This window comes from Podarcis raffonei, chromosome 1 (genome assembly GCF_027172205.1).
Source record: "Podarcis raffonei isolate rPodRaf1 chromosome 1, rPodRaf1.pri, whole genome shotgun sequence".
NCBI classification, from domain to species: domain Eukaryota; kingdom Metazoa; phylum Chordata; class Lepidosauria; order Squamata; family Lacertidae; genus Podarcis; species Podarcis raffonei.
This window is the reverse complement of record NC_070602.1, coordinates 116,327,510-116,399,598: the sequence shown is the minus strand read 5'-3', so window position 1 is coordinate 116,399,598 and position 72,089 is coordinate 116,327,510. Positions and strand designations below refer to the sequence as shown.

Sequence of the window (72,089 nt, the reverse complement as noted above, 5' to 3'; positions counted from 1 at the left end):
CTCGCTTGTCCTCTTCCCCTGTTCCTGTGGGGCACCATGGAGATGTAATTTTCTCACTTCTCTTTTCCTACTGTCATCCTATTCACCCTTTGCTCTGCCTCTTCTCCAGTGCATATGTCAAGTCTTTTTGTCCTACCTTCTTGATTTCATGATACATTTATTTCTATGTTTATTGTATTTGCTTGGATGTTTTCTTACAGAGCTGATGGTAAAACTCTCCTGTCTCAGCAGGAAACTGTTCCTCACAGCAATTACACCTGCTGTCTTCCTTTTCATTTTCCTTCAGCTTTTGATGAAATTGTATTTTCTGAAACCCTATGAATTCTCTTTCAGATTCTTACCTAACTCAGCAATTCAACCACCCCCACCCCACACCCCTCTTTTTCATCAGCTTTTCCATTTTGTAAGATATTTTCCTAATTTTCTCATGTGTAATACTTCTCTCCGATACTTTATATTTGGTTTCCTCCACTGTACAGATTGTCACTTTCCTTTAGGTTTTTGAAGGTTTTGCAAAAGATACAGGCACACAATTTCTACTGACTTAAATAACCCCCATTGACTATAATGGGATTTGTGTGGCTAAATCCCATACAACTCTTGAAAAGCACAGGGCCTCATGGTTTAAGATTTCACCGCCCTCCCTTCTTTGTAATGCCCCCAAATCTCTTCTTCATAGCTTTAAAAAAAATGATGGTTCTGCTTGCTTTTGTCTTTGACTATTTGAAAAACTTAAAAGAATATGGGCACAATCTCTCACAGTGGGCAGAAGGTTGAATTTGGATACAGGGAACCTGACTTTAAATCCAGGGCAGCCATGAACTCACTGGGTGGACTTTGGAAAATCTTACTCCTTCTGCCTCAGCTTTTCTGTTTGTAAATGGTCATCTTATTATAGCAGTTCAATTTCATACTGGTCAAAATGGATGTCTACGTAACACAAAGAGTCTATGGATACACAGAACAGACTTTTTGTACCTAACATTACAAGAGAACAGGAAACAGAAGCTGGTTCTCAACATTTAATGAAAAGACTAATTCTAACATTTGTTGTGGGGTGGGGTGGGGAGGAACAGCAAAGATGACCTGGGAAAATAAAGCTAAACTAAAAACAAACAAAGAGTGTTGAATGTTCAGCTTTAGGTTTTTCTGTTTAAAAAGTCAAGGGCTGAATCTGTCTCCATAATGCAGTTCTTACTGCTCTTACCAAGAGCCTTTGAAATCATTTGTGCTTGGAAAAAACAGAATTAACCGTACCATACACTCAAGTATCTGATGCTTGCCAATGTAAGATACAAAATGTGGGCCTTAGTGGAAAACAAATATAACAAATATGCTTACCTTGAAAACTGATTCTAGTCCCTTTGGCTCTTGAAAGGCAAAATTTAGTATTGTTCCCAACCGGTTATCAAAGTCATTAATCTGCTGGATGTATCTTTTGTAGTCAGACAGAAATTCCTGCATAGGAAACATGAGCATTAACACGAGCTGCAAATATTTGTGTAGATGGCATGAGTGACTCATTTCTTTCAACTGAATCCCCACCATGCCAAAATAATCATGTAAGCCCAGGCATCAGTTCAGACATGTTTTTACAGACACCAGGGTCATCCTGTGCCTGTATATGAGAATAGGCAGTTGTCTAAGCAGTGGTCAGTTGTTGCAGAAGGTGGACTGTCCCAGGTCTAGTGGCAGGAGCAAAAGGGGCTACACATTTATTGGGGAGCAACTGAAATCCAGTGCTTTGTTTTAGAGATGAGAGAGAAAATCATGTGGCTCACATTTTAATACACACTTCTCAAACCAATATATTAATTTCAACAGACAACTGCATTTCATTTTGCAATGTAGTTAAAAAGTGTATGTTGGGGGAAAGCACACTGCTTCCATATACCGTATTTTTTGCACCATAACACTCACTTTTTTCCTCCTAAAAAGTAAGGGGAAATGTCTGTGCGTGTTATGGAGGAAATGCCTACGGGTGGCATGCCTACGGATTTTCCTCCTCTAAAAACTATGTGCGTGTTATGGTCGGGTGCGTGTTATAGAGCGAAAAATACGGTACATGTGTGTTCCCTAGGAGGAGCAGGGAGTCCTTTTTCACAAAATATTTACCATGTTGTTGTAGTCCAGTGGGTCATATTTACTTTCTTGAAGGACCTTCCAGCTTTCATGAAATTCTTCATTCATGCAGTGAATCTCCTCGCTGAAAATCCTTCCTCTCAGGCCCCCAATCTCAATTTTTTCTAACTTGAGAAAGTCAGTAGCTGATGTAAAAAGCTCCTTTAAATCAAAAGAGAAGTTAGGGAGCTGATAGGACTTAAAGAACATTTGTAAACCTTATAAGGTTTACAAGCCTATGCTAACATTTAATCCTTTGTTAAGCCAGCCTTACAATGGATTTTGAAAATTCAAAAACACACTATCTTATGATCAATTATGTACATTAACATTTATGTTCTTTATTATTGAAAGGTTTCACATCTCCTTTCTGTAAAAATGTACCCAGAGCATCTTAAAGTCCTCCGTTCTGAAGCATGAAAGTTATTGTTTTAAAATCTTAAAAGAACGAGAAACGAAGCAGAAACAAAAATACACACTTCAGTATTTGTGTGCCAAGTGATGGCAAAATATTGTGGATGGGGTATGGAAATATAATATGTGTAGAGAAGATCCACCACTGGAGGCTGTTAAGAGCAAGTATTTGGCTAGGTAAATCCAATCCCTGAGACCAGAGGATTAACTAGCAGTGACATCAAACACAATCATTCCTGTAAATGAAATTTAAAATATGCTTTGAAGACCAATTGTAACAGTCTAAATGGACACTGATTATAAACATTAAAAATTCTACCTCAATATGCAGCAACCTCTGAAGGATCTTATCCATCCTAGAAAACACCAGGTGAGAGGGAAAGTCCCACTGCTTCACACTGTGATCATTTCTATGATCGCAAGCAAGCTTTTCTTGACACGTAGAGAATGTATTCTTGAACATTCCGAAGGTCTGTATTGTTCGCTTTATTTTTTCCATTCCCTCTTCCAGGTCCATCGTGAAGATCTCCTCAGGGATCAGAAATGAGAAAGCCTGTTTCGGCAGAAAAGATCCAGCAAATGAAAATTATTTTTAAAGCTGTATTTTGAAATCTTCATCTAACATGGGATTTCAGCCAATTGCAGTATTATACTGCTGGGACAATTTCCCAGCATCCTTTAAACCCCAAGCCACAAGGGCAGATTCTGGTGGACCGGAATTATTTTTCATTCTATTTCAGTAATGATTAAGGCGATGCTTTTTTTGTCACCAAAAGGAAATGTGCAAGGATGCAATTAAATGCTCCCCCTCCCAAATTAGTCACTTCACTTGTTTCATTTTCTCCACTGTTCACTTGTTTGCTCTGCAGTCATTGTCATAAATAATTTGGAAGCAACCCATTCATTTTCATTATTCACATCCATTTTCAATTTCTGTTTATTTCAATGGGAGATGCAGCGTCTTCTGCTGCCTGTAATCTTGGTGTTTTCCATCCAAATAGCATGACATCTGCAGATATTATTCTACCTCTCCAAAACATCAGACCTGCCAAATTTCACCTTGATAGGGTAAAGGTTTCCCATTTACAAGGTTACACTTTTTAATGAGCTTCCTGTTGCTTTCAGTGCAAAATCCAGCTGCTCTTCTGCTTCTGTATTTCTTTTTTTTTAATAAATTTTTTATTGATTTTCCAACTTAGATTAAAACACATTACAACTTACAATACAAAGACAAACAAACATATAAACATGTATAATTTCATAACCTCTTTTTCTTAAACCCAATTTCAACGACTTCCCCATGCCTCCCTTTTCTGCATCCCTGTTTTAAACTTTTTCAGCAACCCCTAATCTCAATTACTTGTAATTCACTTTCTTTAATCCTTTTTCTCTTACCCAATCATTTACCGCTGCAAATCTGTTTTACCTTACCCATGACATTTTAGCACTCATTAATTTTACAACAGTTCTTAAGGTAAAGTTTGAATTTCTTCCAATCTTCTTCCACCGTCTCTTTTCCTTGGTCACGGATTCTGCCAGTCATCTCAGCCAGTCCCATATAGTCAATCACCTTCGTCTGCCACTCTTCCAGCGTGGGTAGTTCTTGTGTCTTCCAATACTTTGCTAAAAGAACTCTTGCTGCTGTTGTAGCGTACATAAAAAACGTCCTATTCTGCTTCTGTATTTCATATCCTATTTGTATGAGAATCTTAGGCATTCTGCTACCTTCTAGACCAGTTGTGGGAAACTGTGGCCCTACATGTTGCTAGACTGCAACTCCCAGAAAGTGCCTTCCATCAGATTTGGCTGGTGGCCCAGCTGCGCCAATGTCAGGACAGGGGTAGCCTAACCTATGTGGTCTATGTTCTGCAGACCTCTAGGTTACATTGCTACAACACCTTATACATGGAGCTGCCTCTCAAGATGGTTCAGAAACTTCAGCTGGTGAAGAATTTGGTGGCCTGGACTTTCGGGTTAGCGCCATCGGCAATGGCGGAGTTCCTCTGACCGGGAGGAACCCGCTCCGCAGAAATCGGGTCTTGCCGCCGCGGCGAAGGCGGAGACCCTTAAAAAACCCCAGGCGGATGAAGCCTGGGGACGTGGGATTCGGCTGACACCAGGAGCGCCTCCCCTACTCACAGGGAAACCCCTTTTTCGGGGTCCCGAAAAGACGTGGGGTGAGCAGTGCGGTGTTTTGAATCAACCGCTAATTTTGTGGAGTGAAGCCACATAGCCGTTGCCGGAGAGCGCTGACTTTTTCCTGTGGACAATTGGACTCTAAAACAAGTACCCATGAGTAGAAACGGAAAATTGGATTAAAAAATACCTCAATTTGGCATTGAAGTGGGAAGGTCTAAAACAGGAAGTCAGCCTTCCGCTTCTTGTAAACAGTCTGAAGCAAAAACCTTTCAAGCTAATAGCCTGGAAAGTCGTATATAAAGTTCGAGATTCCTGTCATTTATAACTATTAAAACCCCCCGGGAAGCGAGAGCAGGGGGGGTGAATTTTGACTGTTTAAGCCTGGAGAGGGAGTAAAGAAAGATAGGCTTCCACCGTCTCGGACCTGGGAACGGGGTGTCAGAGACAGAAATTGGCTGAGACGTTCATTGACCGTGAATGGAACATTATGACAGATAGTGAAAGAAGAGTAACAAATTGATTCCAATGTTGCCTTTTGCATCTTAGAGAAACAAAATATTTGAAAGCATTTGAATACTTGAAAATGAAAGTAACTTTCCTTGGTTGGATTTGCTACAAAAAAAATGGATACAAATAGAAATTGTCGCCTCTAGAGGGAGCTTGTTAAATTGCTGCGGCAGTCCACTGGGGGATTTTACAGCTGTGAGATAAAGATCGTGGGAACAGTCCTCTAGCCTTGAACGAAATGTGCTGGGAGGAAGTACTGGTGAGTGCTCTCTGCAGGACAAGTGCTCTGTTGGAGCAGATGCACAAGAAAATTGATTTGATGAATGAGATGACCGACATGATGCATGAGAAGATGGACTTGGTGACTGTTGTGGTCTGTAAAGGTGAACTAACAGGGAACACTGATATAGAAACCACCCAGGGCCCAACTCAGGAACCTACTTTGACTAGGCAAGTGCAAGAGCAGATGACTTTGGAAGAGGATTTAATCCAAGTAATTCAAATGGAGAGATCTGAGACCCTGCAGGAGTACAAGTCATTGCTTTCGAAGACTGAATTAGGAGTAGGCCAGGGGGAGTCGGGAGCTGAGGAGGCCTTTGATATCGGAGGGACTTTGAAATATGTTGTAAAATATTTTCTGGACCATACTGATGACTGTGGGGAGTGGGACTGGGGGGAGTGGGACGGTCTGAAGAGGGGAGGTGGAGATAATTTTGGGTTGGAACCCCCCCCAGAGACCTACTCCTCAATGAGAAAGGAAAGAAATTAAGGAAGAGACCAATAAAAGACAAGGGAAAGTGCAAAGACAATCAAGAAGAAGAAGATTTGCAGAAGGGGCATGGAAGAGACTTAAGAGCCTTGGATATAAGACTACCAGGTTGATGGACTAGATGGTATAGACAGTAAGGACTGACTTAACCCGAGACCAGGAAGAAGGGACGTTGGATGAAAATTGGATGAATGTTTATAAAGGGAAATTTCTATTTTGGGAATTAGTGTAAAATTAATGAGTCTTAGGGAAAATGTTGGAATGAAACCATTTGGCTTTAGTAGAAATGATATAAGGAGTTATGTAAATAAGTATCAAGTTATAAGTCTTAAGGTATCTATAGTAAGATAAGGTTAAATAAATTAAAGCAAATTGAATGAATGTTAAATTTAAGGTGAAATTGTGTTAAGATAAATTAAGGAACAAAATTTGAGAAAGAGGGAAAGGACTTGCTGAAAAAACTATTGAACTAGAATACAAAAAGGGAGGTGTGAGGAAGTCAAGGAAACAAGCAAATGAAAGATAAGGTTAGGAAAATAGGGTTTCTTTTTTCCTTTTTTCTTTTTTCTTCTTTTTTCGGAATGTTTTTGTTTTTAAAATGCCTTAAAATGTTTTAAAATGCTTTTGTCTTATATCTTGTTTATTGTATTTTTTTCTTTTTTTCTTTTTATTGCTTGTTTTTTTCTGTATTTGTTAAATTTTAATAAATATTATTTAAAAAAAAAGAATTTGGTGGCCTGGTTGCTCACGGTGTTGTATGTTTAAGCATACAACACCAATCCTAGTCTGACTGCACTGGCTGCCGATGGTTTCTGGGCCCAATTCAAAGTGTTGGTTTCGACCTGTAAAGTCTTAAACTGCTCAAGACCACAATACCTCAAGGACAGCCTCTCCCCCAAAAGAACTGCCCCAGACTCTGCAATCATCATCTGAGGCGCTTCTTCATTTGCCTCCTCCACAAAAGGTTTGGAGGCAGGCAAGCCAAGCGCAGGCCTTTTCTGTGGTGGCTCCCCACTTGTGGAATGCTCTCCCCAAGGAAACTCGCCTGACACCTTCATTACGTATCTTTAGGCACCAAGGAAAAACATTCCTCTTCTTCCAGGCCTTTGATTAATTAAACAATCTATGGCCTTTGAAACGGCAGGAAGGGGGGACTTACTGGTTTTTGTTTGGTATGTATTTTTGCATTTTTATATTGTAAGCCATCCTGTGGTCTTTGGATGAAGAGCAGTATAGAATTTTAATGACTAATAATAACAATAGGTGTCAATTTTATAATTTTATAATATTTTAATGATTTTGTTACCTACTGCCATGTATTTTCTTGTGAGTTGTTGTTTACAGATAGTAAAAGTAAAAAGTAAAAGTAAGCTAAATCACACTGCTTTCCTCCCTTCCAGTAACCTTTTGGTGAACTGTACAGCCTTTTCCAGGATATTTTCAGGGTGTGTGTGTGTTTTTTTAATTATTATTCCACTGGAAAAGTATGTGAAAATAACAAAACAAGTAAGAAACAAATTAATTTTTCATTTGAATTCCTGTTCATTTTCACTGCTAAAACAAACAAATGGGGTCATTTGTTTCATTTTTCATTTATTTAAGAAGTGAGTGCATATGTCTAATTATTGTGCAATAATCAACTAGTCTGGCCAGAATTTCATTATCCCAGTTGATTGCCTTGTATTTGCATATGATAGGACCCCTTTTAACTAGAACTGTCAGCTGATTAAATAAATCTTAGTTGACTCATTGTATGAGTTTCAGTCAATCAATCAATCAATCAATCAATCAAATTTGCATGAGTAAAAACAATAGTTCTGAAGCAAAGAGAGTCAATTGGCTTGGATCCAAAGGAGGATGAGCAGAATTCCATTTGCACAGTCCTCCCCTCTCTCCCCCACCCCACCTTCTCCTTTATTTAAATGACAACTCTTGCTGAATCTGTACTGCGGGTGAAAAACAGGACATGCAACCCTGGGGCGGGCGTACCCCTTGTATGCTACTACAAGCGATGGAGGTCATGCAGCAACAGCACCTGCTAAATCACAGCTGGGACCAGTTTGCAATGAATCATAGCAGGACCCACACAAGCAAGTGCCTTGGGAGCACACAGGGCTATTGATAGGCTTGCAACCTCCAGATGCGCACTCAAGACAGAGCCAAAATTCATCCGGAGAGATGCTGCCAATGATGACGAGTTAAGAGTCAGTATATTTGTGGCTTCTTCCATTTACATGATCCTGGGGGCGCTTCTCCAGGCTGCTCCAGTTTATACAAATTACAGTGATGCCATGTGAAGGCACTAGTTGAAATGAATGGGGATTTTTGCAGGAGTACAGGAATGTGAACCAGACCCAGGTCTCTTTGATCTAGTGATGTGCTACAGGCAGAGTGGCTCCGATGCATGCCTTTAAAGCAGTTTCCAGTCATTTCAATACAGAATCTGCTAATTCAGTGCTCCCATCCATTGGAGCAGGAGCTCCACCTGGGTGTTGGCACACTGACGTCAGATGATGGCCTTCAAAGATGAACGCAAGATTTCTAGTCATTTCTATTTTTGCAATAGAATAGAAATTTTTGTCTCCAGTCTTCCCAATAGCTGTTGTTGTCGGCATCCATCTGTCTTAAGTGACAATGGAGTGCGCATCCGGGGGTGAGCTGTGTAAGCAGCACCCAAGGGACTTCTCCGGGACACAAGCTTGGGCAGTGTGTATGGAGGTCCTGGGAAGCCCAGACTGTCGTGCCCCTCTGGGGGAAAACTTAAACACAATGCAGGGTTCCCAAAAAATAGACCAGAGGCAATTGTACTTCATCCAGCAGAGCTTTACTGCTACTGAAGGCAAATGAGCATAATGGTCACAAATCCAATACATTCAGGATTGGCACAGTCGATAAAAATCCAGTTGCAGCACTTACAATAAAACTTACAATGACTTATAATAAGACTAAACCTTAACACTATAGCATAGAGAAAAGTAAGTTCAGGCTCTTTCTGGCCTTACTATTATAGTCAGTGTGATATTGACAGAAAGATAACAGAACCAGTTTAAACCAGCTGTACTCGGCTTCTCAGAAGGAATAACCCAAACAAGAACCTTCTGCCTGTTTCTTTCACATAGAAAGAAAACTTTCCAGAACACTCTTGAATTCAGCAATAGGAAAGATCTCTACACATGAGATCAATACTTTCTGTACTAAGAAATGCAAACTGACACAGACAACCCCCCCATCTCAGCCTCGCTGATATGGTCCAAAGGACAGCAGACCAATATGTTTGGCATCAGCTTGGCTGCAGGAGTTGCCAGAAGGAGGAGTACAAGGCAGCGAAGGTTTAGGGTCGGAGGTTTCCCTTCTCCTTAGATGGGTTAACTTCCCAGGTTGATGAACCCCATCTGCCCCTCACTCCCCTCTGCAGCATATGCAAAAACTGCCTTCTTGACCACAGGACACACTGTTGGTCTTGTCCACTCAACCCACCTGCCTTGGCATGCAGCTCACTCTGGGTTTGAGACCCATCAGCTACCCTCACCTGGTTTATTCAGCCAGGTGAAGCAGTTTCCAGGGGTTGCATGCTTCCAGCTTCCAGGAGCCACAGGTGAGAGCTGAGAGCAGGGTGAGCACCAAAGGTGGACAGACTACCCCAGAAGGAGCACACTGTGTCCCCCAGGAGAGGCACTACCCCTCCCCTAACACCCCATAGTAGTTAACTCTATACAGCAGAAGTGAGTGGCACCAGGGCCTGCCCTCCCTCCAGATACTGCTGGCCGCCAGTTCCCATCATCCCTGGCCATTGCCCATTGTGGCTGAGGATGATGGGAATTGGAGTCCAATGACTGCTTGAGGGCAAGTTAAAGGTAAAAGGTAAAGGACCCCTGGACAGTTAAGTCCAGTCAAAGGCGACTATGGGGGTTGTGGCACTCATCTCGCCTTTCAGGCCAAGGGAGCCAGCGTTTGTCCACAGACAGCTTTCCGGGTCATGTGACCAGCATGACTAAACCGCTTCTGGCACAACAGAACACCGTGACGGAAACCAGAGCGCACAGAAACACTGTTTACCTTCCCGCCGGAGTGGTACCTATTTATCTACTTGCACTGGCATGCTTTCGAACTGCTAGGTTGGCAGGAGCTGGGACAGAGCAACGGGAGCTCTGTCGGAATCGGGGGATGAAAAGCCAGCTGGCTCGGCCCCAGCTGAAGTGTCTCCCTCTCAGCCTTGCCGCTGCGGAGATTCATCGACCTCTGCTCCTCCGATGTGCGTCTGTGACTCAAGCTGAGCAGGCTTGAGCACACTTTACTCAGCAGTGTAAACCGTGCAACAGATGAAGCTTGAGGCATGGACACATACTAAACTACACATTTATTATACATAAATTAGGACAAAGAAAACATGGCATCTCACCTTGCTGTCTTCTCGGAGAGAGACTAAAAACAAAAACAATACAGAGCAGAAGTTCTGCTTACGGACTCCAGCAATCTGTGCTGGAATGTAAACAGACATGTGACATGCAATAATCCCACACATCTGCAGCTCGGGAGGAGTGTAATCCCAACAAGCTTACTCTGTTGCAGGGATTCAAACCACCGGACCTTCTGATCGGCAAGCCCAAGAGGTTCAGTGGTTTAGACCACAGCGCCACCCGTGTCCCCTTTATTGAGGGTGAAAGGGCACAGAGCTAATATTGCCTTAGCTACATTTGGACGTCCACCCATGACACCATTTGTCAGTTTGTTGCAAACCGATTGCCATGCCTGCCATCTTCTTAGGATAGACGTTCTCTCTCTCTCTCTCTCTCTCTCTCTCTCTCTCACACACACACACACACACACACACATTCACTTCATAGCATCAATTGTCTCTGAAACAGGATGGCTGCAAAATGTTAGCCATTTCCTTCGGGAATACCCCTGCTTAAAGTTTTGTTATTGTACATGATGTTCACAACACACCCTCTTTATTTACTTATTTCTCCTCTGTCGAGAACTTTCATGGCATTGATCTGCTACCAAGAATAGCAAAGGAGCTAAATTGTTTCCCTAAAAAGAGGGGAGAAACACAGCAATCAGCAACAATTCTAATGATGAATGCCATTTGATGCAAGTCTCAGCTGCTTGGCATCGACAACACTATGCAGGCAGTCGAGGGTTAAATTTGAATGGCTCTTCTTCTCTGGTTCTGTAATGCCAAGATACAGCAGGGATTCTGAACACTGGATAATTTTGCATTCCATATGTGCTGCGTTTCCTGTGCACGCAGGGACTTAAGAGCAGTTTCAGACTCACAGCTAGCTTGGCTTCCCTGCTTTCTGTCAGTTTAAGCCTGCCCTCTCCTGTTGTTCATTAGTTTTAAGAAGTTTGCAGTTTCGTATGCAATCACACAGAAGACAAAGCCAACCCAAAAGGCAATGGAGGGAAGAAATGAGGATAGTTTTACAAGTTCCCTTCCCCACTCCCTATTTTATGTTCCCCTCTGCATAGTGCCCCCAATTGCAAAGAGAGGCTCCTATGAGAGAAAGAGGTACCGTATCTATTTTTTAAAAAATAACACCTGGCTTTTATAGAAGTTCTCTCTGTTGCTCATTTTTATTGCATGTGTATATATGTGTATTTGTGTGTGTATGTATAGAATTCAAAGTATTAGTGCTAACTTCTAAAGCCCTAAATGGCCTTGGCCCTGTATATCCGAAGGACCCTCATTGTTCAGCCCGGACACTGAGGTCCACCTCTGAGCCTTCTGGCGGTTCCCTCAATGCGAGAAGTGAAGCTAAAGGGAACTACATAGAGAGCCTTCTCAGTAGTGGCACCCACCCTGTGGAATGTCCTCCCATCGGATCTCAAGGAGATGAGTTAACTATTTACCGTAATTTTTGCTCTATAAGACTCACTTTTTCCCTCCTAAAAAGTAAGGGGAAGTGTGTGTGCGTCTTATGGAGCGAATGCAGGCTGTGCAGCTATCCCAGAAGCCAGAACAGCAAGAGGGATTGCTGCTTCACTGCGCAGCGATCCCTCTTGCTGTTCTGGCTTCTGAGATTCAGAATTTTTTTTCCTCTCGTTTTCCTCCTCCAAAAACTAGGTGCGTCTTGTGGTCTGGTGCGTCTTATAGAGCGAAAAATACGGTAACCATTAGAAGACATCTGAAGGCATTCCTGTACAGTCATACCTCGGGTTGAAGTTGCCTCAGGTTGAGCATTTTCGGGTTGCGCTCCACGGCGACCCAGAAGTAACGGAACGCGTTACTTCCGGGTTTCGCCGCTCACACAGACGCTCAAAATGACGTCACATCCATGCACAGAAGCAGCAAATCGCAACCCACGCACGCGCAGACGCGGGTTGCATTCACTTCATGATGCGAACGGGGCTCCGGAACGGATCCTGTTCATATCCAGAGGCACCACTGTATAGGGAAGCCTTTCAAAGTGTTTATTATTATTATTATTATGTTTTCATATGCATTGGAAACCACCCAGAGTGGCTGGGGCAACCCAGTCAGATGGGTGGGGTAAAAATAATAAAATTATTTTTATTATTTTAATTAATTAATTAATTAATTAATTACCACCGCAAACTGCTTGTATTTGTATTTTAATATTTTGTTGGAAGGTGCCCAGAGTGGCTGGGGAAACCCAGCCAGATGGGCGGGTTATAAATAAATTATTATTATTATTATTATTATTATTATTATTATTACTTTGAGTGGTTGCCTACGCCTAACAAATGGTATATAAATGTAATATTACATATCAGGTTGATGCGGAAATGGGTTGCTTGCCATTGATTGGAAGGCAAACTTCTACCATTGCTGTTGGCTTTTTCACACCTGCTCACCTCACTTGTGGTTCTTGAACACCTCTGATATAATATCATAACAATGTTAAGTATATGAAATTCTGAGCCAGAGATATCTATGCAATTGAAGAGGCCAGTGTTGCTCTGTGCATTTATTAAGGGATGGAGCACATGAAACGGATGGTTCAGAACAGCCTGGAAACAAGTGTGTAAGAGTGTGTGTGTGTGTGTGTGTGTGTGTGTGTGTGTGTGTGTTTTTAAGAAAGAGAAAGATGGAAGCGCACATGGAGGCATACACATAAACTTCTCCATTTTTTTAAAAAAGGAACGGTATTGGACTCCACATAAAACATAATGAATTTATAAATGACCCTCCAAATCATATACCGTTTATCACTGCTTTATTTGTGGATCTCATAATAATGTGTGTCCCCACCCCCACCCCAATGCTATGTAGTTTGCATTTACATTATTTACTGTGGATCACATAATGAACTCAATGAAGGCACTAGGCATAAATCAATATATTGGATAACCATCTCTTTAAAACTCTCTGGTTATTGTGGTTCCGTATACTTGAATCTGTGCATTTCTTACAAGAGCTTGATGCAGCCAGGTACATGGCAAGATATGCTCATATTATCCGCAACTGTATTATTATTTATGGGACGTGGGTGGCGCTGTGGGTTAAACCACAGAGCCTAGGACTTGCCAATCAGAAGGTCAGCAGTTCGAATCCCCGCAACGGGGTGAGTTCCCGTTGCTCGGTCCCTGCTCCTGCCAACCTAGCCGTTCGAAAGCATGTCAGAGTGCAAGTAGATAAATAGGTACTGCTCTGGCGGGAAGGTAAATAGCATTTCTGTGCGCTGCTCTGGTTCGCCAGAAGCGGCTTAGTCATGCTGGCCACATGACCCGGAAGCTGTACACCGGCTCCCTCAGCCAATAAAGCGAGATGAGCGCCGCAACCCCAGAGTCGGCCACGTCTGGACCTAGTGATCAGGGGTCCCTTTACCTTACAATTATTTATAACTTCAGAAATTTGTTTTCTTTGCTGTATGCTACATTCTTCTGGGATTCTTGACTTTTTAGACGATAGCTAGAGATACAAACACGCAGAGATATAAATATATATCAGGGTAGTCATAGATCAGGTGAGGGAAACCTTTGGCTCTCCAGATGTTGCCTTACTCTACAATTCTATGGTTCCATAACTACAACTCCCAGCTGCCCCAGAAAGCATGAGCAGCTGTGAGGGATGATGGGAGATGCAGTCCAACAGCATCTTTAGGGCATCATTTGGTCAATCTCTGGTCTGCACATACTCACTACCAACTTCAGTTGGTGTGCCAACCATGACTGCTCCTGAACAAAAATAGCCTTGCCAAAACGGGCCATACACTGGTAACTTCAAAGCGATAGCACCCATCCTCTGGAATGCATCAATCCCACAGGTAATTTGTGAGGCGGAGACAGTAATGGCCTTTCCAGAACCCTTAATTTTTATTTCGCTGTTTTGATCACTGCTGAGTTTTATTTGAAATATATCATTTTTGCTTTGTTCTCCTCACCCCTTATATTTGATTTGTCCCCTATCTTATTTTATGTAAGGGACATAGGTGGTGTTGTGGTCTAAACCACTGAGCCTCTTGAGCTTGCTGATTGAAAGGTAAGCAGTTTGAATCTGCATGACAAGGTGAGCTCCCGTTGCTCTTTTCCAGCTCCTGCCAACCTAGAAGTTCGAAAGCACATCAGTGCAAGTAGGTAAATAGGTACCGCTGAGGTGGGAAGGTAAACGGCGTTTCCGTGCGCTCTGGCACTTGTCTCGGTGTCCCATTGCGCCAGAAGCAGTTTAGTCATTCTGGCCACATGACCCGGAAAGCTGTCTGTGGACAAACGTTGGCTGCCTCGGCCTGAAAGCGAGATGAGTGCCACACCCCATAGTCGCCACAACTGTCCAGGGGTCCTTTACCTTTACATTTTTTAACACCCCCCCCCCCATTTTATGTCATTTTTAGGAAATTTTACTCAATGTTATTGTTGCGTTCTTAATGTTATTATGTAAGCCTAGAGGTTTGTTTCTATTAAGTGGTATAAACCCAGTCAGTTGGACAGCATATAAATTAATAAATTGATAATAAAATTGTGTGCAGATATATATACACAGAAGGGACACGGGTGGCGCTGTGGGTAAAACCTCAGCACCTAGGACTTGCCAATCGCATGGTTGGCGGTTCGAATCCCCGCGGCGGGGTGCGCTCCCATCGTTCGGTCCCAGCACCTGCCAACCTAGCAGTTCGAAAGCACCCCCAGGTGCAAGTAGATAAATACGGACCGCTTACCAGCGGGAAGGTAAATGGCGTTCCGTGTGCTGCGCTGGCTCGCCAGATGCAGCTTGTCACGCTGGCCACGTGACCCGGAAGTGTCTGCGGACAGCACTGGCTCCCGGCCTATAGAGTGAGATGAGCGCACAACCATAGAATCTGGCAAGACTGGCCCGTACGGGCAGAGGTACCTTTACCTTTTTTTATATATATACACAGAGGGGAGTGAGAAAAGGATGTCATACGAGATGCACCTTTGTCTTGATCCCTTCTTATTTTTCAGTAAAAAATATACGATACACACAGATACACACACCCCAAACTGTTTATATGGATGCATACTCTAAGGTCTCTCTGCATTAAGCAAAGTGAAAAGATCTACCATATTTTTTGCTCTATAAGACTCACTTTTTCCCTCCTAAAAAGTAAGGGAAAATGTGTGTGCGTCTTATGGAGCGAATGCAGGCTGCATAGCTATCACAGAAGCCAGAACAGCAAGAGGGATTGCTGCTTTCACCGTGCAGCGATCCCTCTTGCTGTTCTGGCTTCTGAGATTCAGAATATTTTTTTGTTTTTGTTTTCCTCCTCCAAAAACTAGGTGCGTCTTGTGGTCTGGTGCGTCTTATAGAGCGAAAAATACAGTATTTGTTGGTGAAGGCTGTGTATACTCTCACAGACTATAGGGAGGGCAGTGGGTGCAGACCTCCATTCTCATCAGAATATGCATGCAACCAGTTCAATGGCTTGGCTGTCCAGTTCAATGACTAACACCGTCCACATTGGCTGCATGTATGGGAGCCACACATATATTTTTTTCTTAAAGCACAGCAGGAGAAGAGATCTAATAATAGAAAACCCAAAAGACTACTTATAACCTAGAGTGAGAGAATGGCACTCAACTTTCAAACTCCAATTTTGTAATGTAAAATTGGTATTCCAAAAAGAGCAGAGGTGAAATATATTGGCTTTTGCTCATTGGAGGCAGTTGGCTAGTTGACTTGCTAGGATCCTATTGGATTTTATCCATCAAAGTTACCCAAAATCATTTGTCACACTTGAAAATCTTGATCGTAAATTTCTCTATGGAGTTTAACATTTTTACACCTGTGCATTTATCTTGTTATTTATCTTTTATTATCATGAACTTCTTTTTTTAAAAAAATCAAGTCAGATTACTAGATTCCCAACCACCTGTGCCGCAAGAATAGACAAGCTACTTTAATGAAAGCATTCCAATACTAAATGCACAAAAGTGATATATTGGCAGGCGATACAAGCATTCTTTTAAAAAAGCAATGTTGGCTTTTCAGCGAGGCAAAGCACAACTTGGACCACCAAAGAGAATATGATTAAATAGTTTGTGCACACTAACTGGGACCCATAAAGTGCAACTTAATATGGCAGATGTCAGTATTTAAATCCTTTATCAAAGAAACATATAACTTGCTAACTGAAACGTGTAAAGTACATTTTCCTTACCCTGTCAATTAGAAGATTGCAAAACTCCTGTAGCAGGACAACAATTCTGTTGGCGAAGCAGTAGTATTTGGAATGGGTCCAGATCAGACAGATGGTATGGAAAAGGGGAGCAATGAGACGTTCAATATTGGAGAAGCTGGATTCTTCCAAGTAGGCAATATAGCATTTCAAAGGGCCCAGATACAGGCAAATATCTTGAGCTTCAGAAACCGCTGAAAATAGTTTTAAATACTTTCAACGTCATCATCGTCATTTTATAGCCACTTATCATCAACAGTTTACATTTTAAGACATCATCCAGGTACATAAATATAGAATAAACACAATTTTAACCATTTTTAAAGAGAAAAGAAAACTCAAGAACATAGATGCACAATACTACACAATATCAACAGATGTAACACTAATAATCACGATATACAATTCTAAGGCAGGCATAGGCAAACTTGGCCCTCCAGATGTTTTGGGACTACAAATACCATCATCCCTAGCTAACAGGACCAGTGGTCAGGGATGATGGGAATTGTAGTCTCAAAACATCTGGAGGGCAGAGTTTGCCTATGCCTATTCTAAAGTATAGAGCATGGGTAGGCAAACTAAGGCCTGGGGGCAGGATTCGGCCCAATCGCCTTCTAAATCCGGCCCGCAGACGGTCCGGGAATCAGCGTGTTTTTACAAGAGTAGAATGTGCCATTTTATTTAAAATGCATCTCTGTGCTATTTGTGGGGCCTGCCTGGTATTTTTACATGAGTAGAATGTGTGATTTTATTTAAAATGCATCTCCGCGTTATTTGTGGGGCATAGGAATTCGTTCATTTTTTTCCTTCAAAATATAGTCCGGCCCCCCACAAGGTCTGAGGGACAGGGGACCGGCCCCCTACTGAAAAAGTTTGCTGACCCCTGGGCTAGAGAGATTGGGATGAGGGAGATACAGAAACCCAGAGGTACACACACCTTAATAGACATAAATCAAGTTCTCAAAAACTTACACCCTCCAGGCAACTATTTTAACAGTCTTTCACTTTCATCAACCACTTACACAACCATTAAAAGTTCAGCAGGGTTTACTTCTGCTCCTTACACACAACAGCCAGTGATCATCGAACACACCAATTGCAAGAACAGCAGTTAACAACCAATAATAATCAAACTCACCACACTCCAATACACCCAGTCCACCCCTCCTGAACAGGTCTCTCTTGCCACTTCTCCCCTGCTCTCTTCTCTCCCCTCAGGATCACAGGTGAAGCAAGTTCCTATCATCTACTTCCAGCAGTAAGTTTGTCCAGGGAATTGGGGGGGGGGATCACTTCCACCTGTGTGAACCTTCGCTAGATCTTAAGCTCTTCTACAAAGCGAAGCTTGCCAGAGCCAACCCAAGTCTGTGTGCACTATGCTTGTCATCACCCTGTTACTGTTTGGGGTAGTGTGTTAAACTAAACACATTTATTGCCTGATTAATCAAAGCAAAATTAATAGTAATATTCCCATCAGATGTCGAGGAGATAAGTAACTTAAGAAGACATCTGAAGGCAGTTTCTACTGTTTTATTGTTTTTCTAAATGCTGGAAGCCACCCAGAGTGGCTGGGGCAACCCATTCAGATGGGCAGGGTACAAATGATGGTGATGTAGTAACCTCGGTGGCTCAGAGTACTTTTGACCAGCTTTGACTCGTAAGATGGCTATGGCCATTTCTGGACTGGGATAACCAGACAACTGTTGTCCACGAGCCAGCAGCAGCAGAGTACAGTGGTACCTCGGGTTACATATGCTTCAGGTTACATACGCTTCAGGTTACAGACTCCGCTAACCCAGAAATAGTGCTTCAGGTTAAGAAATTTGCTTCAGGATGAGAACAGAAATCGTGCTCCGGTGGTGCAGCAGCAGCAGGAGGCCCCATTAGCTAAAGTGGTGCTTCAGGTTAAGAACAGTTTCAGGTTAAGAACGGACCTCCGGAACGAATGACGGTAAGTACTTAACCCGAGGTACCACTGTAAGCTGATCGGGCGCCTGGGGCAGTGCGCGTGCCCGGCACCAGCCACCCATGGGGCAGGGCCAGCTGGGGCAGGCCGCTCCGTGGGGCCTCCGAGAAGTCAGCCTGCCTCCTCCCTCTCAGCCGCCCTACAGCTGAGGGGGAGGCAGTGGGCAGACTGTTTGGGGAACGCGGAGCCTGCGCGTGCCCAAGCCACTGCGTCTCTCCCAGGAGAGACGTGTGGCTTGGGCATGCTGCAGGCCCCACGGTGAGTGCTGCCCGCCATTTTGTCACCCCCCTCAGAGGTGACACCCGGGGCTGCCCGCACCACTGCACCCCCCTTCCTCTGTCCCTGCAAGCTAGTAAACCTCCAGATGGGATAACTGCACTGCATTCTTTGTCCTTGAGAGACTGTCCTTGAGAAGATGCAGCTGGTATAAATGTGGCGGCTCAACTGCTCTCTGGAGCAGTGTACCACCAATATGTTAGTCCACTCACTGTTGAAAGAATTGCACTTGCTGCCAATTTGCTAACAAGCTAAGTTCAAAGTGCTGGTTTTCATGTTCAGCACTGTACAACGTTTGACTAGGTTACCTGGAAGATTGCCTCATGCCTTAGGTAAGGTAAGGGTAAAGGACGCCTGGACTGTTAAGTCCACTCAAAGGCTACTCACCTTGCTTTCAGGCTGAGGGAGCCGGCGTTTGTCCACAGACAGCTTTCCAGGTCATGTGGCCAGCAGAACTAAACCACTTCTTGCACAACAGAACAGCATGGCGGAAGCCAGAGCGCATGGAAACACCATTTACCTTCCTGCCACAGCGGTACCTAGTTATCTACTTGCACTGGCATGCTTTCAAACTGCTAGGTTGGCAGGAGCTGGGACAGAGCAACGGGAGCTCATCCCATCACAGGGATTTGAACCGCCAACCTCCTGATCAGCAAGCCCAAGAGGCTCAGTGGTTTGGACTACAGCACCACCTGCATCCCAGGTGGTCTGCAGGCAGATCCCATCTTATTAGGGATCCAGCACTTATGCACATTCAGCTGCCTAACAGCGCCCAGATCACCAAGGACATCACAGCTGCAGAGATAGGAAAAGAAGAGTCTCCAGCTGATACTCCTATAGCGTGTGGCATGGGTGCCCTAATAAGATGGTATCTGCATTCTTTGTCCTTGAGAGGCTGTCCTTGAGAAGATGCAGCTGGTATAAATGTGGCGGCTCAACTGCTCCAGAGAGCAGTTGAGCTGCCACATTTGACATTTGGGCATGGATATTTGTTGTAACTACAAGTTTATTTGTTCTTATTCTCCTCAAGAGAATTCCCTCCCCTTTAATTTTTAAGGTGCCCTCCAAGTAGGTTAGAAATATTTAAGAGATTTACATGCATATAAAGCCTCATACCTTCTTCAACTTTTAAGGCCAGCTGCTTAAAGCCAGGATAATAGCTGCTTCTTTTCCTGTTTAGAATCTCCGTTACTTTGTGAACCTTTGGGTTTTGCAGCTGCAAAGAGAGAGCAGATAACACTCAATATAGATCCTGACTGCTCTGCTTAATTCTTTTCATAAGGAACATCTGGATATTTCAGAACCATAGTGAAATATACTCAGAGTCGCAAGTGATTTCATGCTCTTTATTCAGCTCATAGTGGTGAGGAGGAATGAATGGAAGTCCCCTCAAAGTATCTGCTTTATATACATTATTTACACAATGGGCTGCACATGATTGGCTAATTCTGGAATTCTACTGTAAGCCAATCAGGTTGTGGATTCACTTATATCTGGAGCATGATTGGGTGGTTCCTGCCAACCAATCATACTGCTGCATTGCTCTAGGACCAATCAGACTGCTGCATTCTGAATCCTATTGTTCTAGGACCAGTCAGACTGCTGCAATTTGGATCCTATTGTTCTAGGACCAATCAGACTGCTGCAGTTTGGATCCTATTCAACTCAGTACATAACACATAGAATGCAGCTGCTTCAAGTTCCTCTCTGAAGATTCCCTGGCCCAACACTGTGTTGAAGTTACTTTAATTCTCAGAGCAAGTACTGGCTGAAGTGATGGCTGTCGAGTTTCAGATCACTTTTTTTATGAAGGGTTGCTAGGAAGCTGGACCCATAGCAGCTGGGATCTTCCTTTTTATGAGAGGAAGGTCCAAGCAGGGTGAGATCCAGTTTTGATGTAATGAACCACTTGGGATGGGTGAAATTAAAGAGTCCTCCTGATAACCATTTGTCTCTTTATACCAGGGTTTCCCAAACTTGGGTCGCCTGCTGCTTTTGGACTGCAGCTCCCATCATCCCTGACCATTGGTCCTGCTAGCTAGGGATGATGGGAGTTGTAGTCCAAAAACAGCTGCAGACTCTTCTTTTCCTATCTCTGCGGCTGTGATGTCCTTGGTGATCTGGGCGCTGTTAGGCAGCTGAATGCGCATAAGTACTGGATCCATTTCCCTCTCTTGCACCGGCCCCGGGCATGTGGCCCCGGGCACTGGCAACCTACACTATGTCACTGAGAGGAGACAACACCTGAGCAGTCTGACTTGGTCAACGGCAGCTTCCTATTTACCATACCATGCACATGCCTGAAGTTACCGATTGGTTTCAGTGTTTTAACATCTCCTGCTACATCTGTCTTACCTGCTCATAAATTCCCAGCAGATTTTCCTTTTGCTGCTGCCAAAATTGAATTTCTGCAGAAGGCCCGGGGTTTTCTCCCTGTAAAATCAGCTGAGCTGAATCCAATCTTAGTACATCAGATATGAGATGGGTCCACTGAACTACCATGGTTTCAACTGTATACAGCAAAGCTGTTTCTGTGTAATGTGTCCTATGGTTTAAAAAAAAAAGAAAGGGAAAGAAGAAATAGAAATTCAACACTGATCTTGGAAACGTGTAGCCGTTTAATTTTATCTTCTATTATTTATACTTGGTGACAGTTCAGATTTCATTCCTCTGGTTACATGGGCATGAAAGTGAGACTTTGTATTAACCATTAACAGGGTAAATGCACACAATAGCAAATAATAAATTAGATAGAGCGAGCCTCAATCTTATATCCACTAACCAATTGAACTTAATAGGACTTATGAGTGGGCATGTATAGCCAGCAAGCAAGACATGTATAGGATTGCTCTATAAACTGCACTTCTCACTTATTGCATCTTGAAAGTGTGCTATTATAGTTTGAATTGCTCAAAGCAAGCCAAAGCCTAGGGCTGGGTGTAGCATTGGAATGCAACTGTCATCCACCCACGCTGCAATAATTTCAAAGGCTTGAGCATAAAGGCATGCATGCATTTGAATGCAGTTGTTCATTTACATTTGGCCCAACCGGTCGTGCCTAAGTACAAACTGAATTGGGACCAATGTTGTGCCATTCTGAGGCTCCTTTTTTTAATGGCTCACTGCTGAAGGACACAAATTGGACTAATAAAACCCAATAACAGCCCATCAATAGAAGCTGGAATAATATGAGTAAGTAATCTGTCCTTGGCTGCAAGACAGAGTTGATAGCTACGTACAGAAATAGTACAGGGTTCACATGAAAGCAACAACAATGCATTGAAAGCATGTGTGGGGAGATTGTGGGGCTATACCTCAGCCCAGTATACCTGAAGGAGCGTCTCCACCCCCCTCGTTCAGCCCAGACACTGAGGTCCAGCTCTGAGGGCCTTCTGGCGGTTCCCTCACTGTGAGAAGTGAGGTTACAGGGTTATAATATGTTAAGATATAGAGTTAAGATAAATGAAAGAGGGTAAGGATTTGCTGAACTGACTATGTGAACGGGAATACAAAAAAGGGAGGTGTGAGGAGGTCAAGGAAACAAGCAAATGAGCTTAAAGATATGAAAAAAAATGGATTTGTTTTTAACTTTTTCTACTTATTTCTTCTTTGTATTTTGTATTTTCTTTTTTTATGTATTTTTTGTATTTTTTTCTTTTTTTCTTGTCTTCTTTTTATTCTGTTAATTTTTGCTTTTTGTAAAATCCTAATAAACATCTTATAAAAAAAAAAAAGAAGTGAGGTTACAGGGAACCAGGCAGAGGGCCTTCTCAGTATTGGCACCTGCCCTGTGGCACGCCCTCCCATCAGGTGTCAAGGAAATAAACAACCATCTGGCTTTTAGAAGACATCTGAAGGCAGCCCTGTTTAGGAAAGTTTTTTAATGTTTAATGTTTTATCACTTTATTGATGATGATGATGATATGTTGGGAGCCACCCAGAGCGGTTGGGGTATAAATAATAAGTTGTTGTTGTTGTTGTATCCCAGCAACAACCCAGATGCTGACCATTCTCGCAGGTAGCAACCATGTAAAGATTCTCCCTCACTAGGGAAACATAGGTACATAGGTACCTCTATAGATCACTTCACACAGCTGCTCAAGGTCCAGCTGTTGGGGAGAGATGACTAAAATGTGTAGTACTGATATGGTTGCGGAGCTAGCCACCATGACTCCACAACCCCCTCAACAAATGCTTTCAATATATGAAGACTATGGCAGTGTACATGAGTTTGACCAAACTGCGGGAGGCAGTGGAAGACAAGAGTGCCTGGCGTGTTCTGGTCCATGGGGTCACAAAGAGTCAGTCACGACTAAACAACAACAACAACATGGCAGTGGACACACTATACCTTTTAAAGCACATTCTTTCCCTCAAAGAATTCTGGGCACTTATAGTTTATCCCTCACAGAGTTACAATGCCCAGCGACCCTTAACACAACTACAGCACCCAGAATTCTTTGAGGGATACACTTTGAAAGTATGTTAAGGATACATACGCTTCCTAAATGTGAACCCAACGCGAATACTTACATTGCCACGTCATCAAAATTTTCTGTCAGTGTGGGGAGGGGTAGGTATGTCCTCCTTGCCACGTGCCCTTGCAGAACGTACACTGTGTTTTTGAGCATCTCAACATGCTTCCTTGCATCCTCCAGCACTACTCTGGGCCAGCCGCAGAAATTTTCCGGGTTGGAAAGAATGACCAACAGAACCTGTCATCAAGTATAGAAGTAAATATGTCTGAGGTGTCGTCAGGGCCAGATTTTGGTTTGATGAGGCCCTAAGCTACGGAAGGTAATGGGGCCCTTTATATGTCCAGCTGTCCTTTGTCAACAACAAATTGTCACTGTTTTTTTTTTGCATTGAATATATGCTATATGGTAATTTATGGACCTAGTAGGTATCCAAAGCCATTTGCACATAACAAAATATGTAGGCTAGCAGGCCTCCATTACTTACATCCGGGGTAGGCAACCTAAAGCCCAGGGATCGGATGCAGCCCAATCGCTTTCTCAATCCGGCCCGTGGACGGTCCGGGAATCAGCGTGTTTTTACATGAGTAGAATGTGTGCTTTTATTTAAAATGCATCTCTGGGTTATTTGTGGGGCATAGGGATTCGTTCAATTCCCCCCCCCCCCAAAAAAAAAATATCGTCCGGTCCACTACATGGTCTGAGGGACGGTGGACCGGCCCACGGCTGAAAAAGGTTGCTGACCCCTGACTTACATCATAGGAGCCTACACAACACAAAACACTGTTGCTGTATATAGGCTTTATTTTATTTGTTTTTTATATTTTATTTTGGAGATGTACATCCTGGGAGTTTTTCCCCCTTTTATTTTTTTGGGGGGCCCAAGAGAGTGGGGCCCTAAGCTATAGCTTGTTTAGCTTATAAATCTGGCACTGGGTGTGGTCAGAAACCTGAAACCTGAGAAAGATGTTTTCATTGATGCGAAGTCCTACCAAATAATGTGCTGCTGCGGTTTTTGTTTTTCCGTAAGAGAAAGATAACTGCAAACCATTTCCCCCTTCAGCTTTCTTTCTTTTTGCAAATAAGCATTAAATTTGCTGAGCCACTTAATCAAACAAATCTCATTTTAACTATTCAGCAAAATATTTGCTAGCTGATGACCTATATTTGCAGGTATAGCTAATTTTGGCAAGGTAGCTGGAAAGATGAGATGGCCCTCTCAGCATTCTTTATAATGAGCTCCTCTTATTTCACCAAAGACACCTCGAAAGAATTTAAGGAGCATTAAGTAGATATTGTAAGTTCCAGTGGACCCAATAGTTAGCCACTCACCTTCCAAGCCTGCTACCCAATTTAATGCAGGTATGTGGAATATAGAAACACAGGGAAACAAAAGTCATGTTGAAATTTTTGAATATAATCAGTGGCATGCAGTCACATCTTTTAGATTACCTGGCTGATGAGAATGGGAACTTGGTCAAGAAGTCGAGATGAGACCTCTCCCAATTCTATCTCCTGCTTGTAGCCAAACTGGGATACTTTGGTTACTGTCCTTTTCCGCAAAACATAGAGAAGCTTTGTTTTCCAAGAAATCGGTGTCTGGGGGACAAATAAAACAAGAAACACCAGCCCTTAAAACTATTTAAAACGTTCTATACACATTTAAGAAAGCTGTATTTTACACTGTTAAGTCTGCCCTTGTCATAATCATGAGAAAGTGGAGCAATCTATCCAAAGCTGGGAAAACCCAGATGATGATGATGATGATGATGATGATGATGATGATGATTTCTCAGTTGTGCAAAGTTGTGCAGAGTATCAGATGAATTATGGGGATCTTACTGTAGCAGGATTAACACAAACACTAACTTGATTTAATAACCCATCAACAAACAACAGAAATAATGTATATGCATTGTTCATGCACAACAATTTGGTATAAGAAAGTAGGAATACACAGATGGACAGTCCCCAGTTTTGCTGTATTTAGTTGGTGGATTAATACATACATTTGTCAAAAGCTGCTGTATATATCAGTCACATCAGCTTTTTTATGTCAGTGTATTTTCTTGACACCCAACTCCTATAGGACTTATATGACCACCATAGTCTTTCAGATCAATGGAACAGGAATGTGTTTGCTCGCTCAGACATGTGCATAGGCAGAGGGCCTTCTCGGTAGTGGCGCCCACCCTGTGGAACACCCTCCCATCAGATGTCAAGGAGATAACTAACTATACAACTTTCAGAAGATATCTGAAGGCAGCCCTGTAAAGGGAAGTTTTTAATGTTTGCTGTCTTACTATTTGTGGGAAGCTGCCCAGAGTGGCTGGGGTAACCAAGTAAGATGGTCGGGGGGTGTTGTTGTTGTTGTTGTTGTTGTTGTTGTTGTTGTTGTTAGATACACAACCTTTGTGTATAGCAGCATAGTGAAGGAAACTATTTACCTTCCTGCTGAGATATGAAAAATGTTATAAAATAGCAGAACAATCCTAACCATGTCTACTCAGAAGTAATTCAATGGGACTTACTCCTCAGTAAACGGAGTTAGGATTCCAGCATGATTTTATAGGGCCCAAATTCATTTTTTCAGTATTTGGCACCATGCCATTCACCTTTTTGTAGTTCAGTTAGGGCATCAGAATCACACACACACAAATAAAGGTTTGGAAAGGAATCTTCATAATATTTCTCCTCTATATCCTGGCCAACATTTCAGCAAAAAGCTCACTTTATTCTTGAGAGCTGCCTCCTCATAACCACCACATACCACAAAGTGGTATGAATTATTCCCATCCTCCTCTCTGAGCTTCGCACATCTGGAAACAGCAGCACCACCACGTCCTTTAATAAATGACTCCTAAAGTGACTTACCCATCCGTAGCTCCCCAAACCCACAGGTCTTTCCACTTCTAAACTGAAAGTGTTCTGAACAACACTTTATGTATTTTGCTCCTACCTGCCCATCACCTGCATACAGATTGCCCCCAGGGCCGGTGAAAAGGACCAGCGAAGGATGTTGACCTTCATCCAAGAAATCCAATAAAAGTCTTTGGTTCTCCTCTGTCGAGACGAAGCGATTCCACTTTTCAGCCTTCAGCTTAAAGGACTTGAAAGCCTGCTCCTTGATGAGATCGATGCGCTCATCTTTGGTCAAAGTAGAATTCAAGTTGAGGGGAAGGTTTAGGGCAGTGTTGGGGAAGGAATCAGAGCTGCTGTGGGCTGCCGATCCCAACATGCTGGACCTTTCTAGCCGACGGCTGTGGCTAAGGGGAGAAGGAAACATTGTGCAATGGAGGCGCAGCGAGGAATCGTTCTCTCTCTGCAGGACAAATCCAAAAAGCCGGCACGTCAGTAGCTTCCATGACAAGGTCTACTGGTAGGGGTTATAAATGCCATGCTGTTCTCAGAGACTTCCAGACAGCAAAAGCAAGCAAATGGGTGCAATAGCTTTCAAATTCCTAAAAAACCAAGAACGATCCTCCTTTGCCCACCTATTTAGTGTCACCGACTCCAAGAAAGGCACAGCAGTAAATGGATCTTTCTTGTGCGTGAGAGAGAGTGACAGCTGAAATGCGAAAGGCCTTTTGGTAACTGCAACCTGAGCAAAACAGCCGCCTTGGGTTGCACTGTTTCTTTTATAAGTATGGGGTCATTTGTTCATGAAAACAATGGAGAGGCCTTCTGCTCACCGATGGGTAATTATTGCAGGATCCTCCTGCAAACAGAAAGCCAGGACCATGTTGAACCCGTCACTCAGAGAGCTCAATAAAAGTTTGGAAAAACCATCCTGTAATAAGGTGAATCGGATGCACAATGCGGCATCTAGACTGGTGACTGGAAGCGGCCGCCGAGACCACATAACAGCAGTCCTGAAAGACCTACCTTGGCTCCCAGTACGTTTCCGAGCACAACTGAAAGTGTTGGTGCTGAACTTTAAAGACCTAAACGGCCTCAGCCCAGTATACCTGAAAGAGCATCTCCACCCCCATTGTTTAGCCCAGAAACTGAGGTCTAGTACCAAGGGCCTTCTGGCAGTTCCCTCACTGCGAGAAGCGAGGTTACAGGGAATAAGGCAGAGGGCCTTCTCGGTAGTGGCACCCATCCGGTGGGATGCCCTCCCTTGAGATGTCAAGGAGATAAAAACTATCTATCTATCTATAAAAACTATTTTTAGAAGACATCTGAAGACAGCCCTGTTTCAGAATGTTTTTTATGTTTGATGTTTTATCGCACTTTCAGTATTCTGTTGGGAGCTACCCAGAGTGGCTAGGGAAACCCAGCCAGATGGGCAGGGTATAAGTAATAAATTACTTAGGGTATAAGTAATAAATTATTATTATTATTATTATTATTATTATTACACATTTAAAATGGGTGGAGGAAGGTTTGGGGGCAAACAGGGCTCTTCTAATGAGGGATGCATGCAGCTCAGGTCAAAATGTATGCTCTTAATCTTGGCTATTAAGCCATCAAGCATAACTGCTGGAAACCAACACAGACATGAATATTCACACAGGGGGGCAGAAATTCCAGGACCCATTTCAAAACCATTATTTGTCACATGCGTATCAGTCTTTGCATTTTCATGAGCAAAAATGCTGTTCATCAGCAAAAACTCACACATGTCCAACAGAAAAATATGTATCCCCATCCAATAGTCGAGTGACAGATCCCAGAACAAATTTAGGCTGCGATACTATACCACTTCCCTGAGAGTAAGCCCCACTGAACTCAACAAGACTTCCTTTTGAACTGACTTGCACCATAAACCAGGCATTGTTCTCTTCTCAGTATATTCTTCTCTTCTCCCCAGCCCTGGCCTGAATCCTTTCCCTGAACCTACAACCTGAATGCTTTCTCTTTTGAAATTTCACACAAACAAAATTCCACACAGAATTAGGTGTTTTGTGTCAAATTATAGGTTCCTCAAGGACGCGGGTGGCGCTGTGGGTTAAACCACAGAGCCTAGGGCTTGCTGATCAGAAGGTCGGCGGTTCAAATCCCTGTGACGGGGTGAGCTCCCATTGCTCAGTCCCTGCTCCTGCCAACCTAGCAGTTCGAAAGCACATCAAAGTGCAAGTAGATAAATAGGTACCGCTCCAGCGGGAAGGTAAACAGCGTTTCCGTGTACTGCTCTGGTTCGCCAGAAGCGGCTTAGTTATGCTGGCCACATGACCCGGAAGCTGTACGCCGGCTCCCTTGGCCAATAAAGCGAGATGAGCACCGCAACCCCAGAGTCGGCCACGACTGGACCTAATGGTCAGGCGTCCCTTCACCTTCGCATAGGTTCCTCAGCAAACATCTTACCTCTTTTTTTAAAAAGCCAATTAATTTTTTATTAGTTTTTCAAATTTTAAACAAATTAACAACAAATTAATTTGAACTGAACGCCAATTTAAAAATTGACTTTCCGCCCCGCCTCAACAATTTCTTCTTTCCCCTCCCTCCTTTGCTGCTCACAGTAAAATACCTTTTCCTAATTTCTAATACTTTTCCATCCATTCCTGTTTCCATCGACTGTGCATGTTCAATTCCTGTTGAGACGTTTAGCTGACCATTTCCCCAATTAATCATATAGACTTAATCTTCCTTCATTGATTCATCTAAATCATTATTCATAATTTTAAATCATATCTCCTCTAGTACAGCTTAAGTAACTTGATTAAGCAAGTGTCTTATCTCAATGGTTGCAATCATGTGAATACAATTGTCACAGAACAGGTGTTCATGATTGTATAAAGATAAAAGTGCTCTCTGCACTTAAACTCTTATTCCTACTTAGTAAGGCACAGACCTTTTGGAAAGATACTTACATGGGGTAACATCTTGGGGACCCTTCAGACTAGTATTTTGTGGGGGGGGGGTTATATCCTGTAACATGTCCTGAAAAAAAGAAATTGATTTTTCAAATATTATTATTATATATTAAATGTATGGCACATTTTTGCCATGGCAACTCAAAACTTAACAATATTTTAAGCAAAAACCAACCATTTAACAATAACAAATAACCTTTGTTGATTTTCAGATTTTAGAAAAGAAAAAGAAAAAACTTGTAAAATACAAAACATAATGTAACAAAACAAGAGGAGGTCATAAGCATATTGTACACCTTTCATATTTTTCAAGGGCACCAGCAAACGCCAAATAAATAATATTGTTCCCAAATGTTATTTGTTTGTTTGTTTGTTTTAAAACAGAACCATATATTCCAAATGTCCAACAAAGATTGTTGTAATTGTTCCAAAGCGGTGTATGAAATAAAGTCTCACCATGTTGCTTGAAATTAAACTGCTTTTGCTGTACCACATAAGGCTCTCGCACGCGGTGTTACTTTTTCTAGTACAGTGTCCTGAACCCCTGACCTACCTGGTGAATAGTCAGTATGTCAGTCCAGTATGTCAGTTCAGTCAGTCCAGTCCATGTTTCCAAAGCCCAAACCGAACCACAGTCCCACAGAGAAGCTGGAAAATCCAAGCTGAGGCCCATCAACATGGGCAGTTGAGGAGACACAGCCCTCAGCTTGGCTTCCCTGTTGGACTTTGCAGGCTGATTGCAGCACCTGGGCCTGATGAGTCAGGTGACCCTCACCTGCTCCAAGGGAGGAAACACACCCCTCCTCCCAGAGCTAGCGAGCCACACCTGGCCATCTAGGGAGCTGGGCTGTGAGCCCTTGCCTGCCTCAGCCTCCTGGAGCACCACTGCTCCCTATGCCCCTCTGGCTCTGGTGATGGGTCCTGCTGCTCTGGTTCCTGTGCACTGACCCCCAGCCCCTCACCATCCTCCATCACCCTATGAGCACTTCCTACTCCAACTTCTCCTTCCCCGTCCCCAACTTGCCCTGGTATGTCCCAGTCACTACACCCTTCACTGCAGTCCTTTCCTTCCTCCCCATTGTCCTGCCAGTTCATGACATGGAGCCATATTCCAAACAGTATGCAACCAAGAAGAAACAAAGTTTTTCATTTTTGTACAACTGAGAGGCATGCAGCCGCGAACCAAAACAAGCCTGTTTGGGGAATTTTATGTCATTATGATCCCAATCGTGCAACATGCCACTGTTGCAAAAGATAGTGCATTCGTGATGGATTTCTACTGGACTGCCCATGTTATTGTTGTTGTTGTTGTTTAGTCGTGTCCAACTCTTCGTGACCCCATGGACCAGAGCACGCCAGACACTTCTGTCTTCCACTGCCTCCCGCAGTTTGGTCAAACTCATGCTGGTAGCTTTGAGAACACTGTCCAACCATCTTGTCCTCTGTCGTCCCCTTCTCCTTGTGCCCTCCATCTTTCCCAACATCAGGGTCTTTTCCAGGGAGTCTTCTCTTCTCATGAGGTAGCCAAAGTATTGGAGCCTCAGGTTCAGGATCTGTCCTTCCAGTGAGCACTCAGGGCTGATTTCCTTCAGAATGGATCGGTTTGATCTTCTTGCAGTCCATGGGACTCTCAAGAGTCTCCTCCAGCACCATAATTCAAAAGCATCAATTCTTCGACGATCAGCCCTCTTTATGGTCCAGCTCTCACTTCCATACATCACTACTGGGAAAACCATAGCTTTAACTATACGGACCTTTGTTGGCGAGGTGATGTCTCTGCTTTTTAAGATGCTGTCTAGGTTTGTCATTGCCCTTCTCCCAAGAAGCAGGCATTATGGATCCCCTTTATTATTATTCTGCTTTATTAGTGGCTCTTTGATACATCCCAAGAGTTATTGCATTATTGCCTTCTGTAGAGACTACAGTGCAATAAAAGCAGAACTGAAACCAACAACGACCCAGAACATTTATGGTATAAAGTTACAAGGTTTCAGCAAGAAGCTACAGGATTGGCACTGACTGGAAAGGAAGCAGCTGTCCCTCTAAAAATATTGGGGTGCACATAACAGTATTGAAAGCAGGATCATGTCTTAGTGTGCCAACAGCATCATTAGCACATCTCCTCATTTGTTCACAATAAACATGATATATGGAGAACCCCTTATACTGTTTCAGGGCCGGATTTAGGTTTGATGAGGCCCTAAGCTACTGAAGGTCATGGGGCCCTTTACATGTCCAGCTGTCCTTTGTCAACAACAAATTGTTGCTGTTTTTTGTGTTGAATATATGTTATATGGTAAGTTATGGACCTAATAGGTATCCAAAGCCATTTGCACATAACAAAGTATGTATTTTATCAAAGTGATTGTTGAACTGAAATACAATTAAGAAGTATATTAATAGTGAAATAATTACCAGTGATATTTTTGGGAGCAGGCTAGCAGGCGGGGCCCATTACTTACATCATAGGAGCTTATACAACACAAAACACTGTTGCTGTATGTAGGTTTTATTTTTTTATCTTATACAGTGGTACCTCAGGTTAAGTACTTAATTCGTTCTGGAGGTCCGTACTTAACCTGAAACTGTTCTTAACCTGAAGCACCACTTTAGCTAATGGGGCCTCCCGCTGCCGCTGTGCCGCTGGAGCATGATTTCTGTTCTCATCCTGATGCGAAGTTCTTAACCTGAAGCACTATTTCTGGGTTACCGGAGTCTGTAACCTGAAGCGTATGTAACCTGAAGGGTATGTAACTTGAGGTACCACTGTATTTTGGAACTGTACTTCCACTTTTTTCCCCCTTTAATTTTTTTGGGGGCCCCCAAGAGAGTGGGGTCTTAAGCTATAGCTTGTTTAGCTTATATGTAAATCCGGCACTGTACTGTTTAACTGAAATTAATCCCGAATTGGTTTTGTTGCATGGGATAGAATCCAGTCATCCCCTAACCCTGCACAAAGCCCTGTTGCGCTGTTTATTTCTGAGACCTTGGCAAGCAGCTGGAAGCAACAGGAAACTCTGAGTCACAAAGAAAGGATGTCTGAAGTATGGGATGCTATGATCATGCACAAAGTGACTTGCCATGTCTGTGACGCTAAAATTCAGAGAGGAACTACTCTTTTCTAGAATCCTTGTACTGATTATTGGGGATGATTCCCTAAGGTTGTTTGATTGCAAATCCAAGCAATATTTTGCCTTTTCTTTCTCCATATTTCTGTCAATTATATTTTTTTTTTGCCTTCTGGGATCTTTATTAAGTTGAATATTTTGTGAGTTGATCTAATTACCAGCCTGATTACCAAACTGCTGAATTTCAGTGTGTATATTTATTGTCCCTATTTATCTGAGTTACTAACTTGCTGCAGAAAATTGGAACAAAGATAATTTTAACAGTTTGCCTTATAACAATACAGTATCTGTCGAACAAGTTTTTCCACTTCAGCTCAGCATTTTGAACTATGTACGTTTGTGGGTCAGTCTGCGTGTTCCCCACTCAAAAACAAACCTAATAGAAAAAGAGTTAAATTTGCTGCAAAACAATGCTCAGAACTAGAAAACTTAGTTGGAAGAAAATGTCTAACATATTCTATTCTGAAGCCGTCTTCAGGGCAAGGAGATCTTACTTATCGTGGTGGCTTTCAATCAAAGCATGTTGTTTGTTTGGTTTAAAAAAAACCAGAATGGGGGACTAGCATTGCAAAATGTTCAAAACAGATACGGGGTTTTACATTATTATACATAGTTCAATCCAACAACAATAACAAAAACTAAAGAAAGGAAAAGAAAAATTATGCATATTAATCTTCAGAGTTCTTTTTCAGCTGTTTCATCTTTTTCACAAGGTTCAGAAACTGTTTCAAGGGGAGATGGACCAACATAGTGACTGTAAGCCTGTGTTCTCTGGAAATCACTCGTTCACAGGCCTAGCAGTCTGCCAGAGCATTCATTTTGCACAACCGATCAACTTCCTGTCCAAAGTGTTGCATAATAATATGAAAAAGCAGCGCATGTTGATCTGTTCCCTTTGCACAGCTGCCACTATGTCTTCACCCTGCTGATGACACAATATGTTTGGTGAATTCCCCCAGAGACACAGGCAATTTTATCCTAGCTTTTAAAAAAACAAAACAATCAGGCGCTTTTTTCTTCTTCTGTTTTCCATTATTCTGTGTCCCAAAAGCATTTTCTGAAAATGGCCGTATAATAAGTAATACTATATGTAATATGTTGTATGAGATCTCCTACAAATATCACATTCCCACAGTAATACAGAAGCAGCACTCCGGTGTGCAAATCCGTGTTAAATCGCCATATTGATGTTTGCATGTGTAAACATCAGCTATTCTGCCACTTAGGAAACTCACGACTTGCAGAGTGCATAGCTATTTGGCTGGGTATTGCAGACTCCATGAATAGCCAATGTTTACACCAGGGGTGTCAAACTCAAATTCATCGGGGGGCCACATCAGCAGTTTGGTCACCCTCAAAGGGCCGGTTGTTCAGGCAGCCGTTGGATCTGTCACATCACAGGATGGCATGCGCTCAATATAAAAACAAGTGGAGGTTTCCTGAATGCATGTAAAGTGGAGGTTTCCTGTGTAGAATGGCCGGCGCCGCTAGAGGGCAGACGTTCTCTGGCTTGTAGGCTGCTGCGCATGTGCTGAAGAGGCGGCTTTCTTGTGTCAAAAAAAAAAGCGCCAGAATAAAAGGTGAAGGCCGGCGGCGGCTACACGGGCCACATGACGAGGTCTGGCGGGCCGGATTCGGCCCGCGGGCCTTGTGTTTGACACCCGTGGTTTACACAGTACTTACAGTGCATAAAAAACAGCCATGCACCAAGACCCGTGACCTACCCTCTTCAAATAATTTCTCCTTTTATAAACATATGGCACAGCCCAATGCCACATCAGAATGTGTATTGCAAGCTACCTCTGTGACTTCTACATTGCATTTGCTCGGCATCTTCTAAACTTGGCTCAGAACTTATTTCAAAAGGTTAGCTTAATTCTCAAGGGTGATGTTGCAAAATGGCAGCCCAACCTCCTTTCAAAGCTGCTCACAGTTATCAGCAACTCTTTATAAGGAATTAGCACAGTATGGTGTTGTAGACTAAAAACTAGCCCAAATAAACCAAACTGAGAGCTGCATAGGGAATTAGCCTTCCGATCAGTAGATCTGATAGGCTGTTGAAATTGCACTATGTTTGTTTTTAAATCAGAGAACGTTACAATCAAAAGAGGCCTTAAAGGGCATCTCGTCAAACCCTCTTGTCAATGCAGGATCTCCAACGGATGATGAAAATACAGCATCCCTCACGGGTGGCTGCCCAGTTCCTGCTGAATTGCTCCCAGCGAAAGAGAGTGCACTGCTGAACAACTCTTATCATTTGGATGTTTCTCCTAAGGCAGAGATGAGGAAACTGTGGTCCTTCAGGTGCTATGGGACTTTCTATCAGCCTCAGGCAGCATCAGTGATGGCCGGGGTAATAGAAACTCTGGAGGGCCACAGATTCTCCATCGCTGCATCAGGTTTTGCGTCTGCATCCGGGTTTCCACTGCTAACCATTCTTACTGTACCATTTCCAGGAGTTCAAAACTGAGTGCAAAATAAAATAATAAAAAAAGGAAAAGCCAGCTCCCCTAGTGCAAGTTATTGATTGAATGGCTCTGAGATTTTAACATTTTAAATTAAACCTATATAATAATGTCATGGACTCAGTCTGAGTAAGTACATAATAACGTGGCTAATTAAAAAATTAGAATTAATTAACCTTTTCAAAAAAAGTAGCCCATTTCAGTGCCCCAGGTAAATATTCAACTAATTAAAGTAAAAATAGGGCAAGAAACAAAGCTATTATTTGCAAATGCATGTTTTGTGCAACGGGGGCTCCTTCAGCGCCATTCCAAGCTGTTAAATAATTATATATTTAGGACACACTGCCTACATCAAAATTGGTATGAAAACATATGGAAAATCTGACAACGTACCACAGTGCAGTTAATTATTAATCACAGCACCTCAGCTATTTCACTCCTTTACCTTTTTTCAAAAAAGGAGGGAGGGAAAGAACAATCGTATTAAGGACTAATCATCAGCCCTGTTTTTCTTCGTTTTTTGTGGAAACCAGGATCACATTAACACATTTTAAAATTGTTAGCACCATTCAGCGACGCAAATTCCACACCCCTGGGGCCGTCACAAGTCCCCAGTTCCTCTCCCGAGATCACAGGCTGCTCAGCAGTCTAAGTACTATAGAATCCTAATGCACAACATGACAGAGAGGGATTGTACACCGAAGGGACAAAATGTACCTTCCCTTTGCACTGTGTGTTTTGTGCTTCCGCCTGACTCACAAAGTTCTGCTTGCCACCAGCGCCGCCATTTTGTCTTCCTGTAGAGCACTCTTATTTATTTCCCCATTGATAGCAACTCACGCACTTTAGTGGCCTTCTGATTTTGGGAGGTGAGAGTCCATTTTGCCTCCTCTCCCCTTGCTGCCTAAAGCTCATTTAAAAAGGTAAAGGGACCTCTGACCATTAGGTCCAGTCGTGGCCGACTCTGGGGTTGCGGTGCTCATCTCGCTTTATTGGCCAAGGGAACTGTACAGCTTCTAGTTCATGTGGCCAGCAGTGCACAGAAGCACCGTTTACCTTCCCGCCGGAGCGGTACCTATTTATCTACTTGCACTTTGACGTGCTTTCGAACTGCTAGGTTGGCAGGAGCAGGGACCGAGCAACGGGAGCTCACCCCGCTGCGGGGATTCGAACCGCCGACTTTCTGATCGGCAAGTCCTAGGCTCTGTGGTTTAACCCACAGCGCCACCCGCATCCAAAGCTCATTTACTTCATCTTATAAAACTTGATGGGAGATATTAGCAACTGTATCTGCTCCCAATTGCACAGTCAGCTTTGATTTCTTTATCCCATTAGAATACGAGGCAGGAGTGTGACCTACGTGGAGCTAAAGAACAAATCTTATTATGGCGGATGGTTGGGTGCATGGAAGTAGGACAGACATTATCTGCTCACATGCATACTTCCCAGCCTTCTGGGATGCCTGCTGGCCGACACTATTCCATCTATGGTTGGGAGCAGTTTCTTGCCCCTGCGAGCACTTTTAACAGCAGTAAATTAGCTCATGTTCTTACACAGAGCCTAATTTTTTTACTGTAAACGCCTCAGGACTGGTAGTTATTTCTGCTTAAATATAACACCCTCCTGAGCATTTCAGCTTCCAATCAGGCATGGAACCTGGACAAGCAATGCAGATACCTTGATGAAGTTGAGGGTTCAGATCTGGCCAGTGCATCAATATGAGGCCACCTGAGAGAAGGTGGCATAATGATAATAATAAGCAGAGCCATCACCTTGCCAACAAAGGTCTGTATAGTTAAAGCTATGGTTTTCCCAGTAGTGATGTATGGAAGTGAGAGCTGGACCATAAAGAAGGCTGATCGCCGAAGAATTGATGCTTTTGAATTCTGGTGCTGGAGGAGACTCTTGAGAGTCCTATGGACTGCAAGAAGATCAAACCGATCCATTCTGAAGGAAATCAGCCCTGAGTGCTCACTGGAAGGACAGATCGTGAAGCTGAGGCTCCAATACTTTGGCCACCTCATGAGAAGAGAAGACTCCCTGGAAAAGACCCTGATGTTGGGAAAGATGAAGGGCGTGCCTGGCGTGCTCTGGTCCAGGGGGTCACGAAGAGTCGGACACGACTAAATGACTAAACAACAACAACAACGATAATAATCTCAAATTATTTTAACTTCCTAGAGATTTATTGCTCAACAACCAACTTGGCTTGGGAAATTGTGGAGTCACCCTGTGACTGGACAGGCCCAAGTGGGAAAGGTCCTAGATCAGAATGTAGACACAATCAATGGAGATAACGTGCAACACCCTGGAGAAAGCAGCCAACTAGAAAACCTCCCTTAGTGTATCTCAAAAGGTTTTCAACCTTTTTGTGTCCACAGCTCCCTTGACCAACTACATTCTTTCTGTGGCACCCATGTGGGGCTCCAGAGCCCAGTTATGCCACCCCTCGCCAGCAGAGCTGGCAGTCTCTCGCCCTTTTCCAAACACCCACCCTTGTGGAGTGTTCCCTCAGCCTCCTCTCCTCTCTTATTGGGAGTCCTCTGGGCAGCCGCAGCTGTCACCGCTGGTCTCTGAGCACCCAACGGGTACCATTCATCAGCCCACGGGTACCATTCGCCTTGGGGAGTTTGAAGCCAGGGCTGCTGCAACAGACAGCTGTGCAAGCCTTTGGGAGGCAGAAGGCATCAGAGAAGGGAGGGAAAGAAAGAGGAAAAGAGGCCAGTGTTGCCCTCGGCACCCTTTACCATCATTCAAGGCACCCCAGGGTGCCACACGGCACACTGGTTGAAAACCGCTGGTGTATCTCATTAGTGTTTTTGGCTTGAGTAAAAAGGTAAAGGGACCCCTGACCATTAGGTCCAGTCGTGGCCGACTCTGGGGTTGCAGAGCTCATCTCGCTTTATTGGCCGAGGGAGCCGGCATACAGCTTCCGGGTCATGTGGCCAGCATGACTAAGCCGCTTCTGGCGAACCAGAGCAGTGCACAGAAACGCCGTTTACCCCCCGGGCAGAGCGCCCCCACAGCACCCCCTTCCCCCGACACTGGGGTCATCCCCCCAATATATCACTTAAAGGAAAACTGACCCCTGACCATTAGGTCCAGTCATGACTGACTCTGGGTTTGCGGCGCGCATCTCGTTTTATTGGCCAAGGGAGCTGGCGTACAGCTTCCGGGTCATGTGGCCAGCAAACCAGAGCAGCGCACGGAAATGCCGTTTACCTTCCCGCCGGAGCGGTACCTATCTATCTACTTGCACTTGATGTGCTTTCGAACTGCTAGGTTGGCAGCAGCAGGGACCGAGCAACAGGAGCTCACCCCATTGTGGGGATTCGAACCGCCGACCCTCTGATCGGCAAGTTCTAGGCTCTGTGGTTTAACCCACAGCACCACCCACGTCCCTTGAAGTACCTTTTCAGTTAAGATACGCTGCTTTAAAAACATTCAGAACACCTATCAGGAGTGAACACAGACCAATGACACCAAAAGGTATGGGAAACTGCCCTACTAGAAAACTTAAACAAACTTAAATGAGCATGGGGACAAGCAAAGTAGGATACAGTGGTACCTCGGGTTACAGACGCTTCAGATTACAGACTCTGCTAACCCAAAAATAGTACCTCGGGTTAAGAACTTTGCTTTAGGATGAGTACAGAAATCATGCTCTGGCGGCGCAGCAGCAGCGGGAGGCCCCATTAGCTAAAGTGGTGCTTCAGGTTAAGAACAGCTTCAGGATAAGAACGGACCTCCAGAATGAATTAAGTTCTTAACCCGAGGTACCACTGTATATAAGCAAAGGTTATATCCAGACCTACTCCCTCCCTTTGCAGATAGGACGCAGATTCTCGTATCATTACTGGCTCAAAGTCAAGCTATTTCACCAAGCATTTTTCCCCCTTTTTTGCCCAGAATGTATGTATCATGGCATGTCAAGAGACCGTGTGGTGGTGCCAGTTGTATGTACTGGTGCCCCCAAAGTGATCCCTAAAGAGAAGCTAAAGAGGTGATCACCTTAGGGCCACCAAATTTCTGAAAGGGTTTCAATATTTCGTGGTGAAAGGCCCATTGAAAACATGAGAAAAGAGTTCATTCCAAAGCAAAGTATATAACAAGAGTCCATATGGCTACATTTGGCAACACTGCTTAATTTTCCAAGTGAATAAGGTGTGAGGGAAGAATTGTGTGGGTCTGTTGTCATTTCAGAGATTAGTTCCATTGGAAAACTGCAAACACACACACCTAGTGCATATAAATTACAACAGGTCATTTTTCATTCTTACGGAAAAGGCCAAGAAAAACCAGAAATCCAAAGTCAAAAGGAAAAAAAAATAGTGTTTTATTAACTACCACACTGTTATAATACATTTTAAACGTACAATAAGGTAGCCTTTAAATTTGAGGTGGTTTGAACAAATAAACAGATTCCCAAATGTTTGTAAATAGTGAACAGGTGTTAATTATTGTTCTTTTCCTTTTCCTTGTAAAATGGGTAGCGCACTTACAGACTGGCTATGCAAATTATGTGTGTACATTTTTTTTCTATTATTGAAAATATAAACAGTAATTAAAAAATAAAAAAGAATTCAGCGTAATAAAAAACATATATGTTTATCACTTAAATGTACTGGATACATACAATTTAAGGAAGAAGCATAAAGGAAAGATGTGGACATTTAAATGTAGAGCTAACCAAAAGCTTGGCAGAAGAAAGCATTGTAAAAACCCTTATTTCACTATTGACTAATATTAATATAGTTTGGAGTATTGTCCCTGTAGGACTGATTTCTATTATTTGCATATGTTTGTTTTTTAACTGGAAATTTACATGATGGCTTTTAAGGCCCTGGCAGACAGATGTTTTTAGAGACAAGATTAGATAAAAACCAATGTTGAAACGGACACCCCTTAGTTTTTGGTCCTCCAATATTCAAGAAAAGGGCACCTTTAATTTTTGCTTCACCACCCAAAATGATGCAACCTATTTTCTTTTAAGCCTTTGAATAATTTTAAATATTGGTTATATTGTCCAAATTAGTTACTGAAAGAATATTAACAATACATTATTTTGGCAAAATTAAACCTTTAAACATGGCTTTTCAACAGGATTTAAAAGGTAACTATCCCTAGAGTTCCATGTTAAAATGTACTTCTCAAAATCTTACGAGAGTTATGCTTAAAATATTGTACATAGTTAACCTAATTAAAATAATTAGCTTCAAAATGACAACTTGATGAGCTAAGTAAAGCCTATACAATGAAACATTTGCTTGGAAACTTGATTTGTCAGTTATGCATAATAAAAATTCCAGTCATCAAGAAAATTACAAAATTTCTTTCTTTATCATAACATGATTTCTTTCACCAATCAACTTTTATCTTACAATAGATAAATACCAACATGTTCTCATTTTTACACTAAACCACAAAGGATTGATGCATTTGATTAGACTACCATTTCCATCGTTAAATTTTTTTTTTATACAAGTTGGTAAAATTTAATCTCTTCTAGATTCCAAAAGTACCTACAAAACCCATGCAATTTTACCATTTTAATATACTATGGAATATCATACAAAGTAAGGCATTTCAGTGTCATGTATAACCAAGTTACTGTCAATCCAAAAATTTTTGCACATCAATAAAAAGATATCTAAGAACTTAGGAACAATATTCTTCTCACTACTGTATAAAAATAACCACAATTAATAGGTATCTTGTGTAATATTTATTCCATTGTCTCGTTTCCAGAAACAGTAACAAGCTGTAAAGGTATTTCAGCGTTGGTAAGAATATCTTGATTGCTGGTGCCAGAAGTATTAACAGTCCCTATCCCTGAAACAGAACCTTGTTGAATATTAGCAAGGATAAGTGTTGTTCCGCCCGCAGTAATCAAAGTATCCTCCGGCGTTGCTTCTACCGAGGCCAGCACTGTACTGCTAGCGTGAATAGCCTTTTTATTTTGATGCGTTTTAATATGTTTGGCAAGATGGTCACTTCTCATGAAGCGCTTTGAACATTCTGGACAGACGAACTTCTTTTCACCTGTTGAAAACATAAAAGTCAGAAGCTAACACACAAAATAACGTCGAGCACATTGTAGCCAAAAAGCTCCAGCTTATTTCAGAACAGATTTGCTTCTTGGGTTGAAAACTGTGCACCGATTTAAATGCACTGTTGCGAAAAGGAAGCGACGGTAGGCTAAATTTTAACAGGCAGTCAGATGTTAGCAGCAGTGCTTACAAGCCATATTTTAATCTGGATTGGTGTTTTGCTCTCCCTCCCCATCCCTGCTGACAGGTGCGAGTCACACAGAGTAAGCGAAGTGAACTCTTTATTTGAAAAACAGGATCTGCACAGGGGTGCCAGGTCTCGCCCCATGAGGCAGTTGTGTAGACTGAGGGTCCTGCCTTCCCAAAATCTGCCTAAGTTCCCTCTTCTCCAGGGTTTTCCCTAAGCAATCTGAGATGGTGCTTGCATGACGCTAATTTATCCTCCGCCCTCTTCATGCCTCTCCTGGTTCTGGGACACTAGCAGGGACGGGAGCTTGTCACAGCAGCAAGAGGAGGCACATGTGCCTCTTCACCAGCCAGACTCATCTCTGCCTCTTGGCCTCCCTCTTCCCACTTTCCTGTTTCAGCTTCTGCCTCTAATTCCGGACTGCTCTCTGCCACAGACTCCCCCTGCTCACTAAGCCCTGTTATCACTCCAGCTTCCGACACCTCCTCCTCCCAGACTTCTCCCTCTGACCACTCATGGTCATCCCAATCCCCTGGGACTCTGAGCCGTCTTCCCTTGGGGTTCCCCAGAGGGTTCCTTCACACCATTCCTCTGCATCCAACCAGTCCACGATATCCGCGCCCTCAAAAGGAGTGCGCAAACAAACAATTATAAAGACGCCAAACGTTGGTAACCTGTATGTGTCCTCCTGTGCCGCTGTAACTCATCGCTGCGGGTAAACCTTTTCCCACAGAACATCCAAGTACAAATGAACGGACGCTCTCCAGAATGCCAGCGAAGGTGAGCTCTCAGGTGCGATGTCTTCCCGTACACTTTCCCGCAACCAGGTATGTGACAGATGTGCTGTTTCTTCTTCCCCAGATTGGTGCCTCTGTTAAAATACGAACCGACACAAAAGTTCCTCAGCACAGGCAGACGCATAGGGACAGTTTGCTGAAGTGTAAAGAGGCGCATTCCAAACATCTTGGTACACACATTTACAGGGATCAATGGCTCAGAAGCCGCAGGAGCTGTCGCCGCTGAAACCGAGAATCGTAACACAAGCCACACCCCTCAGTCAGTCATTTGTCCGCTCGCACTGAAAAGTACCAGAAGCATGCATTCCCCACAGCTACAGGTGCTGAAATTAATGAGCTCCCTCACTTTTGCCTCATTTATTTTAAAGACATTTACCACGCGGGAAGTCAAGAAGTGCGTACCTGCCACCCCCTTCTTTACAATTAGGACAGGTGCAAGCGACTCTTCGCAATCTTTTCCCTTCTTGATGTGGCTGGTCCCCTTCCTCGTCCACCACCTGCACTCTCAAATGTGTCAGATCATTGGTATTCAGTGTAGAATCACCACCAAGCTGCCATTCTTCTGGATCAGGCTCCTCTTCTTTAATCCTGATATCTAAGGAGAAAAAACACAGGGATTAGTTATCTGGCCTATTAAAAACCAAAGGAAGCAACACATAATGATCTCATCCTTTAACGTACTTAGCACTATGTGCAAGCCAGTTAAAAAGTCAGGTGCTTTTACTACCTGCCATTGTTATGGCTATCCATACCCCTGTTGCCCAGTCTGCATTTAAGAGTCACGATGATGAGCCACAGGTTTCAGATCACCAATACGGAGAAGTTTCACAACACCATTAAAAGTTCTTTCTGACGGGGGGAGGAAATACATGCTATATATGCACACCGTATTTGACTTGCTATAAAGGTTATTAAGGTAAAGGTAAAGGTACCCCTGCCCGTAAGGGCCAGTCTTGACAGACTCTGGGGTTGTGCGCCCATCTCACTCAAGAAGCCGGGGGCCAGCGCTGTCCGGAGACACTTCCGGGTCACGTGGCCAGCGTGACAAAGCTGCATCTGGCGAGCCAGCGCAGCACACGGAAACACTGTTTACCTTCCCGCCAGTAAGCGGTCCCTATTTATCTACTTGCACCCGGGGGTGCTTTCGAACTGCTAGGTTGGCAGGCGCTGGGACCGAGCAGCGGGAGCGCACCCCGCCACGGGGATTCGAACCGCCGACCTTTCGATCGGCAAGCCCTAGGCGCTGAGGCTTTTACCCACAGCTCCACCCGCGTCCCCTATAAAGGTTATTAAGCCACTCAATATGAAATTATCAGGGAAAAAACTGTTAATTATTTGCACGTAATTGCCTTTTGTTGAAAGCAGAATGGAAATTCAAAAAGGCCGAAAGGAAGTTTCAAGAATGCTTGTTAAAAACAACCCTGAAAATTGCGCTTTGCAACATCTATGGGATGTGAACACCACTGAAGTGGGACTGTCTCTGCCCAAACAGCTGTTTTATACAACACGGCATTTCAAAAGTACACCATTTCAAATTGACTGACGTTATGCAAGCAAAATCACACACTGCAGATATCCTGAAATTAGATCGAAGAAGTCGTCTTGAACCAGTACTTACAGCAGCAAGGATTTCTGGGCTCCAGGGAGCAGCGTTAGAAACTCAATAAGCTAGGTGCCAAATGGCTCCTTAAACCAAGGTTGCAGTCACCAAAACAGTATGTCTAGTTAACATTTTTGGGCAAGACGGCAAATACTTTTCAATGACTGTGATTGGTTATCAGTTAAACATCTGGCTAGTTCAGATGACAACCTTGAGCTAGCTTAAGAATTTTGAGAACTTAAAGAAGAAAAGTCACTTGATCCAGGGACAGTCCACATATATATTGGCCTATTCCCATCTCTTTTTCTTAATGGTGACACGGACCATACATAATGTAAGAATATTCACAACTGTGAGCAGGGCAGGGGGAGCAGTAAGTGAAGACAAGCTACAACAATTAACTGCAACGCTCACTGCTCCTGCTCAGGCTGCACAGAAAAAGCATTTTGGTTCCTGAAATTCATTCCAATTGTGCAGATAAAATACAACTGATAGAATTCTACAGGATGGGGTATTAGTGTGTGAAAACAAGTCAAGATCCAATGAACCCCCCCAGGCATGCACCTCCAGTTGGTGGTGCCCAGGCATCTTCACTTGGTTGCAAGTGGCAGACAGTCAGTTGCAAAATGCTCCTGGCGCCTGGCTAATTTCTAACACTGCTAGGGAGAGCAGGGAAATGCCAGAAGCCAAGCTAGCTAAGTATGAAATCGTTACTTCCTGGGAAGATACGGCCAAAGCAAAGCTGCCTCTATGGTTGTAGCACACACACTCGTAAAAGAAAGGGCAACTCGCATGCGTGCAAAGTTTGCTCCTTGCTTCCTATATACTTCTTGTGCCTGGTATTTTCTGTTTAGCACCTGTTTCAATTCTTCCCTGCTAACTGAAGATTCAGAACGATGTTAAACCCCAGCTTAAGGCTTTATCAATGATGACTGTGGGGTTGAGCTCTACTTCTATCATGACTCTGCACTGTGGAGTTGGGGAAGAAGTGAAGATTGAACTAATGCCCATCCAATCCACGACAAAGCCAAACATGGGAAAGTTATGCTGTTGTTACTCCTAACGAAGAACAATAATGTAGATGCCAGTAGCAGGTTTTCGGTTGTGACAATGCCTAGATTTTTCAACCCAAAAGGCTTTTTAAAATCTCACTGACAAACCCAGGCTGTTCCCCTTACTTGCATTTATAAGCAGTAAGATAGCCATGAGACTATTTTTTGTCTATTACCAATCATATTTACCACTAGCCTCAGATGCAGCTTCCTTGATAATGCACTCTCTGCCATTAAATGTCAGTTGCTTAGTAAGTTACTTTCTGCAACTCAAAGCTGCTGAAAGTTTGAAAAGCACTTAGAAATAAAAATCATCCTAAGAGTACTGCTAATTTATGGTACCATTTGCTAGCAAATGGCCCGCAAATGGAATTCCAAGAAGAAAAATTACAAACTGACAAGAAACCAAGAAATATAGCAGCAATAATTTTGGGGAGGGGCGAGAGGTAATATAATTGTTACAGGCATTTGCTTGGTTAACATATGGCAAACGGGTTCACTTCAATCTCTTACCTAGAGATGCAACCAGTGCTAATCATCTTCCTGTTTGTATCTTTGGTTTTGAAACCAAAACTTCTAGATATGGTTCAAAAATCAGATACCTGGGCTGTTTCTTCTGCAGTGCAATTCTATATACTGAGAAGGAAGTTCCATTTTATTCAATGGGGATTAACTACCAGAGAAGAGTGTACTAAATTGCAGTCTTAGATGTGGCAAGAGAAGTCCTCATGTAGGCACCTAAAGTGTGCTAGTTTCTGATTTTCTCTTCGTGGGACACTTCCTCACAAGACATTGCATTTCGAACATGGCCAAAGAAAGCAAAGAATGCTTGCTCTATCTCCTGAATTTGCCTTAACGCCAGGTACAAACTACTGATATATGGCCACTCCCCCATAACCCCGTAAATAAAGGGAAAGACGTAATGTGTCTTGTTCCATTTATCGTTTGAAATATAAGAGTGGTTCAGATAAGCCGTAGCCCAATAAAAGTTAAAAGTATTGGTCAGGGGAAGAGATAAAGCAGGTTTCAAACTAGAGCAATTAGGTAAAATTGCCATTTGCTCCTATGCAAGTGGGTGCAGAAATACTATTCTAGAGGCAAAAATTCACTTTCCTTCCTCAATTTGTTAAATATTATTAAGAAAATTCTGGAGATGCACTATTGGTGCGGGCAAACAACTGGGACCCAAAATATAGCAATCCTATGCACACACCAGGCTTCTGAAACTTATCTTCTGACTGCAGCTGTTTGTTTGTGCTGATTCAAATAACGAGAAGGAAGACCTGAAGTTTCAGGGGTGGTTTTTCAGATGCCACGGAAGTGTAAAGAGAGGCTCATCCTGTGTGGCTCGAAATCCGCTTGCACAACAAACATCTGTACATTTATCACATACTACTGCCACGCTCATTTATTTCACAGTTTATACCTTGGGGGTCAAGGCAAATCCAGGAGATAAGAGCAGCCATTCTTTAAAACTTCATTGCTTTATTTGGCCAGGGTCCCAAAGTATGCATGCACTGAAGTTTCCCATGGGACCAGAACAGAATGTAGCATGTTGGGAGGGGCTATAGAGGCAAGGGGAAAACCAGCAACTACTGTGGAAGCATCTCGGAGGCATATATGAACCTTGCCATTTATTTCACCTTCTGAGCTGTCCATTCATTCATTCATTTATTTAAGGCTAGATCTTTCAATCACTAGTAAAAGTTGTGCTTCTCAGAAGGTAGAACTTGCAAGTGATGTAGACGGAAACAGGCAACGCGAAGTCTAGTGCTGCTCCTTGTGCCTATCAAGCCGTTTTCTTGCTCGGCCAGCCTGCGCAGACTTCTGAGTCACCCCTTTGCTTTACAGAGAATCCTTCTGGTAAAGTTTAGCCTTACTGCTGTTATCTCGTGGCCTTATGATGTCTAGGCTCAGATTTTTCAAAAGATTAAACTGAAAGGAGAATTTCACTAGGTGTTGCTTATTTTCATAGTGCTGCAGAGATCCTGTCAAACGATTCCCTCCATACCTTACTCTTAAAGGTACTGGTACTCTCTTTAGTTTGGACCCGGCAATGCTACACATCTTGGGCTCCCTGTTCATGTTGCTCTGTTGCCTATGCACTACCTAGAAATAGCTCAAAGCCACAGCAGTACCTAGGCCCCGTATAAGCCCAACTTTGAATATAGCCTTTTTTTCTAGCCTTATGTCTCTACTAATTATTGTAGCCCTTTAGCACTATTTTTTAATAATTAAAACAGGCCCCCAAATAATAATCACTTCCTACCATGCCAAATGGGCTCTTCACATTTTGCTTTCTGCATTTGAGGGCAACTCCTAAAAAATTTAGGGCTGTATTCACTTACAAATCCTAGATAGATGTAAGACAGAGGAGTTTAGTGAATAGGTGGGTGCAGCAGGTTCAGACCTATAGGTACATCTATAGCATAACTGATAGAATTGTGTTAGTCTTGAGAAAATAAAGACAATTTGAAATTAAACAAAACACTGTATATTTTTAAACAGTCCCTATTCCGTGGAAGTAGGAGCCATACTTGTGAGGTTCTAAATCACAGAAATTTCCAAATCCAGAACTGGGAAACAGATGGCAAATCAGGGAAACCTATGCAAAAGTCCATGCAAGTGACTACTGCTTTGAATTAAGCATTCTAAGCATTGAACTGAACATTTATACCTTTCCAGGGTTAGTTTGGTCAACAACTGAGCAAGTACTTTAGATAATTAACTATGATTGTATGACCCTTAACTGGGCAGGATGGGAAGGAAGGAAGCTACGGTTGGTGACAATGTTTACCCTCGTCAATGGAAGTTGAACCAAGACTTGACAATCATGGCTGATTTAAGCTAGGCTGTTCACAAGACCACCAACAATTTAGTACAGTAATGCTTCCTTTGATTGGCTAAAGGCAGCCAAGAACTCTTTCCTATCAATAATATAGTGTCTCCTGATAGCCCGTTATCTCAGCTCATTTCTGGAAAAAGACCACACCAATAGCTTATGGTGTTTGATCCAAGACTGGCACAGAAGCACCCATACTTGCTACTGGAGGAGCTGTTAGCATAAGGGGAGAAAAGTGCCCCACTTATGCTAGCGTTAGGGGCTGCACAGTATTACAGTCTTGATCAAAGGATTGATTTCAATGAGTCTGATCTGCTACAGAGGATTTTTGACTATCCCCCCACCCGTGCAACCTAAAGGGTTGGAGGACTCTCCAGAGCAACATGGGAGGTGATGCTCAGGGCTGCAAGAGAAATCAATGAAAATTATTTCCTCCAACTTCCTCAAGTGCAAGCCTACTCTGGATTGGAGATCCTTCTGTGACTGGAATAAGGCCTTCGATTTTTTTCGAAAGGGCACATCTGGATCCAACCCAATGTGCACATTTCATTCTTAAGATAGATCAAAGAATGAGACAGTTTGCAATTCTTTCCACTTGTTGTTTTTACCCTGATTAGAGTTCTGGTTAGAGGGACGCGGGTGGCGCTGTGGGTTAAACCACAGAGCCTAGGACTTGCCGATCAGAAGATCGGCGGTTCAAATCCCCGCAACGGGGTGCGCTCCTGTTGCTCGGTCCCTGCTCCTGCCAATCTAGCAGTTCGAAAGCACGTCAAAGTGCAAGTAGATAAATAGGTACCGCTCTGGCGGGAAGGTAAACGGCGTTTCCGTGCCCTGCTCTGGTTCGCCAGAAGTGGCTTAGTCATGCTGGCCACATGACCCAGAAGCTGTACGCCGGCTCCCTCGGCCAGTAAAGCAAGATGAGCGCTACATCCCCAGAGTCGGCCACGACTAGACCTAATGGTCAGGGGTCCCTTTACCTTTACCTAGAGTTCTCGTTTCAATTTTCCACCCAGAAACAGCTCTATTATTGCCTGCTATTGCTCCAGGAATGCATACTTACACAGGACAATAATCAAGCAAACAGCAACGTGCAAAGGGGTAGGGAAGAGATTAACATTTCATTTGTAGAAAAATTATTTACACCACTAATAAGTTTGGGTTTGCTTAGTTCTTGTCTCTATACTAGTGCTGGGGGACACCAACATGGCACGGGGGGCACACTAACCAAGGCCTTTCCTTGTGCCCACAGCATCCCTTTCTTGTGCCCCTTCAAATCTGCTGTCTCAGTCACAGGTACGCTTTTGCTCTTCACCTGTGATGTCCCCTCCCCTCCAAAACATCCCTTATGCCACAATACAATTAGGCTTGAAAGGAGCCTTCTTTCCCTTGCCTTCTCTTGCACACACCTCTGTTCAAAACGCCCCCCCCATGCCAAATAATTCTCTTGAAATAAGCATTTTATTGGTTGCAATGGGCTTTATAAAAACCTAATTGTTGCAGTGGGACATCTTCCTGGAGTTTACAAAGTCCTGCAAGTTGCACTCTGCAGGACATTCACTTCCCATTAGGTCTGAAAAAAGCTAAAATACTTTGTTCAAATCTAACTGCCAGGAGTTGGGGGGGAGAGGGAAAGAGCATGTGGCACGCATGCCAGCATTACTGTGGGGTGAGCATGTCTGTGCCGCTGCAGTGCGTATGCGTGTTTGGTGCCCACGGCAGTTTCTTAGGTTTCCTGCTACATCGCACCAGGGAGATCATCCTTATTCTTTATTTTGAACTTCGTTTTCAAAGCAGTTAATGCAATATGGAAAGGAATGACCACATTTCCCAACAACCACTTAATGAGGCTCTTTGTTTTCACTACCCAAAAAAAGAGGTGGCTCTGACATAAAACACTACTAAATCTAGTACAGTTGTTAAAGAAAACACTATGGCCTATCCTCGTAACTGCAGCTGGTTTATATGGCAAAGGGATATCTAACATTAACTCAGCTCTGAACTTCCATCCGTAAATGATCTAAGTGTTTTACCGATATATGTTTGCTATGCACCTGCAGAGAATTCCAAATTCTACCTATCTGTGCATATCCAGGCCAATAGCTATGCTGTTAGGTGGAATTCAGAAGAAACGGCTTTAACTTAAGTGCATGCAAGGGCTGGAATATGCCCAGTGGTTAGCTTGTTTTAACTTTCCTTATATAAACGAATGGCTTTGTAACATTCTGCAGAGTTTCGAAAGTGGTTTGCCATTTGGCATTGGGGGTGGGCTGCTAATTTAGAAACACAAGCCTGGGTTCCACTGGACATGTCTTTGGATCCTGGCTACTATTTACATATGCAAGGTAAAACAAGAGCCACAAATCAACTAGGGGTTCATTTCTTCGTATTTAACGATCTTCAGCCTCTAACTGAATTCTCAAGGGGGTATGAGTTATGTAAGCCATGCATTAGGTCTCTCGGTTTGTAAGGTTACTGAGAATTTGTACAGTATTAATTTCTCTGGGTTGTATCTAATTGTGTCGTGGGAGGAGTAAGAGCCTTTGACCTAGCAGAGACCCCAGTGAACAGAAGGGGATGGCAAACTACAGTGGTACCTCGGGTTACATACGCTTCAGGTTACATACACTTCAGGTTACAGACTCCGCTAACCCAGAAATAGTGCTTCAGGTTAAGAACTTTGCTTCAGGATGAGAACAGAAATCCGGCGGCAGCAGGAGGCCCCATTAGCTAAAGTGGTGCTTCAGGTTAAGAACAGTTTCAGGTTAAGTACGGACCTCCGGAACGAATTAAGTACTTAACCTGAGGTACCACTGTATACCAATTTCTCCTTCAGTCTTCCAAATCACCTTCCTCTAATCCCCCCCCAAAGCAAATTTGGGAGAGGGCACAGAAGCTGAAGGGAAGAGGAAAAGAGAACTGGTAAATGAATCCCCTCCTTCTATTAGCTTCTCAAACTTGGGTCTGCAGCTGTTTTTGGACTACAACTCCCAGCATCCCTAGCTAGCGGAACCAACGGTCAGGGATGACGGGAGTTGTAGTCCAACAACAGCTTCAGACCCAAGTCTGAGAAACACGGCAATTAGCAAAAACATTCACTGGATGGAGAGGAACGAATAGATTCCACTCTTCAACTGCAAGAGAATTGTCTCTCTGCTTATCAAATTGGAATGTCAGTGGCACTGGCAAGAGTAATTCATTTGCTCCCACTCTTAACCCAAATTATTTTGCCGCTGTACTAAAAACCAAGAAACTGAATTGTACTTTTGTCAAAACTCAAACCTTCGATCAGTAAATGAACCCATTAACCATCAGTATTTCCTTCTGGATTTAACACCTTCTTCCTTGTACAATATTGCACATTCTTTGGATTCAAAATTTACACTACAATTTGCATTGCTCTTGCTTAATGTAGTACTGTCGACGGAAAAAAACTGCAGTCTGAAGCCATGCTTCAAAATTTGCATATAGGCTCTGGTACAAGTTTTGGCCTAAGTGTTCTGTAAAAGCCAGCAACAAGTATTGCAAAGTTTGAGTCTCAGCAACTCTTCTGATATCAGGCTCATTTTCAAAACACGTCGAAGTTGCTCCACAAATCAGCAGAGCAGCTAAGTTATATGGCAGATGCTAAACGGGATACAAAATAGCATCATTTGTATTGTTTAGCCCAACTTAGCATCTTCATCCCTCAAAACTTGTTGAAGGTTTTTTGAAACATGGCCTCTGTACCACAAGCCAACGAACAACTGACCTTATCCGTGTTGTCTTGCCATTGTTATAGAGCTATTAAAAGGTACTTCATACAATTAGATTTACAATGGTACCTCGGGTTAAGTACTTAATTCGTTCCGGGGGTTTGTACTTAACCTGCAGCTGTTCTTAACCTGAAGCACCACTTTAGCTAACGGGGCCTCCTGCTGCCGCCGCGCCGCCAGAGCACGATTTTTGTTCTCATCCTGAAGCAAAGTTCTTAACCCGAGGTACTATTTCTGGGTTAGCGGAGTCTGTAACCTGAGGCGTACAGCATGGGAGGCATTCAATTATATTCACTGGTGGGAAAAATGGTACTTGCAGTTTCTCTTCTTCCCCCTCCAGCCCCCACTGGTCCCCCATAACATCTTACAGAGGGTTCCTCCACTCCTCTGGAGAAAGCCTGGAGCATCAGCAGAAGCCCACTCACATTCATGTTGCATCTCATCTCTGACATTTATAATCATTTGAAACATAAAGTTCAGAAAAATGAATTTCAGACATCGCGGACAGCGATATAACCAGTTTAAGGAGGACAAACTAGAACTTGACATTTCAGAAAGTGAACTATTCCCAGCTGTTGCAAAAGTATTTCTTGGGGAAATAGAAGCACATAGTCTTGTATACTTCCATGAACCCCCCAAAAATATTGTGAACGTTTATCAATGTTAAAAGCATTAAAGGGACTAGTTTCACAAAGACGCGTTATAATGATATAAATACCTGCAGGACTGTCGGCATTTTCTCCTGAGTGCAGCTGAATGCCACCAGAATCTATGGAATTTATTGTAACTGTCTGTAGATTTGGCAACTGAGCAGTACTTAGGCTAACAGGAGTCGAAGTCAAGCCCCCGCTTGCTGCAACTTGACCCAGAGTGAGCGTCTGCACAGGGGTCAATGTTATTTGTTGGCCAGGGGCATTCTGCAGCTGCAAGTTCTGCAAGTTCTGCACTCCTTGCACTTGAAACGTCTGCCAGGTTATCTGCCCGGATGGGGTCACTGTCTGCGCCTGGATTAAAAACGTCCCAGGGTTCAACTGAAGCTGAAGATTCTGCAAAGCCTGTTGCGATATACCTTGGCCAGCTTGCACCCCGTGGATTGTCTGCTGCGCAATACCTTGTACAATTTGGGCTTGACTGGTTGTTTGCTGAGACTCCTGAAGCTGTATGTGCTGCACAATAGGCTGTGCTGTGGAGACCTGAATATTCTGAGCCTGTGTCTCTTCCGAGACAGATGTTTGGATATAATTTCCCTGAAGATCAGAACTGTGTACTTGCCCAGTATTAGTAGACAGGCTGTTTGCATTCTGCTCCAATATACTGGTACTGTCTATAGTTACAGGCAGTTGTGATGAAGAAGATGTTGGCACAAATAAGTCTGTATCGGTGGTGGTTTCCGTCATTTCAGGAGAAACCTGCTCAGCAGTCCTATCAGAAGTGTCCGAACTATCCATCGCCTGTGAAGTACTTATCAAATGCCCGTCGGCGTTAATGCCTGCAGTCATGGTTTGAGAACCACTTAGTCCCAGAGAATCTAAATCAACACTATTGATGGGAACAAAAGCAATATTTCCCGGCAGTCCAAGAGGAACGTTAGCAACTACCTGTGCTTGCCCAGGGAAAGACGAACTGCCAATGGTAACCCCTTGGACTTGGCCAGTCTGTGACAATATATTCTGAATATTACTAGAAGATGTTCCAGAGGCAATGATGGTTTGATTGGAGCCAGGAATGATTTGAATTTGACCGGTTTCTTGATTTACACTACCGTTGTCAGAAGAGGCTGCAAAACCAAGCTGAACTTGCTGGCCATCAGCTGTCTGAATCTGGGGTATTACTTGATACTGGACATTGGGCACTGCGCCGTTTGACGAATCCGATCCAGATGCAACAGAAAATATCTGTTGATTCTGCAAACTCTGTAGGGGAAGAACATATTGCCCACTTGAAGTTACTGTGGCGGTCCCCGGGATCTGTACTATATTGCCAGCTTCATCTTTGATAGTTGTTGGCGTAGCAGACAGCACCTCCCATCTATTTGGAGTTCCTGCTAACTGTACAGATGACAAATCCCCTGCCTGAAGAGAAGCAAAAAGAACAGAAAATCAAGACATGTAGATTTTACATGTTAGATTACATACAAACTGTAAATCAATACATTGCAAATATACATGCGATTTACAACTTCCATGCAACCTGGACTTAAATGCACTTAGAACTAATTTACCTCAACAGGCCTGAACACACACAGCTCTGTGCTGCATTGTGGCCTTTACCTACCATTTTGACATACTAGACATACTAGACATCAGTCTAGTACACTGAAGGTTAATCGCCAGACAATCAACGGTTGAAAAACATCAAGAAACACACGTCAAGTATTTTATCTTTTCGACACCGGATCTTTCAATGCTAATTCGTTATGCTGATCTTTGATAAAAAACCATTCTAACAATTAAAGTCCCCGCCGTACTCCAGTAAATGTGTCATGTATGAATTTTAGGTTGGCTGCTATGACAGTTACACAAATATACATACATACACACAGAGAGAATTCAGTTCCCATGGTCAACAGCATATTTTGCATGTATACAGTATTTCCCCTTTTCTGTCCTCCAGCCACACCTCTTTGAACTGAGCTGGATGCCCCTCTACAGAGCCCTTAGAGTCAAGGGCTACACAAAAAGAACTAATAAATATAATTGATCCAAATAGGGAAAGGCCTTTTATAATATACTCGACTAAGAAACAATGAGTAAGTGTTGAAATTTTGATATATAACCTTATTTTTACATTGTTAACAGCTGCTAATTCCTAGATGCTTTACAGGAGCAATTCTATCCTGTGTGGCAGAGTGGTTGAGGGGCCTTGTCCTCCTTGTCGCAGTGGCAGAAAGCTCAGCTGCCATTGTTCCTCTGCCAGTTGTACTGTGACTGCAGTTAGGGAGCTGGGGAAGAGGCCTGCCCATTTCCAACAGGTCGATTAGAGAAGAAAACCTATATACCATTTACTATACAGTCGGACCTTGAAAGTCGAACGGAATCCATTTGACTTCCAAAATGTTCGGAAACCAAGGTGCAGCTTCCGATTGGCTGCAGGAAACTCCTGCAGCCAATCAGAACCCCTGTCAGACGTTCAGGTTCCAAAGAAAGTTTGCAAACCGGAACACTCACTTCCAGCCAAGGCGTTCGACTTCCGAGGTACGACTGTATACGTTTACAATTTACTATATACATTTCTGGATGAAATGTAGTTCTATTTTTAGAAAGCAAAATGTGGCGCCTTCTGTGCCCTGGCTGGCCCAAGCCCAGCAAGGCTTAGGAAGTGGCAGTTTTTCTGTCACAGACTCTTCCCTTCCACCCAACCACACCACTCACCAGGATTGCTCTGCCCAATGTTTCATGAAGAACATGTGCTGATCAGCACTAGAAGGTGGTAATAATTCATTTTGGAGATTATGGAAAAGGAGTACTAAATTAATTCGTGGCAGACAGAAAGCATTTACCACGTGCTATCATTTCGGCTTGAAAGATACTTAACATTCTCTACTTAAACAGCAGCAGTGAGACTACAACATAACACTTTTCCAAGTATCCCCGCGGCATTGTGGAATGTTGTCCTGACTTGGATCCTAGCTGATCAGATCTCTTAAATCATCTTAGCCGCTTTTCTTGTCTTCCCAATGCGCGCTTTAGAAGTTAAGGAGGTTTGAGATAATACAATCAAACTGTTTGATTGCAAAATCAAAAAAAGTTTAGGCAAAGTAATAGCGAAGGAAAAAACAAACAAGTTTAGCACAATAGATCTAAAGCTTAGTTACATTGCTGCAGCATCCTAATAAATAGCTGCTGTATTCATTAGAATGCAAAGTACTCTGAGAGAAGATTCAGAAGCAGCAGCAGCTGCAGCTCAACCACTGAAGTGCTTCGAAGGACGGGGGTTTTTTTTTCAGTTGCGGCCAGTATGGTGTAGTGGTTAAGAGTGGTAGTCTCGTAACCTGGGGAACCGGGTTCGTGTCTCCGCTCCTCCACATGCAGCTGCTGGGTGACCTTGGGCCAGTCACACTTCTTTGAAGTCTCTCAGCCCCACTTACCTCACAGAGTGTTTGTTGTGGGGGAGGAAGGGAAAGGAGAATGTTAGCTGCTTTGAGACTCCTTAAAGGGAGTGAAAGGCGGGATATCAAATCCAAACTCCTCCTCCTCCTCTTCTTCTTCTTCCCTAAAGCCTTACAGAGTGAGGTCCATCAGGCTCTATTGCAGCACTGCTTCAAAAGGAGAATGAAGACCTGACATTTTTTTAAGGCCTCTGGTGAATTGTGAACTTTTTGATGGCTCAGTTATTTTTGTGCTGTTAAGATTCCTTAAATTAGTTTGCACATTGTTAACATTAATTTCAGTTAATATGGAAGGAAGGTTAGGTTTCATTCTGTTTTTACTGGAGAAATAGGTGAGATAGAATTGTTTAAAAGGATGTCGCAGAAAACAGACGACGCTAAATTTTCAAAGGTCCAAGTCTCCACTATTAAAGTTCACATTACAAACGATCCATTTCAGATCATTTTCCAAAAAGGATTGGCAATGGACAAGACTGGAAATAATAACAAACCATTTCTGGTCTTAGCCATCTGCCACATACTTATTTCTTTAAATTCAGTATAATTCTCTTTCTCAGCCCCCAGTCAGAAGGCGGGCCTTTCCTTTATACGGGCCCCTTCCTGCACATTATTAGGATGTCCTTTTTTAATACTTCATGCACTGACAACAAAAGTCAAGAAAAGAACATGTGCTTGAGCAGTGAATCTGCTCTCTCTCTCTCTCTCTCGTGCTCCTTGCAAGATTTCAAACATCCCAGGGACACCCTGTGCTCCAAGGAGCAGAATGGCACTTCCTTGCACTGAGCAGCAGCCATAATGCAATGGTTTCATCATAGCTAAGCAGAAAAAAGCAAAGCTGTAGAGTGCTGTGATACCAGAACACTCCAGCTGGTCACACATCTTCCAAGACTCCTTGGATCTTCTCAAGTGTCTTCAATGCCACATCAAACATCGGATATGGCGACCAACCCACTGTATCTTAAGAGTCTGAAATGTCTCAATATTTTTCAGCAGATGAATAAACAAGGAATCAGTTTTCACACAGGTGAGACACAAGTCCCAAGGACTTCCTGTCACGAAGGATCTGGCCACATGCCTCTTACCCAGGCATAGGCAAACTAGGCCCTCCAGATGTTTTGGGACTACAACTCCCATCATCCCTAGCTAACAGGACTAGTGGTCAGGGATGATGGGAATTGTAGTCTCAAAACATCTGGAGGGCCAAGTTTGCCTAGGCCTGCTTACCAATCTCAACATTCTAATGAATTGTTTTCCAAAAGTCAAAGTATAAACAGCGGGAAAGAACCCGTCGGTCAGGGACAGGTATCTACAGCAATGCATTTTGCTGCCACTTCTGAACACAAGGAATTGTCCTTCGTTCCAACTACAGTTAAACAAACTAGGATGAATCCACGCCTTGACAACCTGGTTTTCTTTCAACTAACTAGTCCTCAAAGATCAGAACCTGCTGTGGTCAAAGGTGAATCTGAAAGCTTTCATTCTTCTCCTCTTCTCATGTGAAGGAAGACAGAGGCGTGTGTGAATCTGGGAGTCACCATAGCATGTTCAGGCAAACATCTGAACCAGGCCAGTAAAAGTAATTTATGTTAAGCTCAGTTAATTTGGAGTGCAACTGGACTTTGTTTGTGCATCTTTTTAAGTGGTGGAGCGCTAAGAAAAAATAACTTCAAAAAGAAAAGTGAGAAGCCATTCTTTTTGGAAATTAAGTTTTGAAAACTTATTTCCAGATATTTTATAGTTTAAACAGCTTCTAAACAAATTGTTTCTATGGTGTTAAACAACTTTAATCTATTTCAGACTAACCACCAAGGCATGAATAACTATTTTCAAACCAAATTCGAGAATTTCAGCTGTATTAAGAATATTTAAAAACTCATAGATTCCCCTCCCCATTTTTTTCAAGGATTAATTCAACCATTGGTGTTTCATGAGATGAAAAGCACTCACTACATTTACACAGTACCTACTTGGGGTTATGTTTACACTACAAGCAACCCTCATTTTGCACAGGGGTTACGTTCTGGACCCCAGCATGCGTCGGCAGGGCCTGCATAAAGTGTTCCTTTCCGCCCCTTTAGGGACGTTTTAGTGATATTTTCAGGTCAATTCCAGGTTCAGTGCTGTACGCGCATGATCACGTGTAAATAGGTTGTTGCCTGTACTCAGATTTCTGATTCTTAAGTCTACCAGAGATACCAGCAGTCAGATTTAAGTTACCTACAGCTCCTTATGACAATACGTAATTAAAATGCCTACATATTGCCACTATATAATTGGGATGTGTACAAAGTATTGCATTATTACAGTGCGCTGTAAACATCATTAGATTTAACCTCAATACTGAATATATTTAATTAGAAGTAAATCCCACCAAGTTAAACAGAACTTAACTTCCTGGTTAAGTGTTCTTCCAATTACAAGCACAGGGAGCTATTTATATAAACACATTAGTTACTCTTATAGTTATGGTATACAAATGCTACACCAGTACACTTATAATATTTCCAGTTCATAAAAATATTGTCTTTCCCCCTAACATCAACAAGTACTGATGTTATCAACTTCGCTGATGTTATTATTGCTACCATCGCTCAAGCTTTTGCTTACATTTTCAGTGGAACATTATCTATTCAAACAAACAGGAGGGCAGCTTATGCAATTACAGCAAAAAGCTTATTGCGGGTTTCAAGAAACGGCTACGCACCTATGTAAAAGCTGGCAGATCCGTATTAAATCTTCTATAATTTGGGATCCCGCAAGGCATTTCGAGAATCAATTATTGGGAAATCCCCTACTCCCGATTGTACAACAGCACAAGACTGCCAGGCTATAGGGCAGTAGGAATACTCTCGTGCAAAACCTCATACAGCATTATTACTGACGCTCAGGACCAAGTGAGCAGGAGGCACAATGTTCATCAAGTCTTGAAACACGAGCAAAAAGTGCCCTCCCTTCGCCACATGAGCTTTTTCCTCCCTCATTCCAGATACTTCAAGCCGCAGAGCCTCAAGCAACTTAGAACATTGATAATTATGACCAAGAAATTGTTTTTCCCCTTGTCTTAGTTAACCCACCCACCCCGACACAAGAGAATCCTTTTAGCTTATTGCATCCTAGGAGACGGGGGAAGTGAAGCTGCAAGATTCACACCTCACGGCAAGCATTTCCTGACCGCAATTCCTTTCCCCTCATACTAACCTTTCTTCTTTTGGGAAGTCCCCCCAGAGCATGTAGAAACTCTTACCTTGTCTCTTTATGGATCCTTCTTCTGTACCCTACTTGGTGCCCTGGGGCACCCAGTTTGCTCTTAGAAGGAATAAGGTGGGGCCAAGATGATGAATTTGGAAATCCCCTTTCAGCTTTCATCTAGCCCTGCAGTTTACCACCACAGTACAATGCAATTTTTCTACTGCACTGACTGCTGAAGCTCAGGGTTAGGTGAGCAGAAAGCTATGCTGCATGGCAAATACATGCCATGAGGCACATGTTCCCTGTCTCCAACTGCCTCCTCCAGTTAAAGTTTTTTTAATGTCTGATGTCTTACTGTGTTTTAATTTGTTGAAAGTTGCCAAGAGTGGCTTGGGTAACCCAGTCAGATTCACGGCCTATACATTTATTATTATTTATTTGTTCTAGATTCAGGTAGGAAGCCTGTTGGTCTGACGCAGTCAAAATATATTTTTTTTAAATTAAAAAACTGTCCAAAAGCACCTTAGAGACCAACTAAGTTCTCGGTATAAGCTTTCGTGTGCATGGACTACTGAGAACAAACTTAGTTGGTCTCTAAGGCGCAACTGGACAATTTTTTAATTTTTTATATATATTTATTTGCTGTTGTTGTTACACTATTATATGTTAGCAGCTCAAATAGGCCAGTTCTGTCCCCTCCTTCCTATCACCCCCACCCCAATTCAGCTGATACCCACAACACAATTTTAGCCCTGGTTATCTGGCTGTTTTGTTTCCATCCCTCCTTTAAATGTACAAAATCATTTGGTTCAGCAGATCTGGAAAGTCCTGCAAATATGCACAAGCCAGAACACTGTTTGTGGATGTTGCCATTTCACTGCCAATCTGATAGGAATGGGACCACTAAGTTCACCATTTAAAAAAAAAAAAGTAGAACTACAGTCAGGAACACCTAACAGTGCTGTTTGGTGATCAGTTCTGTTATTTACGCACCTTCTGAAAGCTCCTCTTCCTGTGTTATGTACTACTCAGGAACAAGGATGGCTGTCAGCCCCAGCCTCTTAACACGGGAGGTGAGTTGGTTTCTGGAGAAAGACTAATTTCTTCTTTACCCAATGCTATGTCTCCATGTAGCACAGAAGGAACGTTTACGACATAGGGCACATACTCCCCAACCCTACCCACTTCTGAAATGCTATATGCTGTTCCAGACTCAGATAGCTTCTGTTCTCCCAGTTACCACCCTCAGCATGGCCAACCATGTTTTGGGGGGTTTATTTACAACCTTGTATTGTTGTGAATAGCCAAGGGAACCCCTAAGCATGCGGAAACCCCCACTATGCGTGTGAATTGCTGCCAAATATTTAGACGCAGGGCCACAAAGTTCAGTATTCGGAAGGATGGTAGTGATGCAATCCCAGGGGAATCAGTAGAGATCCTGGAGGTTCAAAAAGGTTGTACTCTTTTGCAGAACTGGCAGAGAGACCTACGTGGAGATAATGTTTAGAATGGGGCGATAATTTGGGCTTGCTATATTCAGCACAAACTTCCAATTTGCTATTGTTTGACCAATTCAGATACAGCAACTGGCCTTGTTTGCATGCCACATTAAACCACCGCTTAAAACAAAGTGCAGTTAATAGCAATACTCTCTCATTCCTAATGCCATGCCAGAGATAAGCCAGTCTTAAGCTGACATGTCATCTAAACCACTAGAAAGGTTTGTCCTTGGTTCTGGGAAAACAAACCATAAAAGCAATTTCAGATGATGCAACAAATCAGACTTGGCTTGTTTTGACTGTGGTGCATATTCAGCTCCAGGAGAGAAATACCATGGGAACTTTTGAGTAGCAGGCACCAACACATTTCCCTTTCACATCGAATCATAACTTGTTTTCAACTATTGTGATGTGTGAACTAGGAATCAGAAGTGATCACATGAGGAAGCAGCACCATTTCAAATCCTGTTCACAATGGCCGAGCTGCTGTGATACCTGAACTAGACTTTAGTGTAAAGGACACTCTACAAAATTAGTCCTAATTAAATGTCCCAGTAAGTCAGGGAAGGAAATATTAGCATTATATCTGTGGCAAAATTCTAAATTCCGGAAGACAATTCTCATAATTTAACTTCCTGTTAAATATCTGAAGTATGGCTAGACTATAGCAGTCTAATCCAGAAATCAACTTTGCAAGTTACTAGGGTGAGGTCTAAAGTAAACTGAATTTGGGAATGCAAATATTGTGACTTGATCCTCGCTGCATTGGAAGGTTTGATAAGAAGTTGGACATGCGTAATTTAAATCTTAAACTTAAAAGGCTTGCGGGGAACCCAGTTCCTTTTCCCAATTATTATAAATGCTGACAATTACTTTTAGCGACATCTCATTGTGGATGAGAGATTTGTGGTAGGTGGCTTGCTTTCTTATCTGTGTGTAAGAATGTGTTTGCAATTTCCCTTCCCATTCCCAGGAGAATTCATTGATACCAGAGATGAGACACAAAGATGAGATCGTTTTGTTGCTATTTAGTTAGCACTTTCAATGCTAGCACTTGCAATGTTTCATTAGTTAGCACTTGCAATGATTCATTTCGTTAAGGAACATTCCATTAAATGCCATTAAGGAAGTATCTACTCTAGAAGATTCCTTTCAGGAAAATTCATGCCAATGCTTCTCTTTTCCAACTATTTTCATCTACTGCCATTATTTATATATTTGATATATATATTTGATATGTAGAAATACTATCAGAGGCCTCAGAATTACTAGTATTATGAAAAGCACAAGAGAGCGCCATGTGTGATCAGCTACATCCTGGATTAGCTATAGTTGGAGAATGGCACACTGAGAGAAATGGTTAGAAAAAGGGGTGGGAACCATAATTCTAGTCTGGATCTGAGGCCTCTCTTCTTTGGCCCTGCCTACCCCCAGATGGAAATTAGGCTAAGAAAAAAGCTCCTACTGGTGCCAAACTACCATTCGGAGAGGAGCTATTGAGTAAAAAGAGGTATTCCTTACCCATTTTTGGCTTTGGCTATGAGATACTGTCAATAAAAGGTACCAAACCAATTACCAGCAAGGGAATGTGGCCCTCAACATAAAAAGGACGCCCACCACTGATTTAAACCATTTATCCAAACATATAAGTATTTGCAGGGAACCATAACATTTTGTGGAAAGGTCTTTTTCATTTGTGCTCTTTTTCACTCTCCTTTTTTTCTGTCTCCATCTCACATGCCTGCTTCTTCCCTGCCCACATTTCCTGTAGCCAATTCCCAATTACCTTTTAAAATCTCATCCCACTCATCAAAATAAGTGTTTTAACATTACCTGAGTGCCATTTTAGATCCTATTTTAATAAATTTATTGTAGGATGGAGAATCTCACCAATGTGAAAAGCTTGCTTCAGGCTCTCTGAGAACCAGAGACTACATTGCTGCATTATTTTTCCTTTGCGTCACACATTTGGAAGGACACAGATGAGCAAGTTAAAATCTGGCTCTATTCCAGGCTCTGACACTAACTCACTGAGGCTGTGGACAAGTGATTAGCTTCAACTACATCTTAGCTTCCTGGTGTGCAATGAAGATAATAAATACTTTTCGTTCTGCTGTGTGAGGCTACATTCCTTAATCCACTCACATGGCTTTTAAATGCCACTGAAATTGACAGGGCTCATAAGCACTCAAAGGGCCCACAGACGTATACATTAAAATTAAGAAGGGACCATCAAATGTCAAATAACCTGGTTCAAGTTATCTAAGATGACACTGGAACAGTGTATGACTGCGAGTATTTACTAAATAGTCTTGTTGAATTCAAAGGGACTTATGCACATGTATGCAAAGGACTGAATTCAAACAGTCAATGAAGCTTCTCCCATGCTATCCACATACAGCTACCTAATCCCTCCATTCCTCTCCACCGCAATACTCATCTCCTATTCACACCATAAACACTATCTAGAGAACAACCAGGAAGCCACAGAAAAGGTGAAGATTTTCATTCGGCATTGAACATACAGTTCCCTATATCACCCACATACAGACGGGTTCGAAAATTAAAGAGAGTACCCATTTCTGGCAAACCCATGGAATCAAATCTGAATGGTTAACATAAAATGCCAAATCATCCCACCGCTTAAAACGTGCATTTCAATTAACCCCCCCCCACACACACTTCAAACCTGCTCCTTTTTAACAGCAAAGCACTGACATGTTGTTTTCCGTCACATCCTATTCCTACCAGGCTCCTCTAAAAACTAGTCAGGATATTTACCGGGCAGATAACACACAAGGAAAGAAAGCAGAGTTGTGGTGGTTTGAGTGTCAAAACTTCCCTTTTCTACACACACACACACACACACACACACACAAAACTGATCTGCAGTGCACTGTTAACTGCGCCCAGAAACAGCGTTCAAAATAGCTCGCTTCCGCTAGGGAGTACAGGCTGCCTTTTCTTTTCTCCTTTCCCCCCCTTCCCTCCAACCAGCCATTTTGCCCTTAAAGTGTCTTCTGGCTTCCTCCTCTCCTTCAACCCAGCCTACATTTTGTGCTGCTGCTGCTGCGGGGTTCCGGGGTGACAGCTGACATTCAGGAGCAGGAAAGGGGGTGGGGTGGATGATGGTTCACTTTTTTGAAAGGTGGGGTGGGGGGGGGGTGGAAAGCCCAGCTAGACCTCCCTTTGCCTTGGGGTGGGGAGGAGGAGGAGAAGGAGGGGTGAGCGGGAGAAACCAAAGCTTCCCGCCTCTCTGCCTGCCTCCCCCCCCCCACCTCCCCAAACCTGCGCCGCCGCCCCGTCAAGCCCCGTTTGAAGATGCAAGGAGAGGCGCCGCGGCATTGAGAGGCTCGAGGGGATGTCCCGGTGCCGCCTCCTCCTCTTCCTCCTCCTCTCTCCCCCCACCCACCCCAGGGAGCCCGCCCGCCCGCCCGGCTCCTCCCGGAGAGGCAGGGGAGCTCGGGGACCCCCTCTCCCCGGCAGGTCGGCCTTGCGATCGTCCCTCCCCCGGGCGGGCGGGCAGTGCTCTGCGGTGTCTCTCCGCGTCCCTCCCCCCGGGCGGGCGGGCGGTCTGCGGCGTCTCTGCCTCTCTCTCTCTCCCCCCCCCTTCTCCGGCAGGCCGTGCGAGCGCGGCGGGGCGGGCACTTACCGCTCCGGCAGGCGGAGAAGCGTCGTCGTCGTCGTCCTCCGGCGACGGCGGCCCGATCTTGCTGCAGGTAGCCGCCAAGAGCGCCAGCGGCGACGGCTGGGTGTCCTGGGGTGGGGTGAGGGGGGGGAATGCGGGAGACAGGCGGCGGGAGAGGTGGGTTAGCGCGGGGCGCGTCTCCGTCGGTCCCCTTCCCTCCGCCCGCGCAGCAGCGGCGCCGCCGCCGCAGCCACCGAAACCCCGCGCTCGCGACGTGTCACCGCCGGGGGGTGGGGAGGAGGGGGAAAGAAGGGCTCCGGGCCCGAAGCCTGCTGCTTCACCCGCCCTCCCGCCTCTCACCTGCGGGGTGCCCGACTCGTCCGAGGCGTCGGCCGAAGCCGCTGCAGAGCCCCCGTTCCCGTGCTGCAGATATTCGCCGTGGGGGCCGCCGCCGCTGTTGCTGCCGCCGCCGCCGCTGCTGTCCACGTCCAAGGCAGCCATTTCCTCTTGTTTCACGGGCTTCTCCGGAGCTGCGCGCATAACGGGGGGGGGGAGTAGTTGGAGAAGGGGGGGGTTAGAAAGAAAAAAGATAGGCCGGGTTGTTTGGTGGTGCGGGGGGGTTGGAAGGAGAAGTTGGGCGGTGGGGGGGGAGGCGGAAAGGATCGGTCGGAGGGGGGAGGGGAGGAGAGTCACTGGCGGGCGCGCTCGCCCCCTCCCTTCCCCATCACCCCGGCGCTTGCTCGCTCGCTGGCTCGCTCCCTCCCGCGCAAGGCGAGCCCGCCCTGCTTTCCCTCCGCTCCCCTCCCTCTGTTTCCTCCTCCTCCTCCTCCTCCCTCCCTCCCTCCGCGCCGCTGCCGCCGTCCCTGCTGCCCCTGCCCCTCTTTTCTCCCTCCTCCCCCTGGCTCTGCTCCTCCTGCTCAGCCAGTGCCGCTCCAGCCACACTCGCAGGCAGACACGCGCGGCGGCGGCGGCGGCGGAGGACGAGCAGCAACCGAGGCGGCGGCGGCGGCGGTTCCCCAACAACAAGGCCCCGTACGTACCGGTCATGGCGGGAGGACGAGCGAGCGACTTGGCAGGCGAGGAGGGAAGGGAGGAAGGAAGGAAAAGCGCTGGCTTGAACCCCGCTGGTCTCTGGCGCGCAGGCCCCGCTGGCGGCCGCTGCCGCTGCTACGGCTAGGCAGCCGCCGCCGCTGCTGCTGCTGCTGTCGCCACCGCCGGGGACATGCTTATTGTGCGCGCGGGGTTGAAGCGGCGGCGGAGGTGGTTCTGCTGGTGGTGGTGGAGGAGGAGGAGGCGGCGGCCTGGCTCCCACTCCGGGGTACCCCCCCCCCCCACTTGTTTTGATTGACGGTGCGAGGAAGCCGAAAGGTGGAGCTTGGAGCAAAAGGGAAGAGGGGGCCCGGCCGACACCGCCAGCACCACCACTACTACCGCCGCCTTGCGCGCGCGCGCCCGCCCGCCCTGAGAGCTGGCCCGGAACTCCCGCCTCCCCCACTCCACTTTGCTCTCGCGGCGTTCCAGGCAGCTCATTGGCTGCGGCGCCGCGCGGCCCGCGCTCTCACTGGCCCTCGCCTCCTGTCGCTCAGCCCGCTTGCGGGAGCGGCCCCCGCTCCCCTCCTCCCCCCTCCCTTGCCGAGGTGGCTTCCTGTTTGCTAGGGTTTGTGTGAGAGACAATGAGCGAGGCCTTGCTCGGGTGGGCTCGGGCTGAGGTGGGGGGGGGGGAGAGCAAGGCCGCGGCGGCCGCCTAAACCGGCGGTTGGAAGGGAGGCCCTGAGGCAGCCGCGTCAGGGCTGTTGGCCTTTTCCCTCATGACAGAGCTTCGCTTTGTAAAGCGCTTGAGGCCTGCTCCCCTCAGAGCGGTTCTCTCCTCGGGCCCTGCTCGATTTCCGTGGGAGACTCGGCGGGGTTTGAATTCTCCCTCGTTCCGGCTGCCACTCAGCGTTTTGTGACAGCGGCTCTAGGGAGGAGGAGGGAAAGTTGGAGGCTGCGCTTATGGACCGAAAACAAAACCACCCCCTCCCAAAAATAATAATAATAATTCTCCAGTTAAAATGTCGGCGCGCTGCGGGCCAATCAGGCCTCGCTTGCGAATGTTTTGAAGGCCCTGAAGTGCCAGACCCGGGCCTTGTGCCTACGTGTTAATTTCATCTGTTAACTTTTTTTCCAGAAGCGGGTTTCTTTTTTTAAAATATTGCAGGCCTTGGTTCCCACGAGCTAAAAGGACATTGATTTCCAGTATTTAGTCTCTGGTTAAGAGAGTTCTGAATATGAATGGGGCTTCGTCTTGGCGAATGATGAGCTTAGTAAAACACTTGAGTTTTAAAATTATAAACAGTTGAGCATCTCTATTCTCTCTGTGCTTTTAAATAATCAGCTTTTACATTGTTTAATGTGAGTTCAAAGAGCAACATTAAAAAAAACAACTGCTTAAAGCACAAAAACAGTAATCCACATTTCTCAGTGGCAAAACTGCCGTGATTATAGTGAAATTCCTTCCAGTAACACCTTAGAGACCAACTAAGTTTGTTATTGGTATGAGCTTTTGTGTGCATGCACACCTTTGTTTTTATTTTGTTTCGACTACGGCAGACCAACACAGCACAGCTACCTACCTGCAACTGTGATTATAATGGTTCTGAATTGTTCCCGAAGAAAGCAATTCCATCTCCCACTGAGATCAATGGAGAAATATCCGTTGATTTAATTCTAATGGATCAGGCACTAATCCTCAAGCATTTCTTGAATTAGGATCTGTATAAATTTGTCAAAATTGCATGGATGGTTTTTTTAGATGTGTATTGGATTTTTGTTATTGATATGTGTCACACCAAAATGCACTTCAACTATAAATAGCATAGGGATTGTTTTATATATTTTTGCATAGATCCCTTGTTGAGTTTGAGGTTGGCTTGAAGGCAGTGTTGAACTCTTGAAGACATGCGTTCTGATACTGTCCATGTTTGCTAAGAATTAACTGATACTGTTAAGTGGTGCTTACTTTCTAGTAAGCGTACTCAAAGGATTCCAGCAGCTGTTTTACTTTGGGGTGGGGGACTTCAGCATACAATCTGGTTAGTTCAGGACTTTTTGACATCTTAGTGAAAAGCATTTAGTGAGCATAATAACCGACACAGCACATGATGGGAATAAGTTGGATGCTATATGTTATGAAATACAGTCTGTTCATCAGGCGTTGAAATTGCCAGGATTTGGTCATTATGTTCTAAGTGCAGGTACAATAGACCGATATACATGAGACTTCCTCCTTTTCTATGTCTATTTGTGGCTGGCCAAGAATGGATGGTGTTCATGCTATCAGATGGTATGCAGTTATAAAACTGATCAAAGCAGAATCATTTTTCTATTTCAGTTTTGGATTACTTTCAGTTAAGGCAAGGGAATAGTCATGAATTCATCCATATTTAAAATATTGCATATTTTCATTTTAAAGCACAAGCGAGTTTCCCCCTTATTTTGGTTGTGGGCGCAAGAAAGCTGAAAGGAGGCTTGCAGCAGAAGAGGGAGATCTGGCTTGACAGCACCATCACCACAACTACCTCCACCTTGCCTATCAGCTCAGCCTCCGCCCCCTCCCCCCTTAGTGCTCCTAGCGACTCATTGGCTGCAGTGCTCTGTGGCCTAGACACTTTCTGCCTCAAGCCAACAGGAAACCATGTAAATGAATAATGTGAGGTTTTTTGTACCCCTGAACATATTGCATTAACCCATGATCCTGACTTAATAATAATGTAAACATGAAAATTAATACTGATTTATGAGACATTTTGGGCAGCTAATGTGAAAGTAGCTCTTGGGCACTGTTCACTGAACCCCAGTTCATCAGTGAAAGGGAACCGTGGACACACACAGCTTCAGAGGTTAGGTGTAGTAACTACTCTCAGCAGAGGGAATACAGAAATCAAAAGCTTGCAACCAATTCAAAACACTGAAAATCTTTCCTAAAAAGGGTTGTCTTGGTAATATGGCGAACTGCCATTAGGGAAGAAGCAAGGCCGGCCTTGGGAGGGATCAGTTCAGGCCGCAGTAGCGAGAAAGGCCTTTTCTCTTATCCCAACCAGATGTATTTTCAGGAGACGGAAGAGGGCTTCCATTGATAGTTCTCAATGTGTGGGAAAGGTTGTGTGGGAGAAGATGGTCCTTCAGATAGCATGTTCACAAACCGTAACGGTTAATGGATGTTTTTGCAATCTTTGAAACTGCCAAGAAAAATATTGTCCCTGGAATATATAAATAACTGTAAGCAAACAGTGTCATGTTTGCCCCAGTTTGTTCTTTTAGATAGAACTTCAAGTTTGATAAAAGGTCATGGATTCAGTTTTAATGAAGAGTGAGAGTAGATTTCAATGTGTCTCTTTTTTATTATGTTTTCTAGGGGACACTATATATATATATATACATACATACACACACACACACACACACACACACACACATACAGTGGACCCTCTGGATACGAATTAAATTTGTTCTGGGGGTCCGTACTTAACCTGAAAAGTCTATAACTGGAGGCGCCGCTTCTGCGCACACATGCGGCATGATAGAGCGCTTCTGCGCATGCGCGCGTGATGAAACCCAGAAGTATACACTTCCGGGTTTGCCACGTTCGCAACCCGAAAGTTACATATCCAGAGCAGTATGTAACTCTCTCTCTCTCTGTGTGTGGGGAGGGTGGTGTTTAGTTGTTTAGTCATGTCCAACTCTTCGTGACCCCATGAGCCAGAGCACGCCAGGCACTCCTGTCTTCCACTGCCTCCCACAGTTTGGTCAAACTCATGTTGGTAGCTTCGAGAACACTGTCCAACCATCTCGTCCCCTTCTCCTTGTGCCCTCAATCTTTTGCAACATCAGGGTCTTTTCCAGGAAGTCTTCTCTTCTCATGAGGTGGCCAAAATATTGGAGCCTCAGCTTCAGGATCTGTCTTTCCAGTGAGCACTCAGGGCTGATTTCCTTAAGAAATATTATATTATATTACTATATTATATATTATTACATTATATTATGCGTCCCCCTGAAAACATAATACGTACAAAGAGACATATTCATATATATATACATACACATGCTCAAAATATCTGATTAAATGGAAAATGGCTTTAATTTTTTTAATTATTGCCTTTCATCTATCCTGTTAAAGTTTATCTGTCTACGCTACTGTGCAATGGTATTGTGTTACACACCACATAGATGAAGCTGTCAAACTTGTGTTTTGAATACATTTTCAGGATTTGATGAGTAGGGCTTTTCAAATGGGGTTGAGACTCTGCATGTCTTGTGCATGCATACTCTTTCAACACAGGAGCAACAGTTTTCAAAGGTTGCTTATAGTGATACACTATACATGTATAATGTTGAGAACCACAGTCATTTGCAGATATCAAACAAACACCAAAGAACAAATGAAACTCCAGATCAGAGAAAAGGTCCAACAATGACATGAAAGCGGAATTCAATTTTTATTTAACTAACTGAACCCTAGGCCTAACCTGTGCTGTGGTACAGAATAATATGGAGCCATTTGAGAGCAGCTTTCAGTACAGTGATAGATGTCACTGGCAATTCATGGTATCTGTTTCATATGTATTTTTACAGCCATCCCTGTAAAGTTTCGTTGTGGTTTACATGAAAAGAGCCTGCTACATCAGGCCCATGGCTCATTTAGTCCAGCATCCTCTTTTCACAGTGGCAAACCAGATGCATGTGGAAAGCATGCAAGCAGGGCATGAACACAGCAGCACTCTGCCCACTTGTGACTAAAGGCAATGAGTATTCAGAAGTGGAACACAGCTATTGTGACTACTAGCCAATGATGAGCGTTATCCTCCATGAATTTGTCTAATCCTCTTTTAAAGCCATCCAAGTTGGTGGCTCCCCATTTATAGAATGCTCTCCCCAGGGAAATTCTGCTAGTGCCTTTATTATACACCTTTAGGTGCCAGGCTAAAACTTTCCTCTTCAGCCTGGCTGATTAATACCCAATGCCCTTCTAAATGTGTTTGGGGAGGGGGGGGAATTCATTGGTTTATGTTTTTAAGGTTCTTGTTTTTATTATGTATTTTGTATTTTTATGTTACGAACCGTCCTGAGATGAAGGCAGGTATACAGATTTAATAAATGAAATAAAAATAACTGCTTTGGTAGTATTTGTAAATCTATATAAAGATTGTGTGTTTATGTCAATTGTGGCAGAATAACAAAAGAATTTGGGTTTTTTTAAATGGGAATGGTTTGGTAGTATGTTAGGTATAATGAAAGCTGAATAGTAAAGCCATGCCACCAGTTATATGGGACAAAGGTCTGAAACCTAGTACTTAGAGTGGAAAATTCATCAGCAAGGCTGAAACGCCCTTCCCCCCGGAAAAAAAAATAAGGAAAATTAGCTAGGTGGAAAATGTAAGATAGCAGACATTACCACATTTTCCCTTATCAAAGGCCCAGTAAGGTGTTTTTGATGCCTTAAGTAGAAGTATTTATGATAAAGGAACCCGTATTGTTTGACATTAAACATAAGTTGGCACTGCTAGATCCCCCAACATATTTTTAAAAAAAGCTTTTATGGGTTATTGTGAATATATTTTATTTGAAACGTTTGTAATTTTTTACTTTTTTACTTTTTTTTTACAGTGGCATGTGTAGTGTATGCAAATCCATAGCAGCCAAACAATGCCAACCCTAGTACTGAAAGTAGTTCCAGGGGCTCAGCCAGAAGAAGGAGACGGGAAGACTTGATGCATGGCCTGTGTATATTAGTTGGTGAAGAGTATAAGGATACCAGAAGTGCCTTTCACATAGACTTGTGGAATAAAATGAATGAAGAGTCAAGCACTGGAGCACACTGTATAAATACAGAATTTGTATGAGAACGTGGATTGGGATAGTAGTCCGGAAGGTAATGTATTTTCACAAAATACGCAAGGCTGCCTTTGCATCTAGAAGGAAGCTGCGGCAAGCTGTACAAAAAAGAAGACAAAATGGTAGTGACTTGTGCTGAGCGATGCAACAAAATTGTTGTAGTCCATCACCACTGACTCTGTGTCAAGAACCCGATGTGATGCCCTTCATAATAAAAATGTATGTGTATTTAAGGCGCAAGGAACCCCAAGTCACGGCAGTATTGTCTATATATCACCAAGTGATTAACTCCAGATGACAGCAATTCCAGAGGTTCCGCAAATGTTTTTCAAGCATATTCATTATGGTGCATTTGGTTGAATGACCCAATAATATTAGAGGGCTTTCTAAAATACTCTCAGGTTCCTTACAGGCTTTATTGATGGAACAATATTAGCCAGAATAAGGGAGGTGTTTCCAAACAAGCAACAAGTGGAAGTTTTCTTGAAATAGCCACTTCCTGAGGTGTCAGTGATAAACAGTTATTCAACAGGGTTGCCATGTGTTTGCGTGCTATTCCATTTACTGAAGCTGGGTTGATGTGACAAACATACGTTGAAGAACAAATCAAAAGAACCCAAGGGCCTATGCAAACATATAACATAGTTCAGAAATGCTGCTGTTGAAGGCTTTTGAAATGACTGTGATGATCCAAACAGATTATAACATGGACATCACTGGTGTTTTCCATCATTACTGGGAAGCAAATATCATTTCAGGCTCATGATTAAAACACTATTTTAGAGGTCTGGTAAGAATGTTATTATCTTGACAGAAATGGATTAGTTGACTCTTGATACCCCTATATTCAGAGATCAGAAACAGCAAAGGAAAACATACTTTTCACCTAGCAAAATTTTTCTCAAGTTTTGGGGTGAATCATCTTGGCCCAATATACTCTCCACCCTTTTAAGGTATTAAAACAACCTTCAAAACCTCCTTACCCTTTTGTTCAAAACAAGTACAAGCTGGAAGCTGTTTCAGTGCACAAGTTAGAGATCCCTACTACTATGTATTGATACTACTGCTTGATACATTCTACTCAATAAAATTATATTTTTATATTTACACATTGTTTTTGCTGTAATATGCTTACTTCTTTTCATTCCTCCGCTCATTAGTTCATGCTCTAGATCAGTGTTTCCCAACCTTTTTCCGATTGTGGCCCCCTTCCAACCTTGTTTCCTTCCTGTGGTCCCCCCCCCCCATAAGTAAAAATCAATACAAACCTGAGGTTCTGACTTAAATGTTTTGTTTGTAAATGGAACATGTTTTCTTTGTAATTTATACAAAATACAATTACATAAAATGATAGAAACATAATGAAACATTGAAGCAGAAAACCATAGAATCATGGAAGGGACCCCACCGGTCATCTTTCCAAGTGCTTGAGGGAGATCCATCTTCCATGTATTAAAAAAAGTAAACAACACTTGCTTGACCCCAGTTATTTGACACACATGGGAAAACCTACAGATACAGTCCAAAAGGTGCACAGGGAGTTCTGTATACCGTATTTTTTGCACCACAACACTCACTTTTTTCCTCCTAGAAAGTAAGGGGAAATGTCTGTGCGTGTTATGGAGCAAGTGCCTGCGGGTGGCGGGGGGGATCTGCTGCAGTCGTGAGCAGAGGATCCATGGTTCCCCTTCCTTCCCTCCTCCGTGGTTACAAAGCATGGATCCGCAGGATTTTTGCATTGGGCTACTCCAAACTCTGTCATAGCACATATCTGTAGCCACAGCATGAACCACAAAAATCATATATCCACTATTTCGTTTAGAATATTTTTTTTC

General features: G+C 43.6%; 1 protein-coding gene and 1 long non-coding RNA gene across 4 annotated transcripts; one reads left to right on the top strand and one right to left on the bottom strand.

Annotated features, from left to right (window-relative positions):
* Window positions 1–38,992: 38,992 nt before the first annotated feature.
* On the bottom strand, window positions 38,993–64,843 carry SP3 (Sp3 transcription factor). 3 transcript variants are annotated; one of them, XM_053359320.1, is made up of 7 exons: window positions 64,425–64,843; window positions 63,745–63,914; window positions 63,409–63,513; window positions 51,679–53,032; window positions 42,117–42,309; window positions 41,592–41,788; window positions 38,993–40,722 (listed from the first exon to the last, which is right to left on the bottom strand). In XM_053359320.1, exons 1-7 carry the CDS (start codon window positions 64,429–64,431, stop codon window positions 40,406–40,408), a joined length of 2,343 nt encoding a protein of 780 aa, XP_053215295.1. In that variant the 5' UTR covers window positions 64,432–64,843; the 3' UTR covers window positions 38,993–40,405. The 3 variants fall into 3 exon arrangements, with proteins under 3 accessions (XP_053215295.1, XP_053215304.1, XP_053215285.1); XM_053359329.1 differs by lacking the exon at window positions 63,409–63,513; XM_053359310.1 differs by lacking the exon at window positions 64,425–64,843 and having other exon boundaries at window positions 63,745–63,924.
* Window positions 63,950–71,361, top strand: LOC128398341 (uncharacterized). Its single transcript, XR_008327094.1, has 2 exons — window positions 63,950–64,416; window positions 70,027–71,361. It is a non-coding gene; the product is annotated as an uncharacterized LOC128398341 (long non-coding RNA).
* Window positions 71,362–72,089: the final 728 nt, after the last annotated feature.

Bases quoted from the DNA above. Each gene is read 5' to 3' on its own strand.
- SP3 (XM_053359310.1), bottom strand. From the start codon at position 63,924: ATGCGCGCAGCTCCGGAGAAGCCCGTGAAACAAGAGGAAATGGCTGCC. The intron at 42,310-51,678 runs GTATTTATATCA...TTTTCTCCTTAG, and splicing joins AAATGCCGACAGTCCTGCAG to ATATCAGGATTAAAGAAGAG. The intron at 41,789-42,116 runs GTACGCACTTCT...GTATTTTAACAG, and splicing joins TGTAAAGAAGGGGGTGGCAG to AGGCACCAATCTGGGGAAGA.